Raw genomic sequence first — 70,679 nt, 5'->3', positions numbered from 1 at the left:
TCTCGCTGACTAAAATTGAGCCCTAGATACAGCAAATAATGTCTCATGGGAAACTGAACAACATTGGACCTGATTCCTCACTGCCTGGCTCTTGTCACCATTCACCCCCATGTGCAAAGCAGGTGTGAAATGCCACCATTCTGATGTGGGAGCATCGCACATCTTCTTTCCACAGGTGTAAATAAGAGTTCAAAGTGGAGGACAATGGAGAAATGGGTCCTTCTTTCTAGAAACAATTTTGCATGGTGTACATACCATGGGTCAGACCCTCTGGTGAACTATTCCAATGATTTTGGGCCTGCATATTGCACCCACCTGCTCTCTTCTCCCTCCAGTAGCTTCCTGTAGGTGGCGATCTCGATATCCAGGGCCAGCTTGACGTTCATCAGCTCCTGGTACTCCCGCAGCTGGCGGGCCATGTCCTGCTTGGCTTTATTCAAGGCAGCCTCCAGCTCCTCCTGTTTTGCCATGGCGTCTTTGATGGCCCTCTCGCCACGTTCCTCAGCCTCAGCAATGGCTGCCTCCAGCTTGGCGCGCTACAAGTGCACAACACGGTGTGTGTTTCAGCCCCTTGGTGTGGTATTTCTGTTCTACTATCTATCTACGCCATCTACGGTATCCATCCATCCCTCTGTGCCATCTATGGTATCCGTCCTTGCATGACATATATGGTATCCATCCATCCATGACATCTACAGTATTCATCCATCCCTCTATGCCATCTATGGTATCCACCCTTGCATGACATATATGGTATCCATCCATCCATGACATCTATGGTATTCATCCATCCCTCTATGCCATCTACGGTATTCATCCATCCATGACATCTATGGTATCCATCCATCCATGGTATCAATCCATCCCTCTATGCCATCTACGGTATTCATCCATGCATGACATACATGGTATCCATCCATCCATCCATCCATGACATCTATGGTATCCATCCATCCCTCTATGCCATCTATGGTATCCACCCTTGCATGACATACATGGTATCCATCCATCCATCTATGCCATCTATGGTATTCAGCCATCCATCTTTGTACTGGATGGACAGACACACAAATAGATAGACCTATCCATCTATCTATCTGTCCATGACATCTTTGTATCAGAGACATATACGCAGAGAGAGATGGACTAGCTATCTATTTATCTATGTATCTAATCTAGGCATTCCAAACGCACCATGAGTTAGTTGACTTCTTCTTGGAAGTCACTCCAGCTGGACCTGCCATTCTAGATCGGACCTTGGGTCCATTTATGGTAGTTGGGCAATGAGCAATACCTGACCTTCCAGAGGACAACAAAAAACTCCCAGTGCAACCTGCCTATCTACGGATGGATTGTATTTCTAGTGCCCCCTTTATTATAAGATCAACATTACATACATGTGTAGAATAATACAAATGTTAGGTTGGAAAGACTTGCTCTTAAACTCCCATTCATTATTCAAAAGCAGCTTTACTGGATCACACTATTTGCTTGTGAATGCGTGTTCCAGCCACCCTGCCCTGAAACCAAATAAACACCCGCTGAGTGATTCACAATAGCTTCTCTCCCCGCTTTGTGTGCACTCTGGTTATTCGCTGCAAATATCCACGCCTTGCAGGCAATGAACAATCAGCTTTGCAGGCGTTTTCAGCATCCCTTTGATGAACTGATTAAAGCGGCAGGATGAAGTGAAGAAAAACCCCAGCCCGGCTGAATGAGCGGATCCTGTGCACACCTGGCTCTTCCCTGATACAGAAAGGGAGTGGAGAAGTTAGGTGGATCATAGAAGTCAGAGATAGCAAAGAATTGGAGTGCCATGTCCCTCTCCATAACCCATGCAGGATTTCTCCCTATTGCACTGAAATTAAACACCCTGGCTGGCCCGTGACAGCTCACTTGGGCTCGTGGGTCTCAGGCTGTGGGGCTGTAATACTGCATTGTAGGCCTTGGGGTAGAGTGACCATATGTCCCGTTTTGGCTGGCAAAGGTGAGCATTTATCAAAAAAGTGGGGTGTGGAAGACCATGTGGGGGGCGAGCAGGGATGCCAGCCCCGTGCAGAGAGGAAGGCAGGGCTCAGGCCGGGGGCAGACAGGGCTTAAGCAAACAGCTGTGCCAGCCCCAGCCTCGCGTGGGGGGCAGCCAGACCTCGGGAGAACAGCAATGCCAGCCCTGCGTGGTGGGGCTCGGACAAGAGGCTCAGGACAGCCCTGTGCAAGGGCAGGGGTGGCTTGGGCCAGCAGCTTGGGCCAACCCCATGCATTGGGAGAGGGGGAAAGGTCTCAGGCTAGCCCCACATGGTGTCCCATTTGGATTGGAGCCTGGGCTCTGGGATCCTCTCCCATCACGGGATCCACCTCGAATGGTCCCTTAGAGCATGTACTAACTACCTATGACAGGTTTCAGAGTAGCTACCTATGCTAAACAACGTGATCCACCTTGAATTTAGCTGCGACGCTTGAAGTCCTTTTCCCAGACCCGAAGAAGAGCTCCGTGTTGTTTCTCTCACTAACAGAAGTTGGTCCAGTGTCTCTCTATTAAGTGTCTCCCAGCATCCCCCATGGTCTGTCTATTAACCTGGGTGTCAACCGCAGGTGCTGCAGTGCTTCATGGGAGTTGTAGTCCCATATTCCTCGTGGCCTCATTCTTTTTTATGGGCTCGGCTCTCCAGTCAGACTCCGTCCTCCATGATGCACTGCAGTGCCTTGCTGTGGCTGAGCCATCATGACACAGAGCCAGGAATAGAAACCACATCTCCGGACTCCTACAATGGTGCTCTATGCACTCGACCATGACTGCAATGGAAGGACTCCCAGAGTGAAGCACTGGCCAGTGGAAGTCCTGGTGGCAGTACTGGGACCACTATAACGAGAGACACCAATTTCTGGAGATGGCTGTTGCCTTCCCTAGCAAGAGCTTCATCTTCTGACATTATAACTGCAGCTATCCCCAAGTGCTTTTAATAGGCACTGACTTTAAGGCCTCGTACCGTATTTATGAATCTTACTTCTATTAAACTCATGACTCAACCCTCTCTGGAAGAAGCAGCAGGAAAACCAGGCCCAACTCCTCACCTGGCTTTTCGCGTTGTCAATTTCAGCCTGCAGTCTATGGATCATGCGGTTAATCTCCGTGATCTCGGTCTTGGTGTTGCGCAGTTCATCCCCGTGTTTCCCCGCGGTGGCCTGCAGCGTCTCGAACTGCAACACACAACAATAGCTCCATCAAGTTCAGTCATCACGATAGCTCTCAATGGCCCCTCACAGACTAGCCTCTCCAGACACATATTAAATAGCAGAAACTCCTAGTTCCCCTATTTCCATCATCGCTCACCTTGGTTTGGTACCAGGACTCAGCTTCCATTCGGCTCTTCTTGGCCATTTCCTCGTACTGCGCTTTGACCTCAGCGATGATGCTGTCCATGTCCAGGTTTCGGTTGTTGTCCATGGTGAGGACCACAGAGGTGTCAGAGACCTGTGCCTGCAGCTCACGAAGTTCCTGCAAATTACATTAAAAAAATTATCATCTCAATTGGCTAATTTTCTAGCTCAGCTGAGCTTAGGGGTTGCCAACTTTATATTTGCAGAAAACCGAACACCCTTGCCCCGCCCCCTACCCTGCCCCTTTCCTCAGGCCACACCCCCTGCTCATGCCATCTCCCTCCCTCCATTGCGCGCTCTTCTCCCCCTACACTCATTCATTTTCATCAGGCTAGGGTAGGGGGTTAGGGTGCATGAAGGAGTGGTGGTGAGGGCTACGGGTATAGGCTCTGGGGTGGGGCGGGAGATGAGGGGTTTGGGGTGCAGGAGAGGGCTCTGAGATGAGGCAGGGGGTTGGGGTATGGGATGGGATATGGGATCTAGGCTGGGGGTCCAGGCTCTGGGGTGGGGCCATAGATGAGGGGTTCAGGGTGCAGGAGAGAGATCTGGGCTGGGACAGGGGGTTGGGGTGTGTGTTCAGGGGTGAGGGATCCAGCTGTGGGTGCAGGCTCGGGGGTGGGGTGGGGTTTGAGGTGCAAGAGGGGGCTCTGGGCTGGGGTAGGGGGCTGGGGTGCAGGAGGTGGTGCGGGCTCTGAGTGGAGCTTACCTCAGGCGGCTCCTGGGAAGCTGCCGGCATCTCCCTCCGGCTCCTAAGCGGAGGCACACCCATATGGCTCTCCGCACTGCCTGCACCTGCAGGCACCGCCCCCCTCAGCTCTCATTGTCCATGATTCCTGTCCAATGGAAGCAGCGGAGCTCGTGCTGGGGGCAGGGGCAGCGCACAGAGCATCCATGGCCATCCCTCTGCCTAGGAGCCAGAGGGAGATACCGGAGCCTGCCTGTGGCACTGACCGGACTTTTAATGGCATGGTCAGCAGTGCTGACCGGAGCCACCAGGGTCCCTGGGTTCCAAAACCAGACACCTGACAACCCTAGCTGAGCTGCCTGATCGCTCCCTCCTGTTCTAAGGTATTACTTTTAGAAACCAATTAAGATCAGAAAAGAGATGAAAGGAAGGGAGATAAGAGGAAACTTGTCAAATAAATCATTAACCAGGAAGAAATCCAACTAAGTGTCACAACACAGTAGCTGCCAAAACAGATGCTGCAAAGTGGGGGGAAAAAAAAAAAAGCAGAGATGGAGCTGACACCTGTATCCAAACTCTCCCAAAGTTTAAGGGGGTCTCTGTAGAGAAAGGATCCCAGCTGTGATGTGAAGGGCCAGATCCCAATGTTTTCAAAGTTTGGATCAGGCCCAACTTTACCACAAAGTTAGGGCTAGAGTCTACCATAGAATATCAGGGTTGGAAGGGACTTCTGGAGATCATCTAGTCCAAGCCCCTGTTCAAAGGAGGGCCAGTTGCTGCACAGATCCCCCCCAGATTCCTAAATGGCCCCCTCAAGGATTGAGCTCACAACCCTGGGTTTAGCAGGCCAATGCTCAAACCACTGAGCTATCCCTCCTCCCAAATTAGCCCCCCCTGTAAAGTGACTATCTCTACTGGCTGCCATCTGAGCGAGCCAAGTTTAAAGTAAGAGGGCAGGGAGGGATACATTAAAGAGGGCTCCCCATACACTCCCTAGCAAAGGCAGGCACAGCTCCTGCAATGGGGTGATCACCTCACACAGGATTGAAAGGGGTTAAGGTGGCCAGGCAGGCCAATTAACTCCAGAGGCTGCATCTGGAGGAAGAGCCAGGAGCAGGTGACTAAATGGAAGCAGGTTCAGCTGTGCGGGGGGGTGGTGCAGACTGTGACAATTTGGTGGAGAACGGAGGCACACGGTTGCTCCTGATACAAGGGGAGGTTGAGAGACTGTGGTGGACGGTGAAAGACTGTACAAGGCAGTTACCCTGATACAAGGTGAGCAGGACAGACTATTGTAGAGACACCTGAGGCAATGGAGCTGCAGTGCACAGAAGCTTTGTTTGCGGAGGGCATTTAGATCCTCCCAGGCTGGACTCCAGAATCCCCCAGAATCCCCGCCCCTGCAAAAGTGGTGGGTATGGGAGTATATGACAAACAGCAGGGATGGATCCAGGCCCTGCCGCAGCAGGTGCTGGAGAAGCAGCAGAGACAGTGGGAGACACGTTGGTATGTGCAGAATTATTTGGCGCAGTTATAAGCTCCTGCAGGAAGAAATTAGTAGAGGCCGCAGGGAGCGAGAGAGGAAGGAAGGTATCGGGCCAGGAGGCCAGAGGCCTGGGCATGGGAGTGTTACGCCTGTGAGCGAGGAGGACGCCAGAAAAGGGAGTGCCCCTAGTAGGGTGGGGGAGAGAAGAGAGCACCAAAGAATGTGTCCTGTGGGGAGAACAGGAAAAGGAGGGGCATGTTTTGCCTGTGGTCAGCGGGGGCACCTCTGGCGGAGATGCCCATCTATGAGCTGTGAGGTGAAGGCTAGCTCAGGGGAAGGGGCTGGGTGATAGAAGGCCAAAAGGAAGCCTCGCTGACAAGGCAAAGAAAAGGGTTTGCTTCGGGTGCCCCGAGGCTGGCCATGTAAAAAGGCATTGCCCACTTAAGAGAGGGCGTGGTAGCAAAGGGGAAGGTACGGGTCCCAGCGAGGCAGGGAAAAAGGGGTTACAAGATAGAACAAGTGGGACAGAGAGGGGCCAGGTGAACACAGGAGCAACCACAGAAGGGCAGCAGACTACGGTGGGGCCTCAGACCCTGACGGAAAGGGTATTGGAGGCTTTCCAAGGGGAACTGGAGGGAAGGCCAAGGTGGAGTCTTTGGGCATCATGACCAGTACTCAGTTAACTCTTTTGCCACAAGAAAATCAATATTAATTTTTTTTAGCTTGCACCACTTGCATCTTCTGCACTAAACTGCCCATATGCATAGGACCTAATTCTCCTCCTTACAACAGTGTAACTCTATTATCTTCCAGGAAGCTATTCCTGATTCTCACTTAGAATCATAGAACTGGAAGGGACCTCGAGAGCTCATCTAGTCCATTCCCCTGCACTCAAGGCAGGACTAAGTATTATCTAGACCAGGGGTTGGCAACCTTTCAGAAGTGGGGTGCCGAGTCTTCATTTATTCACTCCGATTTAAGGTTTCGTGTGCATTTTAACCTTTTCAGGTCTCTTTCTACAAGTCTATAATATATAATTAAACTATTGTTGAATGTAAAGTAAATAAGGTTCATAAAATGTTTAAGAAGCTTCATTTTAAAATTAAATTAAAATGCAGAGCCCCCTGGACTGGTGGCCGGGACTGGGCAGTGTGAGTGCCACTGAAAATCAGCTCGCATGCCGCCTTCGGCACCCGTGCCATAGGTTGCCTACCCCTGATCTAGACCATCCCTGACAGGTGTCTGTCCAACCTGCCCTTAAAAATCCCCAATGATGGAGATCCCACAACCTCCCTAGGCAATTTACTCCAGTGTTTAACCACCTTGATAGGAAATTTTTCCTAATGTCCAACCTAAATCGCCCTTGCTACAGTTTAAGCCCATTGCTTTTTGTCCTATCCTCAGAGGTTAAGAAGAACAATTTTTCTCACTCCTCCTTGTAACAACCTTTTATGTACTTGTTTAAGTGAGAGAAAAATCAGGATCTATCCATCCATAATATTTATATACCATAGCACTAATCACCAAGCATCTTCTTGGAAAGAGCAGTCACTGATGGAATTACACAGCATCAGTCTGTCTATTTATGATTAGGGTGACCAGATGTCCCAATTTTATAGGGACAGTCACAGTTTTGGGGTCTTTTTCCTATATAGGCTCCTATTTACCCCCCCACACTCCCTGTCCCGATTGTTCATACTTGCTGTCTGGTCATCCTAATTTATGATAGAGGGAAAAGTCACTTACTGCTTCGTGGAGAGCCCTCAGGAAGTTGATCTCATCAGTCAAGGCATCTACCTTGGCCTCCAGTTCCACCTTGTTCATGTAGGAAGCATCGACATCCTGAAGAATAATCAGAGATACAGTGAGACCAAGTTTGGCGTCAGTGGGAGTCAGGGGTGCTCATTGTCTCTGAAAATCAGGATGTTTATTCAGGTTCCCAGATAAGAATTCGGGTGTTGCCTACATCCAGGGCTAGTCTACACTAGAAACTGCTTAGCCCCGGTGAAAATCACCTTCTGCAATTTCATTCAAGGATCGTGCCACTCACCTTTTTCAGAATGACAAACTCATTCTCTGCTGCCGTGCGCTTGTTGATTTCATCTTCGTACCTGTTGGGAGGAAAGGAAGTGACGTTGGTTACAGCTAAAGCTGGTCAGGAATTTTTAGACAAAACGTCTTCTCGTCGTAAAACGCCCATTTGCGGAAACTGAAAGTGTTGGTTTGGATAAATCTCCCAACTTGAGAACTGGTTTTTCTTTTTTAATTTTGAAATTGTAGAAACAGGCCCGTTTAACGTTTTAGAAACAAAGCCTCAGTGTTCGGTTCCAAATGACGTTTTTGTTTTGAAATTTTGCTTCATTTTATGTACCTTAAAAATAGCTTTAAAAATGTAAAACATTGAAATTGAAGCACAACATTTCAGTTGGGCCCAATCTGATTTTTTTTCCAGATGATCATTTTACACACGTGTCGGGGATTCTGACTTTTTGTTCTGGTGTGGGATGGGGGAAAAAGTCAAATCTCAAACTCTCATGGAAAGGGAAAACAATTTGCCTGAAATGCAGGTCTGCATGTGAGTCACCTGCACAAGTGAATCCACAGCAGAGTGGAAAATGCAATCTGGGATACCTGAAACCCAGCACAACAGCCCCTGAAATCCCCAGCAGAGCAACTCCGTGGCTTTTATTCTAGCTGAGCTGAGCCAAGGAGTGGTCTGTGAGATACTATTGTTGGGATCATAATAGCAGCTCTGTTTGCTGACACTGCTGCTACGTAACCTGTTGCTGTCCAAAGTGCTTTGAGGAACCTTGAGTTTAACAGGCACCCTGGAAGCTGCAGTTCTGGTTTCTGTTGCCTGCAGCAGAATGCTGCATTGCAACTACAGCTCGTAAAACTCAATGTGACTCCATTGAAATCACTGGAGCTGCACCAATTGATATGAGCCGTGAATCCGGCATTCTTGAGTGTATTGCATAACTTGACATTTATACTGGCATGCTGTGCACATGGAACCTGTAGTATGGCGAGAAGGGGGATGAAATAAGTGAACAGATGTCAAAGGAGTTACCTGCCTCACCCCAAATAAGGGTATGTCTTCGGGTCACATAGGTTTGAGCCCAAGCCCCTTCCGTCCACATACAAATCATTCTGGCTTGGGTCAGCAAGCATCTCAGTCCCAGAACCCTGCTTGGCCAGTGGGTCAGAGCCTCAGCGGATGGGTCCAAGCCCTGTCATTTTGCAGTGTGGACGCAGCTCAAGCCACAGACCCGAGTCAGAAGGACTGCGTCGGACGCTATGAATGCCTTAGCATAGCTGGGAGACCCGGGTCCAGCAATTGTAAGCCCAGGTTTACAATGCAGTGTGGCTGGTCAAGCGCAGGCATGGAAACACCACGTCCACAAGCCCGGGTCCCACTGTTCTCAGTGGTACCAGATGACAGAACAAGGAGCAATGGTCTCCAGTTGCAGTGGGGGAGGTCTAGGCTGGATATTAGGAAAAAGTTTTTCACTAGGAGGGTGGTAAAGCGCTGGAATGGGTTCCCTAGGGAGGTGGTGGAATCTCCATCCTTAGAGGTTTTTAAGGCCCGGCTTGACAAAGCCCTGGCTGAGATGATTTAGTTGGGAATTGGTCCTGCTTTGAGCAGGGGGTTGGACTAGATACCTCCTGAGGTCCTTTCCAACCCTGATATTCGATGATTGATTCTATGACCTGGGTTTACAATGCAGTGTAGGCATGCTCATTATCGGTATCAATCCAGGTACCGAATCCAGTACGACTGGAGCCTGATTGGACGTATAGTGGTGTAATTCCAGAGCAACTCCACTGATGTTACTGGTGTAAACCTGGTGTGAGTGAGAGAAGAATCACAACCACCTTGATTAGTGTCATGCTTCAAAATTCTTAGGGCCTGATTCTTATTTATACTTTGTTAATTACAGACACACTCAGTTTAAGGCTCCTTCGTGCTGCCAGAGAACTGAAAGCCCTGTGCTTGATTCTCCACTGCCTCTGCACCTGGGCAGGCAGGAGCGCCGGCAGCCTTTTTGGCGCCCTAGGCAGCGGAAGGTCCCGCCCCCAAAATGGCTCCCCCGACAGAGGCGGTGGAAGGTCCCGCCCCCCAAATACCACCGACGACTGCAGCGGCCGAGCATCCAGCCGCCGCGGTCGCCGCCCCCCAAATGTCAGCACCCTAGGCGACCGTGTACGTCGCCTAATGGGCTGCGCCGGCCCTGTGGGCAGGGATTTGAAGCTACATTTATGCCAGCTGAGGATCTGGGCTGAGGAAAGGGAAGCTCTTTAAACCCTCTTTGCACAGGTGGAAAGCTCTGCTCCACAGGTGACAAGTATCAGCGGGGTAGCCGCGTTCGTCTGGATCTGTAAAAAGCGACAGAGTCCCGTGGCACCTTATAGACTAACAGACGTATTGGAGCATGAGCATGCGTCTGACGAAGTGGATATTCACCCACAAAAGCTCATGCTCCAATACGTCTGTTAGTCTATAAGGTGCCACAGGGGTCTTTGTCGCTCCATAGGTGAGACATTAATAAATCCAGCCATGGGGGACATCCCATAGCCAGGAGATAATGCATCCCCCTACAGTCTTTGTTTTGTTTCATCTACAGGCTTCTCAGCTGCACCTGTGCAGGGATTACCAGTTATTGACTTTTCTCCTGACACTCCCTGGGGTTTAGCTGCACTATTTACAGTTCCTGTTGGCTTCAGTTTGCCAACTTTTCTTTTCTTTTTTTTTTTTAACATCCCCTCCTCAGATGGGCGCGGCCTGTGGTGAAAGGAGCGAGGAGCGGTTTGAGTTGGACTTTCCCAAGGGATTTGGTTAAGATCGAGAATCCCCTTGTTAGATCGCAAGTCATTTTCTCCCTATTGTTTCCCTGGGACTATGTCAACGACAGGTATGTAACGTTATGAATCAGAGGGACCTACACTAGAGGTCGTGTTGCGTCCTGGATAGTGCCCTGAACTGGGATTTGGGGTATGTCTACGCTACCCACATTACAGCGCGGCCGCAGCAGCGCTGTGATGTGAGCAGTGTAGTCACGTTTTATCGCCGGGGGAGAGCTCTCCCAGCGATTTTTAAAAAAAAACCACCCAGAACGAGTGGTAGTAGCTTTATCTATACTGTTTATACTGGCACTTTTCAGCACTAAAACTTTTGTTGCTCGGGGGTGGGGGTTTCACACCCCTGAACAACACAAGTTTTAGCGCTGAAAGTGGCAGTGTAGACACAGCTTTGGGAGACCTGTCTCCGCCACTGGCCTGCTGGGTGACCTTAAGCAAGTCATTTCACTACCCCGTGCCTCAGTTTCCCCATCTGTAAAAGGGGAGTAATGATACTGACCTCCTTTGTAAAGTATATTCAGATCTACTGATGAAAAGTGCTTTATAAGAGCTAGGTATTATTATCTCTAATGGCTGTGATATATGTAATTTAGCCTTTTATAGGATGATGTTTTGACATTACCAAAACAGAACATTGTGATGTTTCCAGGAAGAACTAGTGCCACTCCACACACAAAAGTTTAAAAATTCCACTTGTTTGTTACAATTCGGAACAAAAACACATTCTGAAATGTCGGCATTTCCCCCCGGGAGTGGCAATTCTGTTTCCTGACCGGCTTTAGTACAAAGTCTCTGTGTGCAAACAAAGCTTTCTCCCTGGCTACAATCAATCTGTCTTTCCTTCTGGAGAGAGTTTCCAGTCCCTCTTCCAATACTGCAACTGTAACTCGGCCAAAGGTCAGCCACTGGCTACAGGGCTGGAAATCTCTTCTGAATGAGCCATCAAAATTGCCTTGGCACATGCAAATCATGTCCCTTAGAAGATTAGATAGATTCCACAAAACTCTGTGGTTGGAAGCACGTGTGTACAAATGTGACACCGACAGACCCTGGTCGTTGGTGGGTGGGATCGAACCTGGGACCTCAGTGCATGAGCCAAAAGCCATGTGGTCCTTAGCTAAGGCTGTAGCATGTGTGTGTACACACATGCTCTCTGCCACTACATGGGAATACACAAGCAACAGAAAGCAATTACTGTGCCGGCATGTAAGCTATTTTCTGCAATGGGTCATAGTCCCCTCCCTCAGAAAGGATCCCCCCATTGAAGATCCTGAGCCACCTTTGCAAGGATGCCAGACAGCTCTCCCGGGCTCCGCATACCGTTAGCCAACTAGCTGATACATTACTTGTTCCTGAAATCCTCCACAAGATCCTGCATGTTCTTCAGCTCGCCCTCCAGGCGGCCTCTGTCATTCAGCCACCCGTCTAGCTGCTTCCGCAGGTTGTTGATGTAGGCCTCGAACATGGGAGCGATGTTGCTGCGGGTGGTCTTCTGGTCCTGCAGGAGGCTCCATTTGGTCTCCAGCACTTTGTTTTGCTGCTCCAGGAAGCGGACCTGCAAGCCGGGGGGGGGGGGGAACCAGACCTCGTTAGCGAGCCAGCTGTAACGGCACAAAGCTGGGACAACAGCCTATGGCTTCAAGGACTTACAGGGTGTGCGGGAGGGGGAAAGGGATTGGAACTATGCAGGGAGAGGTTTTGAGATTCTGAAACGAGATAACTCCCCAGTTTTCCTACGACTGGTTCACTATGCAAAGGCAGCTTTTTATTGTTAGAGAGGGTCAGATTTTGCTTCCCCTGGAAATCTGTCTAATGACTTCGAGGGCAACTGGATCGTAGAGCTTAACGCCCGTCACCCTTCGAGGGGATTTAAAACACGGATTCCGATCCAAATTTTGCAAAGGGGTCAGTTGCCCAAACAGCAGAGCTAAATGGGTGTCAATTAACTTCAGCAGAGCCACAGCGATTTACCGCAAGCCTTGAGAACAGGTCAGCTCCAAGCCCCCGATCCAAGCACCGCCTTGAGTTTGGTGGTGTTGGATTAGCACCCAGATCTGACCTTCTGGGGCTTCTGAAATCCCTGGGATTTTTGCAGCATAGACCTAGGTTCCCTGAATGGCACCAGCTTAATAAACAAGGAGCAAGCACCGAGGCCTTAACTGAAGCAAAAATTGTTGTGGAAGTCAACATGAGTAAGAATTCAATAAGGGCTATGGGATAATTTTACTGTCCATATTTAGAACTATGGGGCCTTATCCAAATCCCACTGAAGTCCAGGGAATGTCCCCTGCTGGTTTCACTGGGGTTTGGATCATCTCACAAGTTGCCACCTCACCTGTTCCTGTATCTCACCTTGTCGATGAAGGAGGCAAACTTGTTGTTGAGGGTCTTGATCTGCTCCTTCTCCTCTTTACGGACCGTCTGGAGGGTGGGGTCGATCTGCACGTTGAGGGGCACCAGGAGGCTCGGGTTGATGGTCACCTCTTGGATGCCGGCAGGTGCGAACCCACCACCGGCTCCTGCGCCGTACCCAGAGCCGAGCCCATATCCAGAGTGGACGCTGTAGGAGCTGCCGCCACCACCCAGCGAAATCCTCTTGTTGGCAGAGCCTAGGTTATAGAGACTGGAGCTGCCAAAGCCACCTGCCCTTCCCAAGCCGGCACCCCCGCCCAAGCCACGGCTCGAGGAGACAGTGCTGACTCGAACCTGTCTAAGGCTCCCTGGGGAGACAGCAGAGCCAGAGCTGAAACGTACAGATCTCGACATGGTTACTGGGCTGGGTTCTGTCCTTCCCCTCCCAAGAAAGCTCAGGCAGGCTACAGTGGAGATCAGGAGAGAGCAAATGCGTCCCTCTGAGCCTTCCTCTCCTTTTTATCCGTTAGGAGAGCAGGGCTTGGTTAGAGGGCAGAGAAAGGATCATTTTACGACGGGCTGGGTGTGTCTGGCAGCTGGCCGGGCTCATTCAACCTGCTGAAGGCGGAGCGTTGGGGGAATGCTCCCACCTCTCACAGATGTTAGCAGAGAGTTCTTTTACTCCTGAACCTTCCTTTGTTTCCTTGCCGCCCAGAGAGAACTTTTATAGCCTCAAGACATTGGGATTCATTTCTATATTTCCTCTAGGTTCACACAAGCAGAAATAAAAGGCAGCCATCCCTTAGCAGTAATTTCAAACACAGGGGGGGCCTGATTTTCGTTTACACTAAGCCCCTTTTCACTGCTCTGGCTCTGCACAGGAGCCTTAAAAAGGAACAAAGGCATGTGACGTTGCCAGGGCAGCTCCCCGTTACACAGCCAGACTGGGGGGAAAAGGGGGCCTTTGGCGAATCAGGCCCAGACAAACTGACATAAATCAAGAAATCTACAGCAACTGCCTTACCCACCCGCCCCCCAAACAAAACCTCAGAGTCATGAACACCTTGATAATGGAGGTTGTTCAGAACTCTGAAATGTTCAGAACTCTGAGTAAAACTTTTGGGTTGTTCTTTCAAAAGTTTACAACTGAACATTGGCTGAATGCAGCGTTGAGCCTTTACTCTGCAGGAGAAAAACGCCGCGTTCCCTTGATTTTTACTAGCATACATTGAACACGGCACTGCCCTGTATTTGCGCTAGTTTTTGTTTGTTTTTCTCTGCTGCTGCTTGATTGCGTACGTCTGGGTCCCAATGAGGTGTGCGGTTGACTGGTCCGTTCATAACTCTGGGGTTCTGCTGTATATGGCGGATCCCAATTCAGCTTCACAGCGCAAGAGGAATAAGGAAAGGCACTCAGACAGAGCTCCTGTGAGAGCAGCTGCAGCCTATGTTACAGAGGAGACACGCAGCGTTGTGGCCTGGCATCTTTCCGTTTCTTCTGCCTTGTTTCCCTTCTTGATCTAAAATAAGAGCCAGTTGAGACTAAAGGTGCATGTTTTGCACTCTGGGCAAGGAAATGTGCCGCTGTATCGCTCCGCGGTCAAAATGAGCGGGGTCAGCTCCTGGGGTAATCCATCTGACTCCCACACAGAAGGAGGCACAAAGGACAAATATTTTTGAAAGCCTCTCCCACTTCTGAATGTCTGCAACGAGAAGGGGTATGTCCCTGCTAGACTCTTTAAGCCCTACCCTGATATTTGAAAATCATGCGTGGATATTTAACCCCGTGTGCTCTTCTGCAGGGGGCAGAGAATGATGGTACAATGTTCTGGCTAAATCACTTTCAAAAGATTTGCCCACCCCTACGTGGGCAAAGTGGGAGGCAGCTGGAGTGGATCGCAGCCGTTCCAAGCAGGATCCTCTTTGTTAACCATGTAGGAGAATTAGCCATGAGCTTTACTGACTGACTGACAGACGTGCTGCTTCCTTTCCTTGCACCAGTGCTTAGGTTGGATTCAGTTAACGCGCGCTAGCAAAGCCCAGCCCCAGCATAACCTTTTTGCCTAGCGTAGAACCGAATTAACACCTGGCCCTTGGTTTTTAGCTGATTGAGCTTGAGCGTTGGCTCCGTTGTATTGTCATTTACACCAGTGCAAAATGAGGACAAAATGCAGCCAAGCATATCTGGGTGTGTTTCACGTTCAGTTTACACAGAGAGAAAAGGACAACGTAAGGTGCAAGGCAGGAGGGAATCAGATCCATTGAAAGGTAACCTTGATCTCAGTTAAATTGGTATAAATCCAGACTTATTTAAAGAAGCCAATGGCCTGCCCTGATTCAGATGTCACTTATACCAGTTTTAACCCAGGGTAACTCTATTTATCGCACTGGACTTAGTCCTGATTTACATCAGCAAGAGAGAAGAATCAGGTCCATTAAAAACCAGTTTCTACTCTCATTTACACCCAAGTAACTTCACTGATGTCAACTGAGTTAACTCCGGATTTACACCAGGGAAAGTGAGAGCAGGGTTTGGCTCCGCACAGTTCTCTGGCAGTCCGGGCCGATTAGAAGCAAAGTTTCTTTTTGTTGTTGTGGACGCCATGGTAACTCTGCATAGTTTTGCACCTGGCTGGACTGATGAATGCTTACAAATCCATGTGAATGACCCTCAGTGATTGCAACAAGTCACGGTATGAACCTGTTAAACACCTTCCCTTCGGGAAGCAAAAGCAACAATGTTTCATTTGACCCGAAACAAAGAACAACTTTTTCAGTTTGCTGAAAGCTTCTTAAAATGTTTGTTTTGGGTCGACCCAAAACTATTTTTCCTGATTTTATGGTTCAGCCATTGAATCAAAAAATCAGTTATTTGAACAGCCCCGGTTCAGGTTGCTTGCTTCCAAGTGTAATTTTTCTCTTCATGGAGTCACACACCCCCATCCGATGCACACCTGGGAACAGTCCCTTTTCTGTGTGCACACAGAGGAAGAAAATGGAATGAGTCATAACAGAGAAAATACAAAGTCAATACAAAGTCTTTATATAAACACCTGGGCATGCACAAGGCCTCATTTCTGCAGGTCCTTGCCAAGCAAGAGCTAGTTGTTGCGCTCTGGTGTCTAAATACAGCCCTCTGCATTAAGCAACAGTGCATCTAGCCCTGTGTGAATCTGAGCGGTTAATGTCAAGAGTGGTGGGTAGGAAAGAGAGGCCGTGTTGGCAGGAAACGGACATGGAGCTAAGGATGAGTCTCATAATGAAAACAAGATGCGTATGTACCACAGATTCATAGATTTTCATGGAATCATAGAACTGGAAGGGACCTCAAGAAGTCATCTAGTCCTGTCCCCTGCACTCATGGCAGGACTAAGTATTCATAGAATCATAGAATACCAGGGTTGGAAGGGACCTCAGGAGGTCATCTAGTCCAACCCCCTGCTCAAAGCAGGACCAATCCCCAACTAAATCATCCCAGCCAGGCTTTGTCGAGCCTGACCTTAAAAACCTCTAAGGAAGGAGATTCCACCACCTACACAGGGAACCCATTCCAGTGCTTCACCACCCTCCTAGTGAAATAGTGTTTCCTAATATCAAACCTAAACCTAAACCTCCCCCACTGCAACTTGAGACCATTACTCCTTGTTCTGTCATCTGCCACCACGGAGAACAGTCTAGATCCATCCTCTTTGAAACCCCCTTTCAGGTAGTTGAAAGCAGCTATCAAATCCCCCCTCATTCTTCTCTTCTGCAGATTAAACAATCCCCATTCCCTCAGCCTCTCCTCATAAGTCATGTGCTCCAGCCCCCTAATCATTTTTGTTGCCCTCCACTGGACTCTTTCCAATTTTTCCACATCCTTCTTGTAGTGTGGGGCCCAAAACTGAACACAGTACTCCAGATGCGTCCTCACCAATGTCAAATAGAGGGGAATGATCATGTCCTTCGATCTGCTGGCAATGCCCCTACTTATACAGCCCAAAATGCCGTTAGTCTTCTTGGCAACAAGGGCACACTGTTGACTCATATCCAGCTTCTCACCCACTGTAACCCCTAGGTCCTTTTCTGCAGAACTGCTGCCTAGCCACTCGGTCCCTATCTAGCCCATCCCTGACAGGTGTTTGTACAACCTGCTCTTAAAAATCCACAATGATGGAGGTTCCACCACCTCCCTAGGCAATTTATTCCAGTGCTTAGCCACTCTGACAGTTAGGAAGTTTTTCCTAATGTCCAACCTAAACCGCCCTTGCTGCAATGTAAGCCCATTTGACAGCCAGACGGGACCATTAGGTCATCTAGACTGGCCTCTTGTATAGCATAGGCCATAGAAGTTTAGCCAGCTACCCCTCCATCGAGCCCAGTAATTTACGTTCAGGCTTGGCAGAAATAAATTTCTATTGTTTCATCATTTCAGTGGATAATATCGATTCTTATTTTTAAGCATTTTTCACGGTTGCACAGAATTTTGGGGTTTAAGCATTTTTTAATGGATTTAAATTTTCACCATTTGGGGAAATGATGGGCTGCTCGGACAGTAGGAGGGGTCAGTCGACCATTATTTCATGACCATCGACACTGAGCTTCGAAAAGCGAAAGCTTTATCGCTGTTGAAACGCCGAGTGCTGAGGTCACGTGTCAAAATATACAAAGTAAATAGCCTTCAATCACACTTTAATACGTTCTCAAGCAGCATTTCTCTTATTTTGCCTGTCTGTGAGTTTTGATGATTACCAGTGGAAATGTCTTTGGATCGGTTTCGGTGTGTTGCGGTGAAATCAACATTTACCTGCAGCCCCTTGCAGTGTAGACATACCCAGAATGGCCCAGGTAGGATGATGATCCCTTCCCCACATGGTGCATCTGATCTGCATCCAGCAAGTGATTAAACACAGGTGTGGGGCAGGGTTTGCCCGCCTATGGAGGTTCCCCAGTGCCCCCGTTAATAGGCTGTGTTGGTGAATACGGAGCTGAGGAGGAGCAGTCGTAAGTGTGTCTGATGAGGGAGCCAGGAGCAAAGAGAAGATCTGCACTGCAGATCTGATTGTAAAGCAGCAAGTTCTGCAGTAACTCGACCCCTGCCAACATTCGCATGACTGAGAATCTCCTGCGGAAGCGCTGGTTGTGCAGGTTAAGCCTGCCCGGGGTGGAGGCTGGAGGCTGTTTTGATCCACAAATTCTCCCCGATTGTCAATAACTGAGAAACTTGTTTGGGTCAGTTCTATCTTCTCTTCATTAACCTTTAAATAGGCACCTCTCCCTCCTCTGCCTTTTGCATCTAACAGCTTCGCAGTTGTATACATCGAGACAGCATAATTTAAAGGAGAGAACAGCATTGCATAACCACCTTGCCATTTACGGCCCAGGCAAAGGACTGAGTCCCTCTGAATTCAGTGGGAGTTGGATCAGATCAGAACACACAGGGGGTTGAACCAGGGACCACCAGAGATCTGAAAAAAAAATGGCTTGCTACAGTTTGAGCAAATCCAGACTCTGCAGCGTGGGCATATGTAACAACCTCATTGCACCGTGACTTCAGCTACTCCAAACACCAAGAGAGCACACCATTGGGTTCTTCTGGCTCCAGTCGTTCAAAGAACACTTCAAAGGCAGCTTTCTTCTCTTGTGTTTGGTTGCTAGATTGCCTCTGGGTTTGCAGCTGCATTCAGTTCTGATGCAGACTGGTACACGAGAGACACACACACCATGCTCTCTCCTGGAAACTTTGTTTGCTCTGTCTCATTTGGCATCTTTTAGATCCCATCCACTATGGCCAGGATTCTTATGTTTTGAGCAAACCTTACACTTTCAATACAGATGGCTTCTATTCTAGAGTAAGAAAAACAATAAAGGAGAGAGTAAAGTCTGTGGGAGAGAGCACAGTGTGTTTGCTTCTGCAACAGGCTGCAGCGAAGCTGTGCACAAAATGGAACCTGTCTCCAGCAGACTCTTAGGGCTTGTCTACATGAGGACGCTCAGGAAAGTTAATCCAAATTAACTAAAGGAGTGAATTTAAAGTGGAATATGTAGAGCACATTAAACTCCTTTGTGGACAGTCTTACTCCGAATTAAAATGGCTTTAATTCAGGTTAGCTGAATTCATTTCTTAAGCAAGGATTTGGCCGCATGGGTCTGATTATCCACTCTGGCTCTGCACTTGGTGATGCTATTTACAGCTGTGTAAAGGGAGGGGTGATGTGCCACCCGATTGCAGGTGCCAACGACACCACCTTACAATGGAAATTCTGGCGGTGTGAGTGAGATGAGAAGGGGGGCAGTGATAATACATAAGGAGTTTTAATATACCAACACCCAAGCCCTAAAGGCTTCTGGGTTCCTTAACGAAAGACAAAACACATAATTAATCACACCCTTCCCAAAGGCGTCTGAGACTAGGTGCTAATAATGACATGGCTAACACAAGCAACGCCCCTCCCGGCGGTACCCACAACCCCTGTGTACAATAAACAACCCAACAGCAAATGACTCAGGGTATGTCTACACTGCAGTGCAAACCCAGGATTTGAACTCAGGCCTAATCCCCCCTACCATCTACACACAAATCATGCTAACCCAGGGCTCGGATCTGGGGTGCAGAGTCTGAGCCTGAGTCAAGCCGGGACACAGTCTTCAAGTCCTATTGCTTTGCGGTGTAGACACAGCCCCGCTGGCCTCATGCTTTGGGAGTCCACCGTGAATATCCTGCGAGCCGACTTCCTTTGTCCTCTGGATGGTTGAGTTTTCCCACACTGCGCCACGAACAAAAGGCTAAAGTGGCCACGTTTTGGGAGTGTGATAGGAAGTCTGGGATTGGGGTGGTTGGATTTAGGCCCACGTAATGCAGTGTAGATGCTGCAGCCCTAGATTGGGATTCAGAGTGCAACAATTCCTTAGAGGTTTTTAGGCCCAGCTTGACAAAGCCCTGGCTGGGATGATTTAGTTGGGGTTGGTCCTGCTTTGAGTAGGTGGTTGGACTAGATGACCTCCTGAGGTCCCTTCTAACCCTGATATTCTATGATTCTATGAATTCCTAACCTAGGGTTTACACATGAATGTAGACGCTCAAGCACTAGGATAACAAATCCAGGGCCTGCTAACCTGAGTTCTACTAACCCAGGGCTTGCACCGAAGTGTAGACATACCTTCAGGGGCCGATGGCCTTCTCGCCCTAGGAGGATGCTAGAGGTTCTGGGGAACAGTCGAGGATGTTCCTCATCTGCAACTGGTTGCACTACAGTTTGAACAGGCGCATGCAGTGATGGGGACGGATCCAACCAAGTGGGCACAGACTCTCTGCAAGGTGTATGCCCACAGCATCTGGACATAGATTTGAAAGCCAGAAGTGACCACTGGATCATGTAGTCCAGTGGTATCCAACCTTTTTATGCCCAAGTTCACCTTTTGAATTTAAGGGCAACCCAGGATCTACCCTGCCCCTTCCCCGAGCCCCCCACTTCCCCAAAGTCCTGCCCCACTCACTCCATCCCCTCCCCTTCTCCATCGCTTGCTCTCCCCAACCCTCACTCACTTTCACCGGGCTGGGGTAGGGCATTGGGGGTTAGGAGGGGGTGCAGGCTCTGGGCTGGGGCCGAGGAGTTCACGGTGTGGGAGGGAGCTCTGGGCTGAGCCTGGGGCAGGAGAGTGGGGTGCAGCAGGGGGTGAGGGGTGCAAGCTTTGGAAGGGTGTTTGGGTGCAGGAGGGAGCTCTGGGCTGGGGCAGATTGTTGTGGTACAGGAGGGGATACAGGGTGCTGGTCTGGGAGGGGGCTCAGGTCTGGGGCTTGGAGTGCAGGGGGGGAGGTTTGGGGTGCAGGTGGGGGGATGGGGTGCTGGCTCCAGGCGGGGGTTCAGGGCTGGGGGTTGGGATGCGGCCTCCCACCAGGCAGCATTTACCTCTGGCAGCTCCCAGTCAGTGGTGCAGCGTGGCTGCCACTAAGGCAGGCTCCCTGCCTACCCTGGTCCCATGCCACTCCCGGAAGGGGCCAACGTGCCCCTGCAGCCTCTGGGGGAAGCAGGGGGCATGTGGCTCTGCCGCACTGCTCCTCTCTGCAAGCACCGCCTCCGCAACTCCCATTGGCCACAGCGCCCCATTCCCGGCCAATGGGAGCTGTGGGGGCGGTGCTTGCAGGCAGGAGCAGTGCATGGAGGAAGACCACTGACCCCCGCCCCCAGGGCCACTTCCGGGAGCGGCTTGGGGCTGGGGCAGGCAGGCAACCTGCCTTAGCGGCAGCCCCACTGCACCACTGGAGATTGCGATCAACTGGGAGAGCCCCTATGATCGAACAGTCAATCGTGATCGACCAATTGGTGATCACTGATTTAGGCCAACCTCTTGCGAATCACAGGTCACTAAATTTCACCCCTGGGTTAAGCCCAGTAACTTGTGTTTGGCTAAAGCATCTCTTCCAGAAAGGCCTCCAGCCTGGATCTGAAGTAATGTGCAACTGTGCAAGTCCAGATATGTCCTGTAGAATACACCTGCACAGATGGGTGGATGCCAGGGTGCGTAGAGCATAAAATGTTTATATAAAGAGTGTAGTATGATTGCATGTATATAGTGGCGCACGGGTGAGGCAGGAGAGTCATCTAATTAGGGCACACGACTAGCCAGCAGATCTTGATACTGTGTGACCTCAGGCAAACACCTCCGTGCCTCAGTATTCCCCTTCTGTAGAATGGGCATCATGAAACTGGGATGCTGAGGAGGCTTCATTCATTAATGTTTCTGGGGTGCCTGGATATTACACTGAACAATGCCACAGCAAAGCCTCTAAATAAACAAGGAGATGCTCACAGACACAACGCCAATGGGAGTTAGGCACCTAAATGCGCCTTGTGCCTTTGAAACTTTCACCCTAAATTGCTACCCGTGAATATAGTCTCTGGGCCAGATCCTCACCTGGTGTGATTCAGTGCAGCTCCATTGACTCCCCATGGAAGCTCTGGCCCCAGTATCGCACAGGCGGAGTTTATACCTTGTGTTGTGGCTGCTGCCTTGGTAACTCTGTTTGTTTGTCCAGTAAATGGTGCAGATGAATGGTGCTCGCTGAAGTGACTCATTAGGGAGTCCACCTTGGGATACAGCGAGGTGCTGCATGTCGCAAGATGGTTAAACATCTCTGTTTGTAACTGATGTATTTATTTTCAAGCTGTGGCCAATCCTTCCTGGGTTTTCCTTCCTCTTTGTGCAGTGACTCTCTTGGGTGTAACTCATTATATGTTTTCTTCTGTGTCCTTAGGGTGACCAGATGTCCCAATTTTATAAGGACAGCCCTTATTTTTGGGTCTTTTTCTTATATAGGCTCCTATTACCCCCACCCCGATTTTTCACATTTGCTGACTGGTCACCAGCGGGGAAGGGAGCTTGGCGGCCGCAGAAAATAACTCCACAGGCTGCGTGTTCGAGACCCCTGATCTAGTCTGACTTCCTCCGCATTGCAGGCCCCAGAACCTCACCCACCTACTCCTGGAATAGACCCCTCACCGCTGGCTGAGTTACTCAAGTCCTCAAATCATGATTTCAAGACTTCAAGTTACAGAGAATCCATCATTTACACCAGCATTTGGCTGTGTTTGTACAGTGCCTAGCACATCGGCGTCCTGGTCCAGGATTTGGCCGCTTAGGAAGCCCAACAGCAATAGGAATAATAACCCTAATAATTTTGCTGCTTAAATGGGAGCTGAGCTCGCCTGAAAATCTCAGCCCAACTCTGAGCACTGAGATCTTTTGCAGCTCAAAGCTGTCAAAGCAAAGTTGTTGCTTAAAAGTCTGAAGGGATGTTCATGGGCAAGTCGCAGGGGGAAGGGAGAGACAATTTGCTGTGTTTGCCCTGGTAATTGGGCACTGAGGCTGCCTCAGCTAGAGTCCTGAGTCCAATTCTGGGCACCGCTTTTTAGCAACAATGCCACAAAAAGGATGAAAGGTTTAGAAAACCTGACCTGTGCGGAAAGTTTAAAAAAACTGGGCAAGTTTAGTCTTGAGAAGAGACCTCTGAGACGGCCCTGATAACAGCCTTCAAATATTTCAAGGGTTGTTAAACAGAGGACAGTGATTAATTGGTCCATAGGCGCCAATTCCAGGGGTGCCCCAGGGCAGAAGCACCCATGGAGGGAAAAAAAATAGTGGGTGCTCAACACCTATCAGCCACCTGCCCATCAGCTGTTTGGCGGTGGGCTGGAGGTGCTTGGTGGAGGAGGCGGAGCTGGGGTGGGAAGAGGCGGAACAAGGGTGAGGCCTTGGGGGAAGGGTGGACTGAGGGGCGGGGCCTCGGAGCGGGGGTGGAGCAAAATTCCTTCACACTGCTCCATTGCCAGCCTGCACGCTTGCAGCAAATGTAATTGCTGATGCAGGTAGCAGCATAGGGTGGATTTGGTCTCTGGTAGGGTTAATAATGACAATCTTTCTCTTACACTAGTGTAATGAGGAATTCAGTTACTCCAACCATGTCTATGGGAGTCACGTGAGTGTGAAAACAGTGTAAGCTCACAATCAGGTCCTTAAGGCTGCGGGCCCAATTGTCCACTGCACCTGGTGTTAGTCATTCAGACCTGGAAAAGTGCTCGTGTGCCACAGGGGTAAGCGGCGGCATGAGAGCCTATGTGTGCATGGAGATGTTAACACCATCTAAACCTCACTGGAAGAACCAGATTCACCGGCGCTGCCTAGGGTGTGAAACATCAGCATGGAATTTGGCCCTGGGAATTAAAACGAGGATGTAGCCGATTATGCATCACAATCAAAGTGGATTAAATACTCTCCTGAGAGCTTTTGTTTGGCATTTTCTCTCTTTCTCTCACACATATAAACTAGGCAAGCAAGAAGATAATTCCTCGCTCCCGCTCAAGGGCCAGTGCACTGACTCAGAGCAAAAGCTCCCGCATGGTGTAAGCTTGTTGTGCAATGCACTACAGGGCATGTGATTTGCTGCCAAAGTTTCCCATACAGCCAACCTAGGACAGCAGGTGGCACTGTTCCAAAACGGGCATTAGCTCATGCCTACAGCGCCACGGACAAGTACCCATTAAACACTGACCAACTGGTAGTGCACAAATTACATAACCCAGCCTGGCAGCTGGCTGGGTTGCATCATTTACAAGCTGGTTCACAGTGCGGAGCCATACAGCCCTGAGGGGGAGCTTTGGGAAGCAATGGGTAGCATAATAACCCCTGCTTGGCACTCATTATAAGTAGGGTGACCAGATAGCAACTTTAAAAAAAACAGGACAGGGGGTGGGGAGTAATAGGTGCCTATATAAGAAAAAGTCCCCCAAAAGGGACTGTCCCTTTAAAAACAGGACAGCTGGTCACCCTGATTATGAGCAGCTGCTAACAATGGAACACGGTAGCAGAGAATCAGGTCCAGTGAAAGTACCTCAGCGTAAGTGGCAGGAAATCAGACCCTTTGCCTTATAAAATAGCTTCTTAAAAATCAAATTTTTAAATGTTTGAAATTTCAGATATTTGAAAATTTTGTATTTTCTCATTTGTGACTTTTGTAATGTTCAAAAATTTCAGTTTTTATTCCTGCCCCCCCTTCCCCCCCACACACACCTTTTTCTCTTTCTTTTTGCCACTGAGTGCCAGGAAATGAATAATTTCTGGGGTCTGTTTTCCTCATGCACTTTTCCTCTTTTCCCACTCCGGACCTTTTGTAAACCTCACCAATCTGGAAAACGTTACCGAGTGGAGAGTGACAGAATCTCATTTTTCCTCGTGCATGGAAAAAGGAAAAGGTGCGGGGAGGGAAACTAAACAAAACGGGGCGTCATTCGTGTGGTTACCTTCTGTGGCAAAAACATGGGGGAAAACTGAAGTGAAACAAATTTCAATTTGAAGCAAAACTAAACTGAACATTCGGTTTCAAAGCCTCCCACTGAAAAATTTAATTGGAAACCTTTTCCGGTGAGAAATTTCACACTCGACAAACCTTTATTTTTCGTCATTTTCAGGTAATGGCTCTAGCTAGCCACTCTGTCTGGTGTCTTCCTCCCTCCTCATGACTCCTTCTCCTTCCTGTGGTGGCTCATAAGGCTCCCCTCTTAGCCCCGCTCGGGCTCAGCATATCGCCACAATTGTGTCCCGGTACCACCCTGGAACAAAACTGCGCCTTACCAGCAAATAAGGAGGTCGTTGGTTTGGGTTTTTTCAAGCAAAGGTTGCAGTGTATTCTAACCTCACGATCCATCTCTTGCAAGCAGGTACACAATCTTATAAATACCCACGTTGCCTCATAAACCGCAAGCTTTGAAATGCTTGCAGCGCCCACTGTAACAGAGTACACCATGACGGATGCCATAAACAATGAGTTAATGAGACATGATATAAAACCACAGGGCATCGTTAAAGAAGATGATGCAATAAAGCAAGACAGATCCTAATCTCATTTACAGCGGTGTAATGCGGTGTACTGTACATGCACTGAATTGCCTTACTGTGGATTGGATTATATTTAGCAGCAAATGTCGGAGCACTTTGCAAAGGCAGGTATGTATCACTTATGTCCAATGGGGAAACTGAGGCACTTGAACAGCTATGTTAACCCACAGGGCTGAAAACAAAACCAAGATTTTGGGGGTCCCATGGTAGCATGTTAGCTACAGAACCACATGGCCTCCCTGTGCATAAGGGTAACTGAAAGATCACAATAGGCAGCAGGTTTAAAACAAACAAAAGGAAGTATTTGTTCACAAAATGCACAGTCAACCTGTGGAACTCTTTGCTGGAGGATATTGTGAAGGCCAAGATTATAACAGGGTTCAGAAAAGAACTGGATACATTCATGGAGGATAGGTCCATCAATGGCTACTAGCCAGGATGGGCAGGAATGGTGTTCTTAGCCTCTGTTTACCAGAAGCTGGGAATAGGCGCCAGGGGATGGATCACATGATGATTCCCTGTTCTGTTCATTCCCTCTGGGGCACCTGACATTGGCCATTGTCGGAAGACAGGATATTGGGCTAAATGGACCTTTGGTCTGACCCAGTCTGGCCGTTCTTATGTTCTTACGTTATGTTCTAATTTGGCTATGTGGGTTTTGTTATTGCTGTGTTCATGGCATGCAAACAGAAGTTAGATAAGAACATGAACTATACCAGCTAGTCCAGGTTGAAAGCACCACTAAATTGGGGAGAGAGAGGGTTTTGTGTGTGGATGGGTGGCAGGTTGGTAGGTACAAGCCTGAGGTAACTTGGCAGTGAAGACAGACCCTAAACCATTTCAGTGCTTTCCGGATACCTTTCCCACAATTCTCAGCGCGACTCTCAGAAGCAATGCATTTTGGGAGATTTTTACAAGACCACCAGTGCAGCAGCGAATAGGACAAGTTGACCTGTTTTCACTTATCTGCATCCACGCTGGTACTAAACAAGTTTGGACCGAGCCAGTTTAACTTTGAACCAGTTTAACCGCTATGCTAGATGGCTATTGGAACATCTGTGTTTGCGTATGAATGCAAAGTGTGCCATCACATTCTGAGCCTTTACATGGAATTGTTGAAAGAGACCAAGGTAGTTAGGCACTCAAATCCCATTGAAAGTCAAACGACTCCTTTGAAATTCTTTTAGTATAGACCAGAACAACAAGGCAGGGAGTAGAGCCGAGTGGGGAATGGGTTTTTTTTTCCATCTTGTTTTGCAATGGGCTGTAACTGAAAGCGCTCAGTTCTTCATGAAAAAATAAGAGAGTGCCCCACAGCCATGATAGTCAATGGGCCGGTAGTCAGGGTGCTCACCTTGTAGATTGGTGACTCCGGTTTTACACCTTGCTCTCCCTAATTGAGACCAGGCGCTTCAGTCTGAGTGCTGATTGCAGGGGAGTGACCTAATCACTGGGGTGTGGGGCTTTCTGGATTTGAGCATAAATTCCATCCTGAACCTGATAAACTGCTCCTGGCTAACGTACACTGAAGCTGGTATGTTCCCATGAGAAGTTTTGGTTTCGATTAACTGGCATTTTCAGATGGTTTAGTCGGAAAATTTGCAACCAGAGCCAGCAGGTCGTTCCAGAGATACTGGGGAGCGTGGGAGATTCTCTCGGCCTTCCCCTCCAGGGCAGAAGGGAAAGAGACCTGGTGTCCGCCAAGGAAGGAGGGCAGAAGAAGAGGAAGAGACAAATGATTCTGTCACCACTTAATTGGTGTTATTGTTGCTTATTTTTAATGCCTGAAATTCTCAGGAGCTTACGTGGGCAGTGAATGGGTTGAAATCATCCTTGAGTGTGAAATGGGAAGTATCGTGCCGGCCTGTCCCATCCTGCCTTTTAAGCCTCTTTGTAAAATTCTCTTTGGGTGATGTCTTTGTTTTTATTTTTTTAATGTCGCTGTTAGCTTTGGCAGCTCACGGCCACTGCCAGAAATCTGGGTGAGAGTGGGAAGGAAGGAAGGAAGGAAGGGGGCAGTGGGGTGGTAGGAGGAGTGGTGGGGTGGGGATGGATTTGGAGGAGCAGATAACAAAGGGATGAGAGAAAGGAAGAATGAAGTGAGAAAAAAAAGGGGGAAGGACCAGGAATAAACGACAAAAAAGAGGGAATAGAAGAATAAATAACAGGGGAGAAGAATAGTGATGGAGGAGAGCTAGGATGGGGAAGGAGCCAGGGAAGAAAATTGGAGCCGTGGTTCCCAACTTTCCCGGACTGGGACCCTTTTTTCCGTACAGAGAAACCCCTATTCTGATGCTCCCCAGCCCCAGCTTCTGAGGTCAGACCAGATTCCCCCTCCCATTTAACAAGATGGAAAGCAACATGCAACCCATTGGTGAGCTTCCAGGTTGAGAACCCTTGGACTAGACGCAGCGGTTCTCAAACTTTAGCAACCTGAAGACCCCCATTTTGATTTAAAATTTTTCAGGACCCGGCCCCCCACACACATACCCCATGCTCAGCCCCAGTCCCCGCACCCACTCCACTCCCTTCCCCAAGGCCCCACCTCTTCCTATCCATGCTCCAACCCTGCCCCTCACTCTCACACCTCCTGCACACCGCTGAACAACTGTTCCCCGACACGCAGGAGGCACTGGGAGGGAGGGGGAGGAGTTGATCAGAGGACCCCGGTTTGAGAAACGCTGTACTAGAGGGATAAGCTGAACAGAATGACAGAAAGGAAAGGAGAGAGCGAACTAAGACAATCCAGCAGAGGGAAGGTTAATTAGAGCACTAGCCTGGGAACTGGGAAACCCAGCATCCACTCCCTGCTCTGCCACTGATTTTCTATGTGACCTTGGGCTAGTCACTTAGGCCCTGATCCTGGGAGGTATTTAGCCTTCTAGCGTCCAATTAATTTCACAGCCTAACTATCTCTGAGGATCTGGGCCTTAGTCTCTCTCTGCCTCAGTTCCCCACCTGTAAAAGGAGGGCAATAGCACTTGTGAGAATTAAAGATTGTGAGGTGCCCAGAGACGCCAGCTAAGTAACAGTGTAACAGCGTCGAAAGAGCAGGAATGGACAGAGACCCAATTAGAGGAAAGGGAAAGGAACTGGCTCCCCTTGTATTTACACGGCTGAAAATCAGGAATGAGGCCGGGAGGGTTCCTCCTGTCTTATGCGGCTGTGAGGGAGAGATAAGATGGGATTGATTGTCTGACATACTTGGAAAGGTGGGGTTGAAAGAAGTAGCCCAACCAGGCTTCCCCCAGGCAGCCTGGCCCCCTGCTCCCCTCACAGGAGCGGCACAGCTTCTATTAATGAATATGAGCCTCTTAGCTTAGCGTACGTTTCCATGGAATAAAAGACCCCGTGACATGGCGGCGGCTGGCCCAGGTCAGCTGACTCGGGCTCAGGCAGTGGGGTTAAAAATTGCTGTGTAGACATTTGGGATCAGGCTGGTGCCTGCTTCGGGGGCCTTCCCCCAACCGCCCCCTCGCGGAGTCCCAGAGCCCAGGCTCCAGGCCGAGCCCAAAGGCCTACACAGCAATTAAACAGCCCCATAGCCCAAGCCCCACGAGCCGGAGTCAGCTGACACGGGCCAGCCCTGTGTAGACGTGTCCTGAGGGAGAGAATTGGCCTCCAAAGACCCCCGTTTTCGCTTGGACCTCTGTCCTTATTATGGTGGCTTCTGCCATCTCCGGGAGGGAGAGCTAAGCACTTACACAGCCTGAGTCAGGGCTTAACCCACAGAAACAATTAGAGCTTTACATGAAACTTCTGGGGCGGGGGTGGGGTTGGCCCACATCTGCCCGCCGTGGGGTTCTAAACCTTCCTCTGTGCCACCCGACCCTCGCCTGTGTCAGAGACACGCTCCTGCACGGCATGGACCTGGGTTTCATCCCAGTGCCGCATCCACTACCCATCCTCGTCGCATTTGCCCTCCCCCAGGCAGATCCGTGCTATCTGGCCATTCCCGTGTGCCTGCGTCGATTAACCTCCTGCGTTCCCACTTCAGCTACGCCTCACACGCCTGAAGTGCCTTAAATGAACCCTGCTGGCCCAGGCCATTATAAAGCCAAGACTATAACAGGGTTAAAAAAAGAACTAGATCAATTCATGGAAGATAGGTTCATCAGTGGCTATTAGCCAGGATGGGCAGGGATGGTGTCCCGAGCCTCTGTTTGCCAGAAGCTAGGAATGGGCGCCAGGGGCTGGATCACTTGATGATTCCCTGTTCTGTTAATTCCCTCTGGGGCACCTGGCATTGGCCACTGTTGGTAGACAGGACACTGGACTGGATGGACCTTTGGTCTGACCCTGTATGGCCATTCTTATGTTCATGGCCACTCCCCTCTCTGGGTCTCTCGTTCCTCTCTTGCCTCCGTGGGCCAGGGCTGGCTTGTTTATTTAGGGGACACACGGCACCTGCCTATAGCCCAATAAACAGCATTGAATGAACTAAGAAATAACCCCACTAGGCAAGATAAACCCGGGCTGATAACTGGATGAGGTCAGTTTTGGGGTGGCGGGGGTGAATCACGGCAGGTTGGGGCAAGGTTTTTAGGAACGCCGGGTTCCTCTGAACTAGATGGCTTGTCACGTCGTGCAGTGACACAGCTGGGTTTTTATTTGTCAACCTTCCCCCCCCGCCCAGCAGCCCAGAAAGCCCCAAGTGTTATAGACGGGAACTGCCGATTGCAGCCTTCAGACACCAGCCCGTTTTCAATTGCTCCAAATACCTGGCCAAGGCGGGTATTTTCAGCCTCCAACAGGAAGGGAAGGAACACCCTGAGACGGAACTGCTGCCTCTCCCACAGGGCGGGGGAGAGGCACAGACACGCAGCAGGATTCATGCTGGTGCCACTCAGGGCACCCGCCCGCCATCCCTGCAGTCAGATCACACAGAGATGCCAATTCCTGCTGCTGGATTGGTAGGTGCGGAGTGGCTGCGGGCTTCCAAACGGCAGTGCCATGTCAGTGCCAGGTCAGACATAGCAGTGCCGTGGCTGGATGCTCCCCGTAGCAGCCTTGCAAACAGCAGCGCCGGAGAGGACACCCGCAATGTGAGCTTCCTTACAGCAGTGCCTTCTCTTAAAGGGCCAGACCGGGCCCGGTCTTACACAGCCTTGTAGGGCGGAGTGAAGGGAGTAAGGAGTAAGGAGTCTGTACCTTGCAGCACTCCCTGCACAGGCTGGAGAGAAGAGGCCATTACCAAATTGCATCTCCCCCCACCCGCACCCCCTGCTTGCCCCAGGTGAAGCTGGGAGAGGGTGGGAGAATGGATAGAGCCCATAGGTGCTGCAGGAGGAAACGGGGCAGCAGAGAATTCTGCACTCCTTAAAGGGCTGTACCTCTCTCTGCCCGGCGCAACCAGAGAGCTCTGCGGATGTGTCTACACTGCATCCGGCCCGAGCAGACACAGCCCCATTAGCAGGGCTCAAGCTAGCAGGCTAAAAATAGCACGGGCGCGGCAGCTCGAGGTGGGGCACGGGGTCTGAAGCCCGCCTGCCCCCTTCGGCTCGAGAGCCCCAGCCGCAGTGTCCACACGCGCTGTTTTTAACACACGCGCTCGAGCAATCTCATGCAAGTCCGTTCACCCAGGCTGGGCAGGGTCCAAGGCCTCCATCGTCACTGGGGTCACCTAGGCTGACCTCCTGTATAACACAGTGCCGCGAATTTCCCTAAAATAATTCCTTTTGAACTAGAGCAGGGGTGGCCAACCTGACCTGAGCCCGAGAAGGAGCCAGAATTTACCAATGTGCATTGGCAAAGAGCCACAGGAATACGTCAGCAGCCCCCACATCACTTCCCTCCCCGCCCAGCACCTCCCGCCCACCGGCACTTCCCCCCAATCAGCGCCTCCTGCTCCCTCCTCGCACCTCCCGATCAGCTGTTTTGCGGCATGCAGGAGGCTCTGGCGGGGAGGAGGGAGGAGCGAGGGCATGGCAGGCTCAGGGGAGGGGTGGAGTGGGGGCAGGGCCGGGGGCAGAGCCAAGGGTTGAGCAGTGAGCGAGCCCCCCACCCCCGGCACATTGGAAAGTTGGTGCTTGTAACTCCAGCCCCGGAGTCGGTGCCTATACAAGAAGCCGCATATTAACTTCTGAAGAGTTGCATGTGGCTCTGGAGCCATAGGTTGGCCACCCCTGAACTAGAGCGAATCTTGTAAAACAAACAAACAAACAAAAAAAAACCTCCGGTCTTGATTTAAAAATTGTCAGTTATGGAGAATCCAACACGACATCTTGGCAAAATGTTCCAGTAGTTAATTCCCTTCAGCGATATTGACGCTCTCCCTATAATCAAACCACAAATGAGCCACCTACAATGCAGGCTGGATAATCTTGCCTTGTCTATCAAGAGCCATTAGTTTCTCCATTTCCTATGTCTGGATTTTGCTTTGAACCTTAGTGTTATTTTTTTACTTATTTGTATTCCGGTATCACCTAAAAGCCCCCGTGTGAAATTGTTGGCCCGTTGTGCGAGGCGCCGTAAAAACGCTTGCGATGGTTGAAAATTGTTCAATGGAACGTTTGTCCCCCTTTGAAAATGCCATTTCGTCCAAAGCGAAACTGAAAATTGAAACTGGCCACAGAACTGTGGCGATTTCGATCAAAGTTTGTTTAAAAAAAAAAAGTCCGACTTCTCGGAATGGAACCTTTTGATTTTTCCTTTCAAAAGTTATTTTATTTGGTATTGCAGTATAAATTATAACCTACATTTTTTAAAAATTGGAATGAAGCATTCGGCTTGACCAAAAAATGGTTGAGTCGGAAATTTGGAATGTTTTTGGTTTTGTCCCAGTTTGGAATGAAAACAACTTTCAAAATGTCACCATTTCCCGCAGAGTGGACATTGTGAGTTTCAACCAACTCTAACAACCTCAAAGCAAGGGATAACTCTTCCCTGAAAAGTTTATCATCTAAATAGGCAAAGAGTGGGAGAAAGGCTGTATCATTTTATCCCCATTTTTCAGATGAGGAACTAAGACCCATAGATGGTAAAATGTTAAAAAATGACTAAAAGTGACTTAGGAGCTCATGTTTCATTGAAAGACAAAGGGATTTAGGCTCTGGGGGCAGATTTTAAAGGATTTTTGGGCACCTAACGATGCAGAGACATGCTTAGTGGGGTTTTCAAAAGCATCTAGGTGACTAACTCCTATTGGGTGCTTAGGTGCTTTCAAAAATCCCACTAGGCACCTCTCTGCATATTCAGGTGCCTAATACCTTTAATAATTTGGCAATAAGGGCGCACACCACTTTTGAAAAGGGGACTGAGATTCCTAAGTCACGTAGGGTACGTCTACACTACATCATAAACCCACATCTGTGGGACCCGGGTTTGTGGACTCAGTATTTCCGAGCTCGTGCTTGAGCGTCCACACTGCGTTGTTAACCTGGACCCGGGTCTCACAGCTGGGCTACTGTGTCCACCATGTGCTACGCAGATGTTCTATTTGTCTGCGGCTTGAGCTGCCGCCACACTGCAAAATGACAGGGCTTGGACCCACGTCACAGCAGGACTTGGGCTCTGACGCATCCCCCTCGCAAAGTCCTAGGACCTAGATCCTGAGTGTTTGCTGATCCGAGTCACAGTGATGTGTGTGTGGACGGAAACAGGGCTTGGGCTCAAACCTGAGTGAGAGCGACGGCATAGTGTGCAGACGTATCCTGAGGTGATTCTGAAAATTTTATTCATACCCAAGGTTACAGAGGGGCTACGATTGTCTCTGATGACTAGTGAACTTGCATGCCTTAAATTTTAGGTGCCTGACTTAAGATATCTTAAAAGGGCCTCATTTTTAGAAAGTGCTGAGCACCTGCCTTCTGAAAACCAGACCTTTTTCGGTACCTCCCGCCGGCCATCCAAAATTGCTGGTCTCCTTGGAAAGCCTGGGGTAGAGTCTGGAATTAAATCACCATCTCGAGAATCATTGCCCAATACCTGAATGACATACCTATCCACTTTGTATGAGGGAGGCAGGTCCTTGCGCCACTGGTTCGTTTCTTCACCATTTAAGGATGAGGAAGCTGGCTGCTCGGGGCACGTGGGTGCGAGTTTAATTTCCCCTGTGAGCGTCAGGGCATGTGTGCTCGTGCACCAATCGAACAAGCTCCACATGAAAGGCGGGAACGTAAACAAACAAAACAAAAAAAAGCCAACAGGTTCCTCTGGATTACCTCAACGGTCACGCCCTTCTCATTTTATGAACATAGCAGAGCAGGTGTTTGTAATGCATTAGCTAACCCCAGCTCAGTGGAGGCAGGAATTAAACAGACCATATTCTCCAAGGTGCCACTTCTCTTTCCCGGCAGCAGCAGCAGGCAGCTTAGTTCATACACCTTCCCCTACTTCCCCACCACCGGCCAGGATGACCAGCCGCTCCAATGAATTCAGCAGCCTCAGCAGCAGCTCTCTCTCGTCTTGGCAGGCATCATGGAACCAGAACAGGGGGAGCTCGGTGGTGACATCCTCTGAACACGATGGCTGCAGCAGCCCTGGTGGTCCAGCCAGCAGAAGCTTCAGCACCTCGAGTCTTGGTGGATACACGTCTTCCTCTTGCCCATCCGTCTTCATCAACGAGAAGTTCTTGACGCCGCTGCGCCTAGACGTGGACCCCGTGTTCCGGGAGAGGAGGAAGCAGGAGAAAGAGGAGATGAAAATCCTCAATGACCAATTCGCATCCTTAATCGGGAAGGTAAGAGGAGCGCCAGGTTCGAGTGACCACAGAGGCCAGCAGGGGATGGGCTGTGAGGTGCCTGTGGCAAGAGAGATTTGGCTCTAAATGTTGGCTAATTTCCCATTTGCAGGGATAGTTCTTTCCTCCTGTGCTGTCTATTGTACCAAAAGTTTGCATGATTATTAGCTAACTATGGCAAGTACCCTGGTCCATTGCTTCAAAGACCCTGTCCAGCCCCATTGGCTAGTAACCTCCCTGGTTGATCACTGGGAAAAGGGAAACTCAGCCACTGATGGAAGTAGCTGTGGGGTAAGCAGCAAAGACAGGGACGGTGAGGACAAAGGATGGAGCAGGAGGAGTTTCATACCTGTAGCTGGGCAGAGAACCAGCACAGCAGCTGCAATAATAGCCTATCGTTCCTGCTCGTCTTGTTTTCTAATGCCTAAAACGAGAGAAAACTAACCAACCAATAATGTGGCGGGTGATGGGGAGGAAAAGGAAGGGTCACTGGATCAGCTAAGCAAGTTCTCCTGCAGAGAGTCTTTCATCTGCTAAGATCCAGGGGAAGGTAGAAGATTTTCTCAAAGCAAAACAATTCGCCTACTTGAGGCAGGTTCCTGCAAAGCTCTTATACTCTGTAAACAGATGGTAATCTCCTGAAAGGGTTGCTTCACTGAAGTATATCATGTAGGCAGCTAATTCCAAGCTACTGTTGTTTTTTTAAAAAAAAACCAGTGCTAATATGGGTATGAACTAGTACCGTGGGGGTCTATTTTCAACAGCATCTGCCTAAACTACGTCGGCACAGCCCGCGTTTCCGTGCACGGTTGAGCATCCAGGCAGGCACAGCTGCCTGCTGGAGCGTGCAAATGTGACGATCTGTGCATTGCACTTTTTCAGGTGCCAGCCCTGAGAATGAAATCTGGTGCCTATGAAATTCACCCCTGGGCAGAGAGGTCACCACAAGACCCAGGCACCACTTAAACCCTCAAAAATGGCCTTAAGTGGTGCATACAAATCCCACTGGTGAGTGTGTATTACAGGGCCTCTTCTGTGTCTGACCCACATGAGAGTCTGGTACAACTCTAGCTAGGGTGCATCAACTCTTTAGCTCAAGGGCTTCTAGCTCTGGAGATCTCTGGTGTGTCAGCCAAGATGGTGGCCATCTCCCACTGGCCTTCTACACAGGGGTGAATTTCAACCCATTGGCAGAGAAATGTAACATACAGTTGCGAATGTGCCACCGGACGGGGAGAGTTTCTTTTTATCAGGAATTCACATGACCTCAGACAAATGCCACCTGGGCCATAAAACCCAGGGTAGTCGCTATGGCCATAGCTGGGAGGTAGGGGGTTGACCATTCCCAGTCAGGAGGCCACGCACCTTTGGGATCTGTCATGCAGCTGAGGATGATGAGTCCTGGTCAAGCCGCTACTGACTCTGGGTTTCCTCTGGATGTGGCTCACATGTGTTTGGACAGGAGGCAGATAATGGCTGCCTAGTGGGTTCTCAGTTCTGACCCCTTTCTGCAGCCTAACGAAAACAGGAACACAGGACATTGGACTGGAAGGGACCACCTGGGTCGTCAAGACCAGTCCCTGCTATCCCAGGCAACCCCGGCATCTCATCCTGTTCATACTTAGCAAACCAGAAACAAGAGACCTCCAGGAATAAGGTGTATGGCAGGTTCTCCCACTCTGTGCTCAGTGATGGTCACCTAAGCCCCATAGATCAAATCTTGGGTCCCCCTGTGAATAGCCCCAGTAACTTTGGAAGGAGGGGAGTGGCATGGTCTCCCCTCAATCCAGACTTAGGGACCAGAACACCCAGGCTGCAAGGTCTCAGCCATCCCTGCAGCCTGTGAGCAAGAGTAGCAGCAACCACCAGCTATGCCACTTTCACGCGGGTGTTTGGGGTCCCTGTATTGTGCAGGGACCTGGTAGCCACTTCCCCAGCCCACCAGCCACCCCACTGTCCATGACTCCTCCTCACTAAGCTCTGCCACAGAGCTCTTGTTCAGTGGCACTTTCCAGGTTGGCTCTCCGTGCCCAGCTGCCTTGTAGATCCTAGTGTGTCCTGGAGGATCTTTCACGCAGGCACGGGGTGGACGTGGATCAGTGTTTGTGCCAGCCGTTTCCAGCGGTGCCTCTGTAGGCTTCAAATTGGATAGATGTTTCTCAGAACCCCCTGTGCAGAGCCCAGCAGAGAGAGGGAGCGAGGTATAATGGGTAGAACACTGGACCGGGTTCAAGGAGCCCCAGGTTCTATTTCTGTCTCTGCCTGCTGCGTGCTCTTGGGCAAGTCACTTCCCATCTGTACGCCTGCTTCCACTCCCACCTCTTCTCTGTTTAGATGTAAGCTCATCAGGGTAGACGTTGCTTCTTATTTTATTTATTATTATTTGTATTATGGTAGCACCTGTGGGCCTTAGTTATGGAGCAGGACCCCATTGCGCTAGGTAGTGACTCCTGTTACGCTAGGTGCTGTACCTTATTGGTTAGGAGTGGCTCCCGTCGCTCTAGGTGCTCTGAAAACACAGGACAAAAAGACAGTCCCTGACCTAAGCCGCTTACTATCTAAGCATATGACAAGAGACAACAGATGGATGCAGACAGGGCCAGGGAGGGGCACTAGGAAACAGCTAATATTGGTCAGCCTCAGAGGCAGTGACCTCAGCAAAGCAACGGCCTAACCATTGTCCGGCGCATGGCAAAGGGGAGTTTTAAGCGAGGTTTGGAAGGTAGGCAATGAGGTGGCTTTGCAGACGTTCACATGGGAGTTCCTCCAACGCATGGCAGGGGGGCAGCATGGGAGAAAGCAGGATGGTTCTCCCTGTGTGAATCCTGCTTCGCACAACCGGGCCCTGATCTCAGCTGGAGCCTTGAGACACCGCTGTGATGTAAAGAAGAAGGCAGATCAGGAGGGTCATTCCGCGTCTGCTGACAGCTGAACCAGGGACAAACTAAGCAGATAAAACACCTCCTGTTAGAAGATCTTGTCCCAGTGGCCAGCGCATTTTTCTACCCCTGGGCAAAGGAAGTTAGATCAGTCCTCAGCTGGCAGGAGCTGGCAGCTTTGCACAGATGATGCTGTTACTATCCTTCAGGGAGGACGCACGGTGTCTCCTGGGTGAGCCCTCCCCTCAGCTGATTTAAGGGCTGCTCCACAGCATGGGTGGCAATTGGCAGCACTCACCTGCCGAAGTAAATACAATTAAAGCAATTAAGCGGAGAGAGGAGAGCTGGCAAATAAATCGTTAATGGAAGCACTTTGAGGCTGAAAAGCACTGCGTCGTTGCTGAGCCGTATGGCCATCACCGCGAGTATGGGAGTGTGCCAAGTTAGGATGGAGGCGGGACGACCAAAAAACGTGCACTCACACGCACACCGAGATGCACGGCCACTGACAGGACACAGGGGCTGTCATTCTCGCGGTGATTGTGTGTAGCGCCATAGCTGTGCACGGTCCTTTGCAGTGCAAACGTTGGAACCTGATTCACACGACATTGCTCCAGTTTTGTCCCGGTGTCAGTTTATTATTATTTATTGATTGTATGGCAGGGCCGCCCGGGGTGGGGGGCAAGTGGGCAATTTGCCCCAGACCCCGGGCCCTGCAGGGGGCCCCATGAGAGTTTTTTTGGGGCCCCTAGGGCGGGGTCCTTCACTCACTCCGGGGGCCCCGGAAAACTCTCGCGGGGCCCAGGCCCCTGGAGCTTCTTCCGCTCGGGGTCTTCAGCGGCAATTCGGCAGCAGGGGACCCAGGCCTCCTGAATCATCTGAGCATCCCTGTTGTATGGCTGTAGCCCCGAGTAACTCTAGTCACGGCCCAGTACAGCTCTAGTTGTACAAACAGAGATCAAAAAGACAGTCCCTTCCCCAAGGGGCTAATCATCTAACCCTTCCGATTTCAGTGGAGTGACACTGGCATACACTGCCAGGATGCAACAGCGAATCAGGCCCGTATTTATGTTTTAGGACCAACCATTATTACTGGTACCTGCAGGGAAGCAAATATCATGCTAGGTCAGGGGTCGGCCACCTTTCAGAAGTGGTGGGCCGAGTCTTCATTTATTAAGGTGTCACGAGCCAGTGATACATTTTAACGTTTTTAGAAGGTCTCTCTCTAGAAGTCTATAATATATAACTAAACTGTTGTTGTATGTAAAGTAAATAAGGTTTTTAAAGTGTTTAAGAAGCTTCATTTAAAATTAAATTAAAATGCAGAGCCCCCCGGACTGGTAGCCAGGACCCGGCAGTGTGAGTGCCACTGAAAATCAGCTCGCGTGCCTTGTGCCATAGGTTGTCTACCCCTGTGCTAGGCCAACTGGGCTGAGGAGGTGTCTTATCATAGTGTTATAATTTGTAGTATAACAGCAAGATGGGGGCCGCTGTTGCGCCGGGTGCTGCATGGACACATAGTAAGAGACAGTTCTGTCCCTAAAGAGCTTACAGTCTTAAGGGGCAGAGGCTGGGGGGGAAGGACATGATCCTGGTGCTCAGGAGATCCAAGTTCATTTCCCTGCTCTACCTCAGATTTCCTCTGTGACCTTGGCCAAGACACTTGTCACTGTGCCTCATTCCCCTGACTGTAAAATGGGTATAATAGCAGCGCCCTACCTCACAGGGGTGTCGTGAGGAAAAATGCATCAAAGATTGTGGAGTGCTCAGATACTACAGTACTGATGGCCAAATAAGTACTTTAAATAGAGGGGAAACTGAGGCACAGAGGGGGGAGTCACTGGCAGAGTTCAGGTCTTCTGCAGCCCAGTGTGGTGTGCTACTCGCTGGACCATGTTCCCTCATCAAACCAATACGCAGCTGCATGAAGCCTGATGGACATAGTCCATACAGAAATCAAAGCACTACCGGCATATGTAACAGAGATGCAGCCAGACAGACTGCAGCTGAAATGAGGGGGGCAGCTGGATGCCCAAGCAGATGAAAAGGCAAGTTGTTACTTGTAAAGAAAGATTGCAAAGATGGACAGAGAACAGAAAGCTCGGGCAGCCAAACAGGGATGGCACCTATAAATGGGTGGATGGATAGATTCAATGCATGGGCTGATGAAGAGTGTATCTCTGTTGGCTCACAGGAATGTTATCCAGACTTCAGGTTCATATCAAGAAGAAGGGGTGTTTACCCAGAGGAGATAGTGGCTTGTATTGTTTATGCCCCGGGTGACATATGATGGTGTGGGAAATATTCCGATGCAGATTAGTATTATTCTAGCCATGAGACCTTGCCTTGGGATTCTTCTACCAGCCTCTTCTCTCCACTCCTACCCATTTCCGGGAGTTGGTTTTGCTATTTGAACCCTGATCTGCCACGTTCTCTAGATGGTGCGCTCAGCAGCCATCCACAGCTGTTCCCCTCTATCCCGGGCCTCTCTTTGCATGTCCTCGATGTTGTTCAGTCCCATAAGTTTTCCCTCTTTAACGTTCGATGGAGATGTTCTGTTGTTTGGCTCTTTTTGTGCATTCCTTCAGCTGCCCAGTGGCGTGGTAGAAGCTCTGGCTTCATTCTTTATGCATGTCCTCGATATTTCCCGCTTCTTTTGTATAAAGCTTCGGCACTCAGGGGTCATCGAACTCTCTGACAAATCTCAGCATTTATTATAAAGTCATTCCATTTAATACCTAGTATTTTTCTATGGCTTTTGTTCTTGACGGTATTGAGATGATTGTCTGTTCCCTTGGTAGATCTCCAGCTTCTCACATCCGTATGCGAAGACAGAAATAAACTTTGAGTTGAAGCTTTACAGCTTGATCTTTAAGTTGTCAGTTTTTGACGACATGTCCAATAGGATGTGCTGATCAGCTGACTCGAGTGATGCTCTGTCGGGCTGATTTGACTTGAGGGACGGTCTGTCGGGAAACCACCGAGTACATAAAGCAAAAGCCTCCGTATGTCAATGTAATGCCCTTCTGTGCCTGATCTGCATGGGGCGGGATTCTTTTACAGCTCCTTGTTTGAGAGCCCAGTTGTGTCCCTCAAGCTGTAAAGGTTTGTGCATGTACCTCTGGAGGTCCCAATCTCAACGTCTAGCATGTTGGCTGAAGGGGTTCACATCAGCCCTTCCGCCATCAACCTTACTAATGTCTCTGGATTCCGTTCTGCAGGTCCAACGCCTGGAGCAGCAGAACAAGATTCTCACGATCAGGTGGAGCTTCCTGAGAGATCAGGACAATTCCCGTTCCGAGTCAGACATCAAACTCCTCTACGACCAGTACATGAGCAAACTGAAGCAAGAGATGAGGGCTGTCGGCCACGAGAGAGAACAGCTGGAGTCCGAGTTGACTGAGGTGTTGAAGTCCATGGATAACATCCGAAGCAGGTGCCGTTCGTCCTAGTTTGTTGGGGGTCTTTGGAAATACAGGGATTCATTTGCAGCCTATTGTTAGGTACCAGTTCAACAGTATGGATTGTGGATAATAAAAGAATAAGATGGATTTCTTCTCCTATTATCCATACTCAAAAACCTCAAGGTCTGATTTTGGAGAGATGATGAGCTTTCAACAAGAACAGCAGGTTCTGAAAATAGGGCTCACACTTTTTTCCTGCTTAATGAACTTAGACAAGTAGACAAATAGAAATCCATAGAGGGAAAGAAAGAGAGAGAGAGAGAGAGAGAGAGAGAGAGAGAGAGAGATTCTAAGGGGTTGTCTACCCAATTTGCATGCACAAAATCACAGTTGCATGAACAGATGTGGGATTTTTGCATGCACAAGTGCCCTGTTTGCACAAGTCAATGATTGTATTTTGGCACAGAAATGAATGCCTCACTCATTTCACGGGAGTGCTCTCTGAGCCCCTATGAAATGTGCCCCTTTCTGTCATGTTCTCCCAATTTGCATACTTTAGAAAGTGGGACTTTACCCCTGGGTTAACTGTTGTATTATCCCAGTTATTTTGGTTTTACAACTATTAAGGAGCCTGATTCTTCTTTCACTTACAATAATTTTACACCAGTGTAACTGCATGAACTACGGCTGAGTTACTTCTGATTTACACTGTTGTAAACTGAAGCAGAATCAGGTATAATATTCATTATGAGTCTGATTCTTATACCCTTTACACCACTTTGGCAGTTGAGGTAGTGTGGTTACAATATTGGACTGGGACTCCGCAGACCTAGGGTCTATTCTTGGCTCTGCCACTGACCGACTTGATTGCCTTGACCAAGTCACTTCACCGCCCTGTGCTTCAGTTTCCCCATCTGTACAATGGGGATAACAATACTGTATGTTTGTAAAACATGTTGAGATTTACTGATAAGTGCTATAGATGAGCACAGATGTAAAAAAATGAGTATTATTTCAGTGGTTGTAATTATTTAATCTAATTTACATGGAATTTAAGCCCACACAGTCAGAGTGGTGCACAGGAGCCTTAATTTCTGTTAGAGTCGTGCCCCTCTGAATTCAGCCCCTTTGTTGATCGACAAATCAGCCCCAACCCTTACGGGTTTTGAACATATTGGTTATTTGTACCTTTTCAGCCAACACTGTGAACAAATCATTTTCACACAATGGACTCACTGTTCACCTGGCTTAATTCGATCTGTTCCCCCATTGGGATGGTTCATGGAACTCGTGAATAATGAACAGTGAATGTGCTTTTCAAAGCAAATTTTCAGACCAAACAAACCACTGTAGTAAAAATTCATGGCATTTTGGGGCATTCGTGAAAAGTTTCTTGAATGCACGGTAATTGTGCAAATACTTGTGCTTAACTATTTGACCCAACAAATCATAGTGAAGCCAGCTCCCTGCTTTTATTCCAGGCGTGTTCCTCAGCTGATGAAAATAAATGTAGCTCCTGGATGATTCACACCAGCTGAGGATCTGGCCTCAAAGGCTGGACTTTTCCTTTACTCTTCAACCAGCACTTAATTTTGCACAGAAGGCTTTTTTCTCAAGCATTTACAAAATGTCATTCTTTACCTCATATTTTCCCAGGCTGCTATAATAATATTTACCTTTTACCATCCAGAGATCTCAGGGCACCTTTACAAAGATGGTAAATATCCCCATTTTACAGATGGAGAAACTGAGACACAGGGAGATACCACTAGACAGCAGCAGATCAGAGATTAGAACTTAGGTTTCCTGATGCTGGAGCTGTTCGAAAAACAGAATTTCTGTCCCCTGGGAAATTCTGATGTTTTGACCGTTTGCATCGGTCCTGCATTGTCCATGAAAATCTTAAAACTTTTCATGGTGTCCAAAAAATGTTCAGTTTAGAAATATTGTAACATTTCATGACAGAGACATAGGGAGAGAGAGGTGCATCGTGGGAGTTGTAGTCTGGCTAGGTAGCAGGTCCCATAAGGGAGAATAGAGGCATGAAGGGTTCATAACTACAACTCCCATCTAGCACCATGGTGCTGAGGCGGACTCAGAGATCAATGTCAAGTCAATCACAAAACGAAACGTTTTGTTTTGCTTTTCCCAACCGAAAACTCCATCAAAACCAATTTTTCCCCACCGACCCTTTGCTGATTGGAAAATGCTTGGTTTGAAATTAGTCAAGCAGCCCCTAGCTAACTCCGAGTCCACTGACTCAGACAGGAGGACCTTGTACAGTGCGTTTTTGCTACCATGCACCCTGCTGCATTGCTATTCAATAGCCAGACCAATTACCCTTAAAGCTACACGCTACCACGCACGTCCTCAGGATCATGCTGAAGGAGAAAGCGAGCTGTGATCTGTCTGTGCTCGGAAAGGGTCACTCTACCCCTGCACGAGTCACCTCCCCGCTCCCAGGCCCTCCACGCCCGAAGGCTCCTCTCTGCCACCCTTCTCCAGCCGAAAGCTGGATAAGCCCTGGGGGCGAGGGTGAGCGTGGGTTGCGGACAAGCCCGGCTGCCATCCCGTCAGGATTGTTGTTTGCGCAGCAGGTGACATGATGTCAGTGCCCTGCAATGCGTGAAGCGTTTTCGGCAGGGGTTGGGGTGCGGATGGAGCGGGAGAGAAGCAGGCTCTAATTAACAAACACATGTGCACTGGCACGGAATCAGACATTCCACTTAAAGAGCAGAAAAACCAGAAGAACCAACCACTTCTCCCATTCGCCTCCGATCAGGGCTTATGAAACAGTTAAATACCAGGGCGTGGCAGAAACAATGGCATCACCTGTCATTGTTGTTGGGTTTTTTTTTTTCCCTTTTCCCTGTTCTCCTCCCTTATGCCCTTCTCCTACACCAGGGGTGGCCAACCTGAGCCTGAGAAGGAGCCAGAATTTACCAATGTACATTGCCAAACAGCCACAGTAATACGTCAGCAGCCCCATATCAGCTTCCCCGCCCCGCTCCCAGCGCCTCCCACCCACCAGCAGCTCTGCCGATCAGCGCCTCCCCCACCTCCTAATCAGCTGTTTTATGGTGTGCAGGAGGCTCTGGGGCAGGGTGGAAGGGGAGGAGAGGGCACTGCAGGCTCAGGGGAGGGTGGGAGTGGGGGCAGGCCCTGTGGCAGAGCCAGGGGTTGAGCAGTGAGCACCCCCCTTCCCCCGGCACATTGGAAAGTTGGCGCCTGTAGCTCCAGCCCCGGAGTCGGTGCCTATACAAGGAGCCGCATATTAACTCCTGAAGAGCCACATGTGGCTCCGGAGCCACAGATTGGCCACCCCGTGCCCTAGACCCAGGCTACTTTAGCACTTGGATTGTAAGCTCTCCGGGGCAGGGACCGTCTTTCTGGGCGGTAACTGGTGCTCTTACCGCAATGCAAATGATTATTACGAATGATCAATTATTAAGAACCACAATAACTGTGGGATGAGTTCGGGTTCTCTGTTACCATATCGATTTGTCTTCTTTGCAAGGGTTACGCTCGCTTGGGCTCCAGCACGGTTTCACTTAGATGTCAGACTGAGGCTACATTTCTAAGCAGCTCATATAGGGTTCGTGGCGGCTATGTCACAAGTGAGAGTGGCACAAGCATGGCACAAGCAAGAGTGGCACGTGCCACACGCTCCCCATCAAGCACATCACTAGAGGTGTGGTAGCCTGCTTATGAGCCAGGGTTATGAGCGACCGATTGACCTGCTGGACTCCATAACAATTGATTAGCCATGTCTTAAAACAGCTAGGAAGCATTTATTAACCCTTTGCAAACTCTTTATGCAGGTACCCTCAACATAAAGCTGTAACGATGCTGCCTCTGGCAGGACACAACTGAGAGTATCGATTCAGAACAAATTGCTCAGAGCAGGGCAGTCACGGCCCAAGGGTGGGGTCCTTCACCAAACCAGCCAAACAGAGAGGACTTTGGTTTCACCCCGCTGGCTAACCATAAGTCATACAAGCAATTCCCTCAGAGACTCCAGTTTCCCAGTATCACCACCGGCGCCACTCATTATGGGGAGGAATGGTTATGAAAACCAATACCCCAGTAAAAGAAAAAAGGGTCTCCCGATCCCAAAGGACCAAGCCCCAGACCTAGGTCAGATCTTACCCAGAAATCACACTGTTGCCAATCCTTTAGACTCTAAAATCTAAAGGTTTGTTCATAAAAAGAAAGAAATAGAGATGAGAGCTAAAATTGGTTAAATGGAGTCACTTACACACAGGAATGGCAAAGGTCTTGGTTCAGGCTTGTAGCAGTGATGGAATAAACCGAAGGGTCAAATCAAGTCTCTGGAACGTCCCCAGCTGGGATGGGTCATTCAGTGCTTTGTTTAGAGCTTCAGTTTGCAGCAAAGTCCCTCCAGAGGTAAGAAGCAGGATTGAAGACAAGATGGAGATGATGCAGCTGCCTTTTATAGTCCTTTTGCTGTGTGGCTTGTGCTGCTTTTGTTCCAAACACAAGCTACCCAGCACATGGCATGAAAAAAGCTTAGAGTTTGGTCCATAGGCATGTCCCTGCCTTGCTGAGTCACAAGGTGTCTCTGCCTTCTCTCAATGGGTCAGTTGTCTAGCTGATGGTCCTTAATGGGCCATCAAGCAGGCTAGGCAGTGCTGATGCCACATTGTCCGGGGTGTCACCTAGAAGCACAGCACAAGTTTGAAATACAGACAGTATAGAGCCAATACTTATAACTTTGAATACAACATGAGACATGCATTCAGGTAGCGTAATCGTAACCAGCAAATCATACCCTTGGTTGCACCAATGATCTCTGCGGTCAGTGTTCATGTCAATAACATCACAAAGGGGTGTCCATCATTTCCTTTATCTTTCCCACTCTGATGGAAGGAAGGCTGCCATTGCTGGGCTGGGTTGGGTTGTTCCCTTTCGAGAGAGGCAAATGGGGAATTTGGTCCCCTGGAGGCAGGGTGGGCCAACGAGGGAGACCATTGGCCTAGGGTTCAGAAGACCTAGGTTCTATTTCTAGCTGGACCAGTCACTTCCCCTCCCACAGTTTGTTTGTTTCAATGATAAGCTGTCTGGGGATCACTGTGAATCTTACTGATGTATTGGTACAAAAGGCGTTAGGTGCTACTGTAATAAACAAAGCAAGCTGCGAGATCTCCAATACAGAACTTAGCTAAGCCCTGCCGGGTTTCACACCAAGCTGCTTCTCTCTCCGTAGATACGAGGATGAAATACATAAACGGAGTGGCATGGAATTCACCTTCGTGGAGCTGAAAAGGGTAAGTGGCCGTTCATCTTCACGGGGCTGTGTGCGCATCTACAGCAAAGATGCACCTGCAGTGGAAGGAGTGTCTAGCGGTTAGGGCCCTCGCCTGGGCTCAGGAGACCTGGATTTGAGTCTCTGCTCTGCCACAGACTTGCTGCGTGGCCTTGAGCAAGTCATATCGTTTTTCTGGCGCAGGGCCTCAACGATATTTAGGTGCTTAACGTCCACTGATATCAAAGGAAGTTAGATGCCCAGATTTCTTTGAGGACCTGGGCCTCAGATCTCTGTGGAACAGGACTAGTATCAGCATGGTGAGGCGCTCAGATACGACATTCACGGGGGCCAGGTAAGCACCAATAAGAGGGTTGGGTTGGCTCCGTATTTGCATGAGAGACCTGCCCCTATAGGAAACCTTGCCTAGGTCTACACTACGGGGGGGCATCGGCCTAAGATACGCAACTTCAGCTATGCAAATAACACGAAGCTGTAGTCGGCGTCTCTTAGGTCGATTTACCTGGCCATGAGGACGGCGGCGAGTCGACCGCTGCCGCTCCCTCGTCGACTCCGCTTCCGCCTCTCGCCGTGGTGGAGTTCCGGAGTTGACGGCAGAGCGATCGGGGATCGATTTTATCGCGTCTAGCGTAGACGCGATAAATCGATCCCCAATAGATCGATCACTACCCGCCGATCCGGCGGCTAGTGTAGATATACCCATAGAGCATGGCTACCCAGCACTAGGGTGACCAGATAGCAAGTGTGAAAAATCAGGATGGAGGGTGGGGGGTAATAGGAGCCCATATAAAAAAAGCCCCAAATATCGGGACATCTGGTCACCCTACCCAGCACAAAGAGCCCAGCAGCCGTGAGTTGCAGAGCCCAGGTCAGCTGCCTGCAGAGCTAAAATAGACGTTCAAACCTCGGCTCTGAAACCCGGAAAGGGGGGAAGGATTCAGGGCCCAGGCTCCAGCCCGAGCCTGAACATCTACAAGGCCATTTTTAGCCCCGCAGCCCGAGCCCCACAAGCCCAAGCCACTTCACCTGGGCTCTTTTGCTGTATAGCCATTTCCCTACAGTGCTAAAGGCAGGGGCTCAGTAGATGACAACCTGGGCCACGAGGACCACAGACTGGTGGAGGTGATGTATTTTGAAACGAACCATGCACAAGTGAGGCCCTGAGCACCTGTGGTTGCTAAAGACTGCATAGCATTTGGTGCAAAAGCATGGAGTATTAGCTGCCATGTCTTAGCCAAATTCTAATAGGCAAGATTCCTGTGCCGTTTCAAGTTGCATATACCACGGGGTCTCAGCTTGGGGTCATGATCCAGTAGGGTCGCAAGGATGGGTCGTAACCACCTTCCCTTCAGGGGCATCCTGAAACATTTCTCTACGTGAGGTCACAGTATGGAAAGGTTGCAAACCAGTGGCAGAAGTGTAATGCAGCCAGGCCCTATTAAACAGCCACCATGTTCTACCCCAGCGGTAGCTTCACTTGTGACGAGTGAGTGGGAATCAATTGTTGTGTATATGGGTTTGGAATCTTTGGCAAGGAAAGGTAGGGTGTTATGAGCTGAGGCAAATGCTCACCATAAATGACTGTTCTTGTTAATTACAAGTTGTTCCCAAGCGTGCTCATGGCCTGGTAAGGGCAGTTTGTGCCGCTTTTGTTTATTGCATCAGTGTTTTCAACAATCTCTGCTTTTCCTTATGATTAAAAGGTGACTGTTTATGGGCCAGTTCTGCTTGTTTCCTTTTATGGAATGGCTATTAGCCAGGATGGGCAGGGATGGTGTCTCTAGCCTCTGTTTGCCAGAAGCTGGGAATGGGCCACAGGGGGATGGATCACTTGATGATTCCCTGTTCTGTTCATTCCCTCTGCAGCACCTGGCATTGGCCACTGTCAGAAGACAGGATACTGGGCTAGATGGACCTTTGGTCTGACCCAGTAGGGTCATTCCCATGTTCTATGCCCTACCTCCTTCCCTGCACTCAAGCACTAACAAAAAGAAATTCTATCTAGAGATCTTCTTCTCAGATCACCCACCCTCAATGGGAGCAGCAAAGCAGGGTCCCACTGGCAACATCCACCACAGAATCATAGACTCATAGAATATCAGGGTTGGAAGGGACCTCAGGAGGTCATCTAGTCCAACTCCCTGCTCAAAGTAGGACCAACCCCCAACTAAATCATCCCAGCCAGGGCTTTGTCAAGCCTGACCTTAAAAACCTCTAAGGAAGGAGATTCCACCACCTCCATAGGGAACCCGTTCCAGTGCTTCACCACCCTCCTAGTGAAAAAGTTTTTCCTAATATCCAACCTAGACCTCCTCCACTGCAACTTGAGACCATTAGTCCTTTTTCTGCCATCTGGTACCACTGAGAACAGTCTAGATCTATCCTCTTTGGAACCCCCTTTCAGGTAGTTGAAAGCAGCTATCAAATCCCCCCTCATTCTTCTCTTCTGCAGACTAAACAATCCCACTTCCCTCTCCTTATAAGACGTGCTCCAGCCCTCTAATCATTTTTGTTGCCCTCCGCTGGACTCTTTCAAATTTTTCCACATCCTTCTTGTAGTGTGGGGCCCAAAACTGGACACAGAATGGATGGATAGTGTCCTGCAGAATGGATGGATAGTATCTCCAAAGGACACTGCTTTCTCCTGGGACTGGGTAATCAGTGCACAATGGAGAAGCTCTCTTGCCCAAAGGCACAAATCAGAGCCCAATGTACAGATCGTTTGTTACTAGCGCTGATATGTCTTATTTGTCCCACAGGATTTAGACGCTGGTTCCATGCATAGAACTGAGCTGGAGGTAAAACTGCACGGGCTTCAAGAGTTGATGGAGTTAAAGAAAGCCGTATACGAGCAGGTAAGAAGCAACGATAAGACCAGATGCCTACGTGTGTGTAACGAGGCTGGGGGAGCTGGGAGAAATTTTTCAGCCGACTACTTTCTTTCTGGTGAAAAATGCAGTTTCGGCAGCACCAAAACATCGGGTGAATTTGTGTCCGCTGCACCCAATTGTTTGTTTTGGGGGGAAATGCAAAGAAAAAGAATTGTGAAAAAATGTGACAGATTTCACTGCCGTGTTTGTGAACTCGGGATTTTTCAGTTTGAAATGACTTCTTCTTTCAAAATGGCCTTTCAGTTTCGGTTTTCAATGTCCCAAAATGTGCAAAAAAAGGTCGAAATGGAAACAAAGGGGATGGAAACAAAACATTTCATTGGATCCCAAATGATTTTTTTTGGCTGGACTTTTTAATTTGCCAACGTTTTTGAAAAGATTCATTCTTGGTCTGGCTGAAATTATGCGGGGTTTTGACGATTTTTTGAAATGGTCAACGAACCCAAAAAATCTGTTATTCACCCAGCTCTATATGCCAGGGAAACCCAGTCACTTACTGGGCCATTCCATTCTGAGTGCAGCTGTGTAGCACACGGTTAGTGGATTAAAGCTCCCAGGACAATGCACCTGCTAGGAAACGTTGCATTCTCTCCATTCTGACCTGCAACGCTTTCTCAGACACATCTGTCTGGGAGTGAAAGGTAGACAGCTCAAAGCACCCTGTCCCAGATCTGAAAATTAGAACTAGCCAGAGTTGAAGAAGGAAGGGGGGGAAATTGTGCAAATATTTTAATTTTTTTTCAGGGATTTCCCCCCCCCCCCCAAATTTTTTAAATAAAAAGAGATTTCAAAAGCTAGTGAAATGTCCAACAACTTCAGCTTGCTCTATAGTTCCTCAGAAAACAAGAGGAATGGCAAGAAGTATCAACATTTTTGTTGAATATTCTTTTTCATTTCGAAAATTCAACAGAACATTTCTAAATTTTGAAATATTTCAGCTAGATCTGCTGAAAATGAGAGGGAAACTCACCTGCCCGACTGTCTGTCTAGGCATTTATACTGCATTCATCTCCCACGTCCCCTGAGCAGGTCTTCACTGCAGAGAAAGGTGTGTCCCTAACCTGGGTTAGCTAAAATAGCAACGAAGACAGTTAAAGCCTGTAGGGGATCCGGGAGCTATTCACCCGAGCTAAAAGCCGAGTTTCCATGGCTAACCCAAGTTATAAGAACACATCTGGTTTTTGCAGCATAAACATATGTACAGACACACCCGGTCCATCCCAGAATGGAATGGACCTACCATATTTATTGACTCTTCTCTCTGCCCCAAAACATTCAAGAGAGAGATTGGAAGTGCAGCACCAGAGTTTCTTCTCATTCCAGAATTATCCAGGTGTCACTGTCAAGGTTCCCTCCAGAGATGGGAGCTCAGTGGTTATCACTGGCTCTGTGTTGAGCAATGCAGAGTGTTTTATAGGGTGTCCTGCTAGCTAAGGTAATAATTGGAGATATACCAATCTCCTAGAACTGGAAGGGACCTTGAAAGGTCATTGAGTCCAGCCCCCTGCCTTCACTAGCAGGACCAATTTTTGCCCCAGATCCCTAAGTGGCCCCCTCAAGGATTGAACTCACAACCCTGGGTTTAGCAGGCCAATGCTCAAACCACTGAGCTATCCCTGCCCCCTATGAAATGTGTCAAGCCTGGAATGGCAGGGGAGTGGTACACTGAAGGAGCAGGGCTCCATCTCAGAGCTCGCCAGCCCCTGGACTAAGAGCTTTCTGAATGTGAAGACCACTTGAGCGCCTTGGCCATCCAGGACCTCTCAGAAAGGAGAGGGATCAGTTCTGGTCTCTTGTTCCCCTGGCTTTCCAAAGACCCTGGAGTCTACCTTTGGTGGGCTGCGGAAGTCTCTTGACCTTTTCTGTACTTTACCCTCTCCCCAAGGGCGTGCCAGAGAAGTCGAACCTTCTACACCATCACAGGGCCAGGTTCTGATCTCAGTTAGGCTGGTGTAAACCCAGAGTAACTCCATTAGGTCTGATTTCTCCTAACTTCAGTCTAACTTGACCAATGGTGACCCAGTTGGGCCCCGATTCGGCAAAGTCCTGGAAGCATGTGTGATGGGCCATATGCATTTGCTGAGTGCATCATTGCACTGCAGAGCATGCTTAAGGTTAAGCAGACGCTTAGGCACTTTGCTGCGCTGGGGCACTGTTCCTCATTTCCACTGGGGAGTAGGAGCAGAATTTGGCCCACTGATTTCCTTGGCGTCATTCCAGATTTACGCCACTCTCAATGAGATCAAAATCTGGCCCACTGAATAGAACAAACGACCCCTGAGCGTACGTCTGCAATAAAAAAAAACTCACGGCATCAAGTCTTAGAACCTGGGACAGCTGACTCGGGCGCCGGGGGCTACCAATTGCAGTGTAGATCAGGGGGTAGGCAACCTATGGCACACGTGCCAAAGGCGGCACGCGAGCTGAGTTTCAGTGGCACTCACACTGCCCGGGTCCTGGCCTTTTATCACAGTGTAGATGTAGCCTGTGTCATTTTCGTAACAGGATATTGTTAAGAGAAATAGCTTAGCGAGAGTCAAAGGAAGGGGATTAAGGCATATTAGCATCAAAAGAATAGCCTCTGCCGTTAAGCTAGCTAGGATGAAATTACAAGCCCAGTGCTGCAAGGCATATACTTGTCTCCAGCTGGGATCTGGAGGGAATCCTCAACCAGCACCCTTATCCGCAGCTCCTCTATGGCACTTTATCACACAACCGGTGCCTTCTAACCTTGTTCAACCTTCCCCCAAAGCACCTGGAACAGGCCGCTCTCCAGGGAATGGGCTCGGCCGTTCCATTTCGGAAGCGCGCTGAGCGACAGTCATCTTCAAACTCGCACCAGGAGTGTTGCCTAGGCGCCGACTCCGGGGGTGCTCCGGGGCTGGAGCACCCACAGGAAAAAAAAATAGTGGGTGCCTGGCACCCACCAGCCACCCACCAATCAGCTGCTCATTGGGGGGCGGTGCGCAGAGCGGGGGCAGGAAGACGCAGAGTGAGGGTGGAGTGTGCTCGGGGCAGGGCAGGGCAGGAAGAGGAGAAAGGGCAGGGCATGCACGTGGAGGGGGTGGGGCAGGGTGGCAAGAGGCAGGGCAAGGGTGGGTCCTTGGGGGGCAAAGATGGAGTGGAGGTGAGGCCGCGGGGCAGAGCAGGGGTGGAGCACCCACCCAGAAAGAATAAAGTCGGTACCTTAATAGCACAGCCTCCACCTCAATGAATTGACCCAGAGAATGCAGCTGATGCTCAGTTGCGTGGTGCTGATGTACCATTGTAACATGCAAGTGAAAAAGACTCTGCTTTTCAACAGTAAAGCGCCAAGCGCTGTCCAAAGCAGGCCAGTATCATTCCCCCTGTTTTCTAGGTGGGGGAACTGCTGCACACATCACCCAGCCGTGCACTGGGACTAAACCCCAGGTTTCCTGAGGGCTAGGCCTGTGTCCTAGCCACTAGCCTTTACTGCCTCCTGATTGACTCTATAAGCTGCCAGGCTGTCTCCCAGTCCTGGCTGTGCTGCTGGAAAAGGATGTACTGGAGACAGGAGGAAGCCGTCACTGTCCACCGCAGCACCTACTGGCTGGTTGTATGTTCCCAGCCGCCTCTTGAATTAATTTCTGTTGGGAATTCACACGGTTGACTTTGGCAGCCTGTTGTGTTCTTTCATCCACCCTTTGTGCAAACAAATTATACCTGCCCCGGCCGTTCCGCAGACTGAGCCTGTTTGCAGGTTATGCTACTTTTCTAGCAACCCTTGTGGAGCTATTTGACATCAAGGATCTTGTTTCCTGGATCCCTCGCTTTACCTTCTCTTTTCCAAAGCTACAGGGGCCGACGGACCAAATCTTTCTTCTATGGCAAGAGCTATGGGGGAAGGTCTCTAAGGGTATGTCGACACTGCATTGTAAACTTGGGTCTGGAGGACTGCGTTTGTGTTTCCAAGCCCACGCTTGAGCGGCCACACTGAATCGGAAACCTGGGTTTACACTTGCTAGCTCCAGCTCTCACAGTCATGTTAACGCATCCACACTACTCTGCGTAGACCTCCTGCCTTGAGTCTTCAGCTAGAGTTGTGGCCACACTGCAGAGTGACAGGGCTTGGGGTCTGACCTATCCCCCTAGCAGGGTCATAGGACCTGGGTCACGAGTGCCTGCTGACTCAAGTCAGATTGATTTGTGTGTGGACAGGAGGACTTGGGCTCAACCCTACAGGAGAACTTGGGCTTAGACACACCCTAGCCATGTTATCTGTTGTGCATAGTTTTTCCCTGGTAAAATTCAAAATGGATAGTGAAAGGTCCCTTTAACAGCATTATACAGTAATGTCTTCTGGGACTTCCATCGTAACTAACTTTTGTTGGTCCTGCTGATATGGTAAGTCTGGATTGTGGGTAGAGCAAGGGGGAGTCAGGACTTCTGGGTTCTGTCCCCACCTGTGGGAATATAGCCTAGAGCAAGTGAGGCTTGGGAGGCAAGATTCCTCCGTTCTATTTCAGCCTCCAGGCTGCACTCCGCTGGGAGAGAAAAACTTGGTTCTCGTCTCAGTGAAAAACTTTCCTTTGAAATTGATTTGTCAAATAGTCAGGAAAAGCCACCAAAAAACATTTGAACATGAAATAATCCCCCTTTTTGAACCACTCCTAGTCCTCCCTGCGGTAACTGATACGCAACCTAGCCCTTAGTTTGAATGGGTTTCCTCCGTTATTCTGTAATGACAGCCGCACTAGCAGAAAAGTTCTTGGGCACAATTCTGCTCTCACGTGCGTTTCGCAGCCTTCTAACTCCACTTACCTGATTCTGCTCACCCGTATAATGGCTGGCGGCAGTCACAAGTAACTCCGCTGAGTTACTCCTGATTTATACTGGTGTGAATGTGAACAGAATCAGGCCCTTTGTGCATGGAAACTGCTCCAGCGTATGAATTCTCCCACAATTAACCTTTCCTCCAACAACCCCTATAAATTTACCTGGGGATCAAGCCTCAATGGGGAAAAAATACACTTAAAATCCTGGTTTCAGAGTAGCAGAGAGATTTGTCACCGGTAACAGATGAATCATCCATCCAGTCCGAATCATTGTTCCCCCAGTCAGGGAGAGGTAATGCAAACAAAGCCATAAATGCCCTACCTTCTAGCAAAGCCTTCGGTACGAGGGCTACAAAAGCGTGGAATAAAAGAAAATGCAGAGACTTAGTGTAAAGGGGTAAACGAGGAATAACCCCACTGAAATCAGGCGTGTTACGCCATCATGAGAGGAAAAGGAGGCCCATAGTGAGATGCAGAGTGAAAGAGGATTATCGGGCATTCCACTAGCTTACGATCCCTTCAGGTTTGGTCTTGTCTGAGTACCAACGGCACAGGAGTGTGGCTTCCAACATAGATTAGGGTGTCTTTTTTTTTATTTGCTGAACCATGTCTGCATCTGTTGTCACTTCCCCCGAGTCATCAAGAACAAACACCCCAGAGTCAGGAGTTGCAACACGTGTATACGGGCTGATATGTGCATACCACTACTGCCGAGTGTTGGATGGAGTCACGCCTTCTCATGTGCAGGAGAAGGCACAGGACATATAGTTCCCATTTACCTTTTGGGTGGCGATGGTGGGGGAAGGCTTAATATTGAGTGGTGGACAATGGAGAGCTCCCTTTAGTTCGGCTGTATTCCCAGAGAAAAGCCTTCTAGTCCTGTGTCCGGCTGCTAGACCATGTAATCATGAGACGGTAGCAAGCCCATGCCACAGATAGTTTCCTCATGGAGGGCATATGTAACCAAGGACACATGGCCACCTTAGCTCTGCAACGTGTGTAGGTGCCGCACTGCCCTCTACTGGATGGCAGGCGTGTGTCATAGGCCATATATTGTCAGGAGCTAATGGCGATTCTTCTTAAGTGCTCAGGGGCCTTTGCTGCAGCATGTGGACCCACGTTCTATCTATAGCATTGGTGTGGAGTCCCAGGGGGGCATGTTGTGCTGTCCAAAGTCAGCCCTGAAGTCCGTGGGCAGCCACAGTATGTCAGCAGGTATCTGGCACAAACTAGCTAGCTAAGAAGACAAGAATGGCCACACTGGGTCAAACCAATGGTCCACCTGGCCCAATATCCTGTTGTGGCAGATCGCAGATTCACCGGCACAGCGCCTCCTACTGTCACACCTGCCACAGGCCCCGTGTCCCTCCCAGACCCTGGTGCCTTCTTATCTTGGGGTGATGCCCCACTGCAGTGCCCCCACACTCTGGGTCCCACTCCCAGGGGAACCTCCACCTCCTATGCCCACCTTGCCTCAGTGGCTACTGTCAGTTGTCATCTAGCCCCCTTTTTCTGGGGCAAACTGCAGTCTGTAATGGCCACTCATCACTGGCAAGGGGGTTGGACCAGCTGCCTCTGCCTATACCTGGGCTGCACCTCGGGGGTCCCAGTACCTCCTTAGGCCTTTACCAAGGCCTCAGCCGGGGGAGTTGCCAGGCTGGAGTGCCCCAGCTCCTTATGCCCTTCCCCAGCACTGCTCTGCGTCAGGTACCCTTGTGCTCCCACGCAGCTAGGTCCTTCTCGCGCCAAAGCTAGAGAGAGATTGACTGCCTTCTGGCTCTGCAACTCTTTTATAGGGCCCAGCCTGGCCCTGATTGGCTGCCTCCCCGCCTCTTCTTATTGGCTCCCAGGCCTCTCCAAAGGCTGGCTTTTAACCCTTTCAGGGCTGAAGCGGGATGACCGCCCCGCTACACCGGTCTTCCGACAGTGGCCAGTACCAGACGTTTCAGAGGGAATTAACAGAACAGAGCAATTATCAAGTGATCCATCCCCTGTCATCCAGTCCCATCTTCTGGCCATCAGAGGCTTAGAGTTGCATCCCTGACCATCCTGGCTAATAGCCATCGATGGATCTATCCTCTATGAGCTTATCTAATGTTTTTATATACTTGTGGCCTTCACAGCATCCCCTGGCAATGAGTTCCACAGCTCTCCCATTAATTCACACCCCCATGGCCCTTACCCCACAGCATCTGGGTATTGAAGGTAATAATTGGAGATATACCAATCTCCTAGAACTGGAGAGGACCTTGAAAGGTCATTGAGTCCAGCCCCCTGCCTTCACTAGCAGGACCAATTTTTGCCCCAGATCCTTAAGTGGCCTCCTCAAGGATTGAACTCACAACCCCAGGTTTAGCAGGCCAATGCTCAAACCCCTACGCTATCCCTCCCTCATTGACATGACCACAAACTCTTGCTAAATCAACCATCACCCACTAGTGCTCTCATGCAACATGAGCTCATCATTTTGCCCAGGATCTGGGAGAATTAGAAATCCCAGCAATGGCCAAACCCAGAGCCACTCCTCTGAGCCCCAGCCCAAACCTTGGGGAGGGTTGGTTGAATTAAGCAGGACACCAGAGCCAAACCACTCCATGGTGGGGTTTGCAAACCTGCGCCTTGACTTATGAAAACTTCCCACCTCCCAGCTGCATATGGGAGGGATTGAGCTGGCCCCGCACAGCTGACTATAACCTTGCTTCATACGTGTCCGCTCAGTTCTCCTCTCCTCCCCGCCATCCAGGAGCTTCAGGAGCTGCTGGCAGAAATCAAGGACATCTCCGTCGTCCTGGGGATCGATAACAGATGCAACCTTGACCTGAGCCGCATCGTGGAGGAAGTGAGGGCGCAGTATGAAGCCCTGGCTTTCAGGAGCTGGGAGGAGGCAGAAGCCTTTACCTGGAGCAAGGTACACAGCTCTCTCTTGTGGGAGACATGACGCAAAGCCATTGGTGTGGGGGAGCAGGAGAGAGCCTGCCTAGAAACCATGGGGACTGGTGAGCGGTAGATAGACAGAGAGGTGGTGGAGAAAGAAGAGGGGCAAGGGAAAGTGAGAGAGTTAGACAGCGTCTGTCCCTGGCAGCCGCGAGGGACCAGCTCCCTGCAGAATCCCAGGCGCGGCTGCAAGGCAGGGAGGGGGTGACACCATCTCAACTCTTCCCTGCAGCTGAACGAAGGAACCACCCACTCCGCCACATACAGGGACCAGCTCTTCAGCGGCCGGCGGGAGATCGCGGAGCTGACCATACACATTCAGAAGCTGAGGACCTGCATCGTGTCCCTGAAGAGTCAGGTGAGGCCTGGGCCCTGGGAGAGAGGAAGCCTCGGGCATTGGAAACACAAGAGAAACGGCAGCTGCCCCCAGGTCCGAGCCAGGTGCCCACGCACACCCGTCACTCCCCCTCTTGGGATGAGTCTGCCGGGGGAGTCTCTCGTTATTCTCTGTGTTACCCCGGTGCTTACAGGCCTCAAGTGAGATCAGGGCCTCATTGTGCCAGGTGCTGCACAGACACACAGTGGGAGACAGGCCCTGCCCCAAAGAGCCCACGGTCTAAATAGCCTAAGGGTGGGAGGGGAAACTAAGGCAGGGAGAGGGGGGGGCTGTGATTTGCCAGTGATTTGTTGTGGAGGGGAGAGTGGGGGTGGAGGTGGGAGAGGGCTTTGGGGGGGGCAGTGTCATGGGGTGGGGTTGGGAGAGGGCTATGGAGGGCGGGGGTGGGGGATATCATGGAGTGGAGGATTATGGAAGGAGAGTCCGGGGGTTGGGATGCCATGGGGGTTGGGTTGGGGGAGAGTTCTAGGGGGATAGTGGGGCTGGGGAGAAGGCTATGGGGAAAGTTGGGGTGGAGGTGGGGGCAGGTGTGATATGTGGGGAGGTTGGGGGAGAACGGTTATGGGGGGAGAGGGGAAGATCTATTATGGGTGGAGAGAGGATTATGGAGGCAAAAAGCACTTGGAGAAAATAGCTGCTGGCCCATCCTGCTGTTTCTAAAATTTGGGAAGTCTCCCAAAAGTAGCAACTCGAGCATTTCAGACCCCCCCACGCACTCCCCATAGACCCAGCAGCAGCAGCAGCCACCCCCAGACCTCTTCATTTATGCACCACACAGAAAAACAGCCAGAGATCAACTGAGGCTCAGAAAAGCTGTGCAGGAAATCAGGGGTGTGCGCCTGGACCCCTAGTCACGGGAGGAAGGGGGGGGGAGGGGAAGCTGCCCATCTGGCTCAGCACCCACTGCCCACCTAACGGCGCTTCCCTTCCCCTTTGCTGCCCCAGTGCCTGCGTTTGGAAGAGGACATCAAAGAGGCCGGGGGGGACGGCCAGCTTGCCCTCCGGGATGCTGAAGCCAAGCTGGCCGAGCTGGAGGAAGCCCTGCAGAAAGGCAAGGAGGACATGGCTGGCTTGGTGAAGGAGTATCACGAGCTGATGAACATCAAGCTGGCCCTGGACGTGGAGATCCTCACCTACAGGAAGCTGGTGGAAGGCGAGGAGAGCAGGTGGGTCAGAGGGACGCGTGCAGGGGGAAAGGACATGCTTGAGCCTCCTAGGAGAAAACCAGGCACCCAGCGCATGAGTCTGGCTCTTTAAAGGCCGGATCCAATGTCCTATCAAGTCAATGGAGAAGCAGATCCTGAGCCTCATCCTTGTCTCTGCTGCCGGCCGAACCAAACCTCTGGGCCTGAAACCTCCTGCCCCAGATGTGGGCATGTTCACATCTGGACCTGAACTCTGCAGCTTGGAGGCGTCTCCAGACATAACACAGAAGGTGGCGGGGTAACCCAGAGGGACCAAGCTGCACAGTCAGCTACATCTGTGCAAACCCATTGGAGCAGAGAGCGGGGGGTCCCCAACTGAGACATCTCGAGAGGGACCCACACGGGAGAAATTGTGCAGTGGTGGATTGAATTCATTAATCATTTAATTTTTTGCATTTTCATAATAGGCTACTCAGCTGAAGCTTTACAACTCTGTGGGAACTTGTTATATAAAATACGGTAGTTAATTCACTTCAAGATGTACCAGTGAGAACACAGAGACACAAACGTACAGAGCCCCCACCTCCAATCACCGTACAGCATAGGTCCAGTCTAACTGAGCTCAGAATTTAGTCAGTGGGGTTTTTTCGGATGTGAACATCGCACTATAACTATATCTGTACGTAATAGTGAAATATGGACAGATGGCTAAAGACGGGTAGTGTTGAGGGGTACACAGACAGCTGATTGATCTGGAAGGGAGTACGCGGGTAGCTGGTAGATCTGGAAAGGGGTACGCAGGCAGCTTGTAGCTCTGGAAGGGGATATGCGGGCAGCTGGTTGATCTGGAAGGGGGTATGCAGGTCAGCTATTAGATCTGGAAGGGAGTACACAGATCAGCTGACAGATCTGGAAGGGGGTATGCAATACTCTCTTGTGTAGAGAGTCAAATTCTGTCTTCATCCCCACCCATGTAACCCCATTCAAGTGGGGACAGTACGCAGGATCAGGTCCTACATCCATTTCCACCTATCTAACCTCCCTGAGGTCATTCGGGTCACTGCGCTTGGGTATCACATTGCTTGGAGGGCAGCATTTTGCACAAGAGTCTGAAACCCGTCTGTGTTCCATAGCCTCTTAATGTCTGTCTTTACCTTCCCAGCATGGAGTCCCCGACATGCCCTGTCGTCAGCAGCATCCACTCCAGCCCTAGGCACTGTAAGCATCTATTACTATAGCTTGATGCAAGTGGCAGCTGTAGGAAAAATAAACACCGAGCCACTACTGTCCTCTCCTTTCCCTGCAGTTTCATCCATCTCCAGCTTCTCGGGGTCTTCCCAGCTGGCTTCTCGAGCGAGGGGCAATTCTACCTACGGAGTGACCCGAAATGGAGCGGTGGCAGAGGCCGTCCTCACCAGGAGCCAGAGCAGCGGCTCAGCAAGTCGGGATGCAGACGAATGGCCCAGTGGGGCACGTCCGAAGCATCGCTTGCTGTCCGATGAAGAACACCGCCGTGTGGAGTCGATCCCTGCGGAATAGATGCCAGATGCATTGGCAACTGTGCCTGAAGAAGGCCAGAATGCCTCCTCCTGAAGCCCAATTCTTGCCAACGTCTGCGGGGCCAAGAATGGGAATCAACCTCAAACCAGTTCTTGACGCCTTCCCAACTCCACTACTGGTTAGAAGTGGGACCCCCATCCTGGCAGAACTTTCTTTGAATGTGCCCAATTCTCACACCCCAGCCCCAGCAAACTCATCCTGATCCTATCTCCCTGAGGCGGGGCTCGTAAGGCTTAATTCATTGATGTGCTTTGAGATCTTCAAACTGAAAGCTCTGCAGAAGGAGAAAGTGTTATTACTTAGGCTCCAACGAGGGTAAACTGAAGGATAGTAGCAACATAGTGGAAGGTAGCATGGGGGAGCCTGGTGGGTAGAGCATTGGACTCAGGAAACGTGGGTTCTATTCCTGACTCTGCTGGGTGAGCCATGTCCCTCCATATGCCTCAGTTTCCCCATCTGTGAAATGAGGATAAGGTTATTGACCTCCTTTGCAGAGCGGTTTGAGATCTCAGTGCTAGATAAGAGCTAAGTATTATGAGTTATTTTACCAGTATTACCAAATGATTTCTCACATTCCTTCTTACTTTCGTTCTTTGGTTTGTGCGGATTTGCGTTAGGGTCTCTTTCACCAGCTGCTGATGTGATGCGTGCGAGCCTTCTCAGCCACATGAGTTGGCAGAGCCTGTGTTTGGTGAGGTTTCAGCCCTGGCGCTCTGGCTACTCAGGGGAAAATTTTGTGTAGACCCAGAATCTTCAGTCAAAGGCTTTTTTCCTACTGCCAGTGGGGACTCTGTCTTGAGGGTGTCCTTTAAAAATAAAATAAAATAATCGCGACCTCAGGTACGCTGGTGTAAATCCGGAGCAACTCCGCTGACTTCAAAGGAGCCTGGCCCAGATTCTGATCTGAATTACAGTGCTGTAAAAACAGGTTTACTTTACCTGGGTCAATGGCGTTAGGGCTTGTCTGTAATCTCATTCCCACTAGCATAAACCCAGAATGACTCCACAGCAGGTTTATCCTAGTGTGATAGAGATCTTAAAAGAAACCCATATGTTTGTAAGTGTCCTTCTCTGTGTTGCTTGCTAATGGCCCAGTATATTGAAACTGGACATAGAAATCTATTATTTTTTATTGTTTCTCCTCGATTTGGGGGTGGGCGGGACAGGTGCACTTTTCTCAACTGGACAGTTAAGCTAGATGGGTCCCTTTTACTTGCGGCTCATGGTGCGTCGAGAAGCCCAATTCTGCAAGGTGCTGAATCCTCCTTTACTAGATGCCTCAACCCAGCACCTTGCATGGTTGGGTGCTCATGGAAGTGCCGTAGGAAATCCCATTGCACGCTGGCTGTTCCGTATCCTTTCAGTGCCGACCTCTAGCAGAGAAGCAGCACAAGGCGGGGACACCACTCAAGGTCCACTTAAGCCGGGTGAAGTAGACCCAGTGCACGAGGGAGACCGTCCTCCTCACAGAGCTCTGGGAGGCTACACAAAACCCAACGCGACTGTAAAAGACAAGCCTCAGTGCAGGGAGGGAGGTTAGTTGTTATTTGTTCGGGGATATTTATTGGTTGTCATTTAAAGAGAATAATCAACATTATATATATATATTTCATAACTTATGATGTCGCTTTTAACTTAATTCGCTAGATCCCCAGCTGGTGTAAATCAACACGGTCCCATTGAAGTCAGTGGAGATATGCCAAATGTACGCCAGCTGAGGATCTGGCTGTGTGTATATATTTGTTTCCCTCTTGCACAGAATCAAATATACCCTGCGTTGCAGTATTGCTTTGTACCAAGGGCCAACGTCTACACAAAGCCAACGGGCTTGCTCTGGTGGCAATCGCAGGGCCCTTTTTGTATGTTTCCGTTAAGCGTGTTGCAATATTTCCACGTGTTTCTGTAGGGTCGCCACCTGCTATGGCACCCATGTAACCAGCGTGTCATCTGCACTGCGCTATGGCTGTGTTATTAAAGTATTATTCCAAGTGGGTGTAGCCGTGTGGGTCCTAGGTTATTAGCAAGACCAGGGGAACCCACATGTCTTCTGGGTGTGGTGTTCTGTCCCACCTAGTGGCACCGAGACCACTTAGAGAGAGAAATAAAATGAGTCTGTTCTACAGCCTTATCTAACAGGCAGTTGGGTGTTAGCTCCTGTGGTAGCAGCTCATGCACTAAGCTCCAGAGGTCCCAGGTTCGATCCCACCCACCGCTGACCAGGGTCTGTTGGGGTTACGCTACCTCTTTGGAAACAACAGTGGAACGTCTCTTCTCCAACCTCCTCCTCCTCCCTGAAAATTGCCCCAGCATCTCCCCTCAAATAATAAAGTCTCCCTCCTTTGCCAAGAACAAGTTTGAGAACAACCTTGGCAAGAAAGCAGAATATTGCATCCAGAAGAAATACAGAGAGAGATCAAGAAACCGTATGGGAAAGGTATACCAAACATGGGTGGTGACTGGATGTGAATGTAAGGTGTAGCAACCTGAACTCCCACAGGACACTACTGAGCTCTCATTCAATGCCATGGAACTTTTCGTAAGAGCAGAGACTTCTCTACACACAAACTTGAACCAGTTTAATGAAGCAGTGCCAACCCCTGTGTGGACACCCTTATTTCCATTTAGGAATGGCTTAATAAAGACTTAGCTTAAGCCTATTCCTTATTGATTTAAGCTCAACCAAATGAATCTATGCTCCAACCAAAGTAACTGTCCACACAGCATTTTGCACTGGTTTAACTGGTTTAGTACCATAAGTTAGACCAGTACAACTCTACATATAGCCAAGCCAGCCCTACTGTGCTGGCTCTATCCTAACTCGGGAAAGAAATTCTGCATCCTGGGATACAATCTCCTTCTTTATCTCATGCTCTAACGTGTAATGCCGTGTTGCTATTTGCTGTTAAATAGCTGCTGTGTTCCACCCCAGAGGCAACTGCATTTCACAGATGGGCAGAGAGATTCCTGTATAGCTCTTTGGCTCTTTTATTCATATCTTGCAAAGTCTTTTTCAGGCTCTGGAGAAGCTCAAGGCAACATTTTCAGACGTGGGTGCCTGAAACTCGGCATCAAAATCCATATTTAAGGAATCTAAATGAAAGTGGCTAGCGCCTCTGAAAACCAGGCCCCGTTGATTTAGGCGCCTTGCTGTGGAATTAAGTGCCTAAATTTAGCCACCCAAAAGTCTACAACATACCATCATCCCAAACAGAAAATGATGCGTTGATTTTAATGGGGGAGCTGGTCCAAGAGGACTCAGAGGGGTAAGGAGGGTCTCCCACCAGCACTGACTCACCTGAGAGTTGCCGTCCCAGGTAGGGTTTTTTATACATCCGCTGACATCCTGTTTACTCGATTTCAGAATGTCTCCCAACACGGGGAGCACTTGTCACGACAACGCTCCCTTGCACAATACCGGCATGGAGCTTTTACTGGAATGATCACATTCCTTCCTGGAAAGGAGAGGCCACCAGCCTTGCAAAGTACCTGCCCCGCACATCTCTGCTCTGACTGTCACCAGGAACAGCGGTGCAAAGACCTATTTAGTCTGTAGAAGAGAAGAGTGAGGGGGGGATTTGATAACAGCCTTCAACTACCTAAAGTGGGGTTCTGGTAGCAGATGACAGAACAAGGAGCAATGGTCTCAAGTTGCAGAGGGGCAGGTCTAGGTTGGATATTTGGAAACACTATTTCACTAGGAGGGTGGTGAAGCACTGGAATGGGTTCCCTAGGGAGGTGGTGGAATCTCCCTCCTTAGAGGTTTTTAAGGCCCAGCTTGACAAAGCCCTGGCTGGGACAATTCAGTTGGTGTTGGTCCTGCTTTGAGCAGGGGGTTGGACTAGATACCTCCTGAGGTCCCTTCCACCCCTGATATTCTATGATTCTATGATTCTCCTGATATGACTAAACTCAGCAAACTAGCTGACGTCTGGTTCTGGCTGTTTGTCCCCAAGTTCTGGGAGTGTGGTATCGAATCTGAATGTCTCCCCATGGGAAACAGGCATCCAGCTGAGATCCATGGGCAATAAAAGGGCATCAGGTGGATAATTCAGTACCAGAGCCTAGAGACTATGGTGATAGGCACTTGACAAACACCAAAGAACTTAGCAGCTCAGGCCAATCTTCCCTACCCATCTACCCCCCACTCACCCACCTCAACCAGACTCTCCCAGCCAAAGAGAAGCAACTCTGAAGCCGAGCAAATCCCTGGGATTACGGTAGAAGTGCTCACATCATGGGAATGCTGTGCAGGAAACTTCTCCATGGAACATGGAAATATCCCATGAGCTGCACATTCTCAGGAGGCCGGCAGTGGAGAAAGAAGGCCCTCAAGGAAGGGATTGTGCAAGTGAGGAGGACCTTGCACGGTGTCTAGGGATGAGCTCAGGCTGCAAAGTTCTTACCCAAAGTTTGTCAAAGTCCAGGCAAGTGTGAATCTGGAGCTACAGGTCAGGCCCATCCATAGCTATGTCTGAGTCCCAAAGAGCTCTTTGGTTCAGGGACCACCTGAGAAACTGTCCCAAAGAGAAACCGGCTATGGGGCACCGGTTACGGGCTCCTTAAGCACAGCACGGAAAGTGTGAAGATGATCTCGTGGCTAAGAGACGTTAGTGTCCCCTGTTCCATTCCTTGCTTCATTAGAAGCTTCCCGTGTGACCTTGGACAAGCCACCCGTGGCTGGATTCAAGGGCTCAGCACCTACAATTGGGCCCAGCTGCAATATTGCCAACCCAAGCACTCAAAAGTCATGTGTCTCGTCTCCACCTTCTCCCCGATAAACCATGAAATGGGCATAAAAATCAGGAGTTTTTTTTTTAAATGCATTGAAGGCTTTTTGTTATTATTTGCCTCTTACTTCTGGAGCATTGAGGGGGTTGTTGCTTCTCTTTGCTTTCCTCTGCAATCAAGAGGATTAGAAATTTCCTTCCATTTTTAACTGAAAGCAGCTGTTCTCAGATAATAAACTCATTCTGCCATCTAGGGCTTTAAGAAAAACACTATTCCACCTCCCTCCAACCCCCCTTAGGTCTCAATGTGGCACTTGGAGGTTTCAGCACACTGGGTGTCAAATGAATAATAAACATGATAACAGGTTTCAGAGGGGTAGCCATGTTAGTCTGTATCAGCAAAAACAACGAGGAGTCCTGGTGCTACAATTCTTGATGACTGATTTCTACGCAAAAGAATAAATGGACACAAATCAGCCATCAGGAATTGTAACATTCAAAAACCAGTAGGAGAGCACTTCAATCTCCCTGGACACTCAATTACAGACTTAAAAGTGGCCATTCTTCAACCAAAAAACTTCAAAAACAGACTCCAATGAGAAACTGCAGAACTGGAATTAATTTGCAAACTGGACACTATCAAATTAGGCCGGAATAAAGACTGGGAGTGGCCGGGTCACTACAAACGGTAATTTTCCCTCTATTGCTACTCACACCTTCTTGTCGACTGTTGGGAATGGGCCATATCCACCAGGATTGAATTGGCCTCGTTAGCACTGACCTCCCACTTAGTAAGGTAACTCCCATCTTTTCATGTACTGTATATTTATACCTGCCTACTGTATTTTCCACTCCATGCATCTGATGAAGTGGGTTATAGCCCACAAAAGCTTATGCCCAAATAAATTTGTTAGTCTCTTAAGGTGCCACAAGGACTCCTTAAACATGATAATCTAGCTCTTGAATCGCTCTGTACCTTCATTTCCAATCTGTCAAATGAGGGTGAGAACAATGATGTCTTTATTTGTATCATGGTGGTAGCATCTGGGAGTCCAAGTCATGGCTAGGATCCCATTGTGCAAGGCGCTGTACAAACAGAACAAAAAGATGGTCCCCAAACCAAAGTAGTATAAGACAAGGGACACCAGATGGACGGGGTAGCACATGGAACCAAGTCATACTTCCTGATCTCACAGGGATTCACTGGGCCTGATTCTCTTCCCAAGGTAACCACATTAACAACTCTTCGACAGCACCTTCCCTCTGTTGTTCTCAAAGCATTTCACAAAGCAGATCGGTATCCTTATCCCCCTTTCACAGCGGGGGGGGAACTAAGGCATGGAAAGGTGATATGACTTGTCCAAGGTCACCCATCAGCAGAGCCAGGAAGGGAGACCCGCTCTCCTGAGTCGCAGATCAGTGCTGTATTTACTAGGTCACGCCGCCTCCCTAGCAGATGAGTGAAACATCTCCTGATTTACACTGGCATAAAGTGACTTCAGAATCAGGCCCATCAACAATTGCGAGGGGCTCGTCTTGCTGCGGAGATGGAGGCCGCGGAAGAAGCTGCATAATTCCAGGTGAAACCACTACCATCCTCTGAGCTCCACCCCTGCCAGGACCAGGAGTGGAGGAGGAGGCGAAGAAAACAATGCTGGCTCGGAGAAGCAGCTCCCCACATTTTAGACCCGAGGGATTTGCCAGGGGATCCAGCTGTCGGTTCCCCGGCTGCCACAACATTGACTTGGGTGGAGCCCCGCCTGGTTTGCAAATTGTGAAACAGACATGAGAGAGATTGTACCTGGGTGCAGGGCTCCCCCTAGAGATGGGATCTGGCAAAGCCCTTAGCCTCCAGCCCAGCCAGTGAAGAACAAAGCAGCGCTTGTGTGAAGCTTTCTGAAATGAAGGGTGCATAAAAGCTGGAGGATTAATGACCTTGCTCTGAATAGCACCGACCTCTCTGGATGGCAGGGTGGGCTGAGGTGCTGCAGAGAGAGAGGGAATGAAAAGGGTCATATTTCCCAAACCGAAATAAATAGCTAATTGTTTGGAGGGCAGGGATGGGTTGCGGGGGTGGATTTGCACATTTGACTCGGGGCGAAATGGGGGCAGTTTGAGACATGAGATCATGGGAGGGTTGTGAGCATCCCTGTCTCTGCCAGCAGCCACGGCTCTGTGTTGTAAGACAGGGTCTGCTCCTAAGACCGGCCTCCCTTGCTAAAGAGCGTCTACACCCCTTTGTATCTCAGCCTCCTGGGAGATTGGACAGTGGAGAGGAGAGTGAGGTCTGGGGGTGAGAGTAGGGGGTTGGGAGACAAGCCTAGTGGTTGAAACAGGGGACTGGGCCTCAGGATTTCTGTGTTTTATTCCTAAGTCTGGGAGGGGAGTGAAGTCTAGTGGTTGCAACAGGGAAGTCGGGACTCGTGGGTTCTATTCTTAGGTCTGGAAGAGGCCTGGAAATTAGGACGTCTGGGTTCCCACGTCTTCCAGTGACTCACTGGGTGACCGTAGGCAGGTCTTGGCACCACTCTGTGCCTCAGTTTCCCCATCTGCAATGGGAAAACTAAAACAGACCTTGGGGGAGGGAAGACAGTTTAATTAATGTTTGGCCTCCTCAGACAGAAGGAATAACAGCTGACGGCCCCTTTGTGACATGCCCAAGCTTGGAGGGAGTCACTCTGACTTTACTGCTGTGATTCTCGCCCTTCCCCCTCCATGTCATTATCCCTGCTTCTCATGTCAACTCTAAGGGCCAGACAGCCGCAGCTGGGGTAAATCAACATAGCTCCTCTTACCCCAGCTGAGGATCTGGCCCTAAATTTAGCTCTTAGGTGCTCCGTGACGGGGACCAGATTTCAATTCATTTCAATGGGAGTTCGGCGCCTAAATGCCTTTTGGGGATGCAGCCCGTATCTTTCTGATTGTCCAGTCAAGCACCGTGTCAGCTTGAGCTACTGACACAGCTCTAGAGAGCAGACTGAAGGATCGATCGCCCCTGCCCCTGCTTGGCTCCCCAGGAGCATACGGCCTGGGATCTAACAGGCCTAACTCCTAGGAAGGGAGTTTGTTTGGCCTGCTGGCGTCTGTAAATTGCCTTCTGTCTGGCATGGGGCCAGCTTTGGTTGGTGAAAATGAACTGTGGGCCGGAGGAAGAGCTCTGTGTAAATTTGAAAGCTTGTCTTCCGCACCCACCTTGTCTCTTTAATATCCTGGGACCAACCCGGCTGTCACAACACTGCAAACTTCCCTTTACTGACATTTCAAACCCCGCTGCTCCATTACAGAAGCCACTCCAGTCTCAGCTGGGAAAGGTTTCTCTCCCTGAAGTCCTTGGCTGGAGGCAAAGGCAGGACTTGTAGCCTCTGCCCAGTGCAGGGGATGGGGACGGGACATCCCAAGGCCAGGGACACGGCCCGGCTTTTGGAAGACACACTGGGCAGGGGGTTGTGGCTGAACCGAGAGACAAAGAAAACTCCACTCCTGTGGGAGAGGATCATCGGGGAAATATTCATCTCTGAATAGCACCATCTGGAAAGGAATCTAGAGGATGTGCCGGGGCAGATCCAAGTGGAAATGTCAGGGCTCGGCCCCTGTTTTCAAGTGTGGGAGAGTCAGCACATGGGACCACATCTAAGCTAGAGCTGCATTCCTGGGCGATGCTATCTCTGGGTGCTTCTAAGTGTGAGCGACAGGCTCCCCCTAGTGGCCAGGTGTGGTCAGTGCCAGGGCACCTAAGAGGATTTGGAGAACTGGATGCGGACTGTGGCACTTCAGCTGATGTTCCAAGGTCAACCCTGAGCTTTGGTGGGAAGGGAAACCAGCCTCCCTGAGCCCGTGGCATGATCCTCTCATATGCACCCGAACGAAGCTGCTAAATGTGGAGAGGTTGGACTCACGACCCTCTCCCAACCCCAGAGCTATCTCCGGGTCCAGGGCTTTCAGAAACGTAGGTGGGGCATGGGAACAGAGCACAAGAAGTGACCTCACCCCACAGCCCCTGCCTCCAGAATAAGCCTGTTAGTGCCCACAAGTATCAAGTAGGATTAGAACCAACTCTGGGCTGTGATGGTTAATTGCAAAGTGGGGACACACACACACACACACACACACACACACACACACACACACACACACACACACACACACACACACACACACACACACACACACACACACACACACACACACACACACACACACACACACACACACACACCAGTGGTGAGGGCCATTTCCTGGGACTTAGGAGAGCAGGGTTCAGTCCCTGATTTACCAATGACTTCCTCTGGGCTCTTGGGCAAGTCACTTATCCTCTCCATGCCTCAGTTTCCCCTCTATCAAAGGGGGATAATGATGCTGGCCTACCTCCCAGGGTGTTGTGAGACGCTCGGACACTGTGGTAATGGGCGGGCTTTAGACAGATCCCTCCATTACAAGGAGTCCCTTTTTGAGTTTACCGTGCACACACCTTCTGCTCTTTCGGGGACACAGCAAGCTTTTGAGGGGACAAAATAACATGCATGTTGTGGGGGCTGCTAGGAACAAGCCATCAGTGCTAGGCGCTGTCCAGCTTACAGTCTAGTACTTTTCACCTGCCAACCACAGAGCACTTCACAAAAACAAGTCAGTATCATTAGCCCTCATTTTATAGGGGAGGAGGGGAAAAGCCAAGGACAGGGCCGGCTCCAGGCACCAGTGCAGCAAGCAGGTGCTTGGGGCGGCCAACGGAAAGGGGCGGCACATCTGGCTCTTTGGTGGCAATTCGGCGGCGGGTCCCTCAGTCCCTCTCAGTAGAGCTGCCGCCAAAGTGCCGCTGATCGTGGCTTCCCCCCCCCCCACCGCTTGGGGCGGCAAAAACGCTGGAGCCGGCCCTGGCCAAGGAACAACGAATTGCCCAAGATCATTAGTGGCAGGGACGGCTCCAGGCACCAGCCCAGCAAGCAGCTGCTTGGGGTGGCACGTCCGGGTCTTCAGCAGCAGGTCCCTTACTCCCTTTCGGAGCGAAGGACCAGCCGCCAAATTGCCGCCGAAGACTGAAGCGGTGGCAGTAGAGCTGCAGATCGCAATCACGGCTTTTTTTTTTTTTTTCTTTTTGCTGCTTGAGGCGGCAAAAACCCTGGAGCCAGCCCTGATTAGTAGCAGACCCAGGAACAGATCCCAGAGAGCCCGAGGCCAGTGTCCTAACCACAAGACCACATGGCACCCCCAGAGCTAAAGCCCAGGCGGAATACATTTATATTCTTGTAACTCTTGCAGCCCTAGATTGGTTGATCAGTTGCCCAGGGAGGTCGCGGAATCTCCATCACTGGAGATTTTTAAGAGCAGGTTAGACAAACACCTGTCAGGGATGGTCTAGATAATACTTAGTCCTGCCATGAGTGCAGTCCTATAATTCTATGATATTTACACACACACACACAATCCCTCCCTTCCCCTGCCCATTCCTCAAACCCAGAAATCCACCCTCCGCCTCTGCTATCAGCAGGGAAACTGATTCCCAGCGGGACCAATGACACCAAGACACATTCCTCTGGATCAAATGAATGAACGTATTGTTTCCCGCTCCTGGGTGTTTGGCAGAGGCACTTGTGAGTCATCCGAGCGCTGAAAGCACAAGTTGGTGTTTGTGCAGAGCCCAGGGGTTAGTTTACACACGACCTGAGACCCTCTCTGGATTCTAGACAAAAGAGCACATTGAATATCAGCCATTTGTCTCTATTAAAAACCAGAGGCTTGGCCCTGCCGCAGCACTAAGAGTGGCCCCCAGGGAATGAAAGCCCTGAGGCTGGGAGCTGTAAACCCAAAACAGCTTTCGGTGCCCAAATCCCTTCACAACCGGGCATCTAACTCTCCTAGATTCCTTGAAAAGCCCTGCCTTTAGACTCCCTCTACCTGCTGCCTGGCGAGTGTGCTGGGGGAGCTGCTTTCTGGTTCCTCTAACAGCTTTTTCCCCTCCACCAATATAACAAACCGATCCGCCCAGTCTGTGCAGAGACGGAGCAAATTCTCAGAGTCCAGCACTAATGGGCATGGGGGCTGGCTATTGGACAAGAGTCCCGTCCACCGCAAACTATTTCAATCCAATTCGATCCCATGCAATCCAGCCCGGGATCACTGAAACCTGCGCAGCTCCATCCATTCCAAGCCGATCCAGTCCGGTCTCACCAAGGCCACTCAAATCCATACATTGCAGGGTCGTTTATTCCAGGCTGATCCAGTCCTCTAACCCAGGAGTTCTTAACATGGGGGGGGAGGTTGCCCTTCCCACATCATTGTATGGGCTAGATTGGGGGAGAGGGATAGCTCAGTGGTTTGAGCATTGGCCTGCTAAACCCAGGGTTGTGAGTTCAATCCTTGAGGGGGCCATTTGGGGAACTGGGGTATTGGTCCTGCTTTGAGCAGGGGGTTGGACTAGATACCTCCTGAGGTCCCTTCCAACCCTGATCTTCTATGATTGGGGCCAGACTGGAGCAGGTTCCCAGCATAGAATTCTGCTCTACACACGTTCCTGACCCTAACCTCACCAGCCTAATCCAATTTCACTCCTTCCAGACACATTCATTCCAACTCTGTTCTCGCCCGCTTGAGCCCATTCCCGGCCTAAAGCCAATGCAACCTATTCCAATCTGCTCTTGCATTACAGGCCTCATGGCAAGAGGTAAACCAAAGAGGGGGTGCAGCCCCGCGGAACAAGGGGTACATTGCAAAGCACTTGGAAACGGCCAGTATCAGAGCAGCAGCCTCGGGAAGCCGAAAGGGTTAATCCTTAGGATCTCAGCTGTTAGAGAACGCCGGGGTTAGAAAAGGGGGGCAGGGTTCTAGATTAGCCTTCAATGCCATTCCCAG

General features: G+C 50.0%; 2 protein-coding genes and 1 long non-coding RNA gene across 3 annotated transcripts in view; 1 reads left to right on the top strand and 2 right to left on the bottom strand.

The window, feature by feature from the left end:
* Positions 1 to 13,284, bottom strand: part of LOC120390902 (keratin, type II cytoskeletal cochleal-like) — a 17,350-nt gene extending 4,066 nt beyond the window's left edge. Inside the window, exons 1-7 of the mRNA XM_039513898.1 lie at positions 12,762 to 13,284; positions 11,756 to 11,964; positions 7,600 to 7,660; positions 7,296 to 7,391; positions 3,332 to 3,496; positions 3,073 to 3,198; positions 316 to 536 (exon numbers count right to left, since the gene is read on the bottom strand). Coding sequence (XP_039369832.1) covers positions 316 to 536; positions 3,073 to 3,198; positions 3,332 to 3,496; positions 7,296 to 7,391; positions 7,600 to 7,660; positions 11,756 to 11,964; positions 12,762 to 13,175 — 1,292 coding nt within the window. The 5' untranslated portion in view covers positions 13,176 to 13,284. The remainder of the gene's footprint in view (positions 1 to 315; positions 537 to 3,072; positions 3,199 to 3,331; positions 3,497 to 7,295; positions 7,392 to 7,599; positions 7,661 to 11,755; positions 11,965 to 12,761) is intronic.
* A 20,034-nt stretch (positions 13,285 to 33,318) lies between these two features.
* LOC120391180 lies at positions 33,319 to 35,314 on the bottom strand. Its single transcript, XR_005591237.1, has 3 exons — positions 35,179 to 35,314; positions 34,163 to 34,237; positions 33,319 to 33,720 (listed from the first exon to the last, which is right to left on the bottom strand). It is a non-coding gene; the product is annotated as an uncharacterized LOC120391180 (long non-coding RNA).
* KRT80 (keratin 80) lies at positions 33,487 to 59,274 on the top strand. The gene is made up of 9 exons (XM_039514615.1): positions 33,487 to 33,813; positions 39,914 to 40,128; positions 45,324 to 45,384; positions 48,143 to 48,238; positions 55,814 to 55,978; positions 56,237 to 56,362; positions 57,347 to 57,567; positions 58,709 to 58,764; positions 58,853 to 59,274. The coding sequence occupies exons 1-9, from the start codon at positions 33,487 to 33,489 to the stop codon at positions 59,083 to 59,085; spliced, it is 1,500 nt and encodes a 499-aa protein (XP_039370549.1). The 3' UTR covers positions 59,086 to 59,274.
* Positions 59,275 to 70,679: the final 11,405 nt, after the last annotated feature.

This window comes from Mauremys reevesii, linkage group 25 (genome assembly GCF_016161935.1).
Source record: "Mauremys reevesii isolate NIE-2019 linkage group 25, ASM1616193v1, whole genome shotgun sequence".
Taxonomy (NCBI): domain Eukaryota; kingdom Metazoa; phylum Chordata; order Testudines; family Geoemydidae; genus Mauremys; species Mauremys reevesii.
Note: the sequence above shows the minus strand (reverse complement) of the source record. Positions and strands in the feature narration are given on the sequence as shown.

What these genes read in the sequence shown, in the direction of transcription:
- KRT80 (XM_039514615.1), top strand. Translation starts at nt 33,487, where the DNA reads ATGACCAGCCGCTCCAATGAATTCAGCAGCCTCAGCAGCAGCTCTCTC. An exon ending in CCTTCGTGGAGCTGAAAAGG is followed by an intron (nt 45,385 to 48,142) that starts GTAAGTGGCCGT and finishes TTTGTCCCACAG; the next exon opens with GATTTAGACGCTGGTTCCAT. An exon ending in GTGGAAGGCGAGGAGAGCAG is followed by an intron (nt 57,568 to 58,708) that starts GTGGGTCAGAGG and finishes TTACCTTCCCAG; the next exon opens with CATGGAGTCCCCGACATGCC.